Raw genomic sequence first — 61,342 nt, forward strand, 5'->3', positions numbered from 1 at the left:
CAGTGTAAATGGTGTTGTATCTGCAGGCATTGAGAGTTGAGCTGCATCTCTCTCTCTTTCTCTCTGAGGAAGAGTGTAAGTCAGTAATCAGTGCAAACACTACCACACCAATTAATGCATTCAAAGACAAAACAATTTCAAACAGATTCAAACACAATTAATTTAGTCCCACATAGCTACCTCTAAAACAAAAACAGTCCATTCAAACATTTATTTTTTGTGCTTTTGTTTCTGTTTATTATGCAGATCTCTATTTACAGTATTAAAAAAATTAAAAACGTTGCTATGCACCATGAATATTATCATCTCTTATGACAAATTGCTTGTGATGTTCTTCATTTGTAAAGTGCTTTGCATAAAAGCATCTGCTAAATGAATAAATGCAAATGACAATTCTTAAAGGGATAGTTTACTCAAAAAACTTTACCCAATAAACTTCTCTCATCATTTTCTCACCCTCATGTCACCCCAGATTACTTTCTTTCTTCAGATGAACACAAATGAAGAGTTTTTGAAAAAAGAAGAAAAATCAGTCCAAATGAGGGAAGTGAACTGAAGTGAGTTACTCCTTTAACTGTTGTAAAATCTCTTGAATACACAACTTATTGCTTTAATAAAATACAGCAACAGAAAAGTGATAAAAGACAAGTGTTCAGTAAACAAATGCATTAAATAAATATGTATATATTTTTAGAACAAACAACTTTATTAACCTAACTGAAGAATATTTACAGTTTCTAAACCACTTCAAGACTTTAATGCATGGTGCATTTATCACAAGTTCTAAGCACAGATCATCTAATTAAGTAATTCTCAGAACTGTAGATGTTTATTCACAATCAAAAATGCTTTGTGTTATTTGTACCCAAACTCTTTTAAATGTATTTTTAGCTCATCAAAGAGGGATGAGGGGTGATGTCAAAACCACATGAAGAGCTTACGTGACGAGGCATCTGATCGGCAGATGGTTGTGAGACACATGAGAACATCCATAGATGGGAACAGCTGCCATCCGCCAAATTCAGCCCAAATCCGTTTAGAGACAACAGCTCAAATGATCTCAAATAAACTATTTTACAGTAGGTTCATGTTTTTAGGATGAAAGATGAAGATAACATGGCCTAACTCCATATAGATTACACTCAGATTACTCAGACAGGAGAGAGAGAGAGAGAGAGAGAGAGAGAGAGAGAGAGAGAGAGAGAGAGAGAGAGAGAGAGATATCAGGCAATGAGCACGTGCATTTTAGAGGTTGCATTAAAACAATATTTTTGGAGCATCACTTTCAAAATGCAACCATAATTGCAGCCATGAGATTAATAAACACAAAATACGGCTGGATAAAATGACTCGAGTGGAATAGTATTGTAATATTCTAGAACCTTTCGAAAATAAAATAAAAAAAGCTTCATGCAGAATGTATAATTTATCCCTTCAGATTACTGAAAATGTGATTCACTTTTCCTTGTTCGCAAGACAAGAAATTATTCCTTTGCCCTCCATTCTATCTGAAAGTCTCTCTCAGTATTTATCATATCCACTGTATTGTTTCTCCATGAGCTGTCAGATCGTTCGAGGTAAACCAGCTCTAAGCATTGTTTAATATTTCACAGATTTTAGTAAAAATGGGAAACATTCACATCTGGTGCTGTCAATGAGGTACATTAAACAAAAACATTATCCTAGCTGTCTAAATCATGACATGCTGTAAAACTGCTTTAATAAAAGCTAAATACACTGACTTCTATTCTCAGCCACAGACTGCATATATTTAAAGTGTTTATATGATCATTGTGGAGTTTTATTAATATGAGATAAAGCTCTGCTTAAATTCCAATATAAAATCTATAGTTGGACACGGTTCGCATCAGTCAAGCGTTCTCATCCATTGAAGTAAGCGTTTTTCCAGACTTGTTAGGGCAGTTTTGTAAACTCTCACCAATTCATAATGGGTCATTAATCAAGAGTTTCTAGATCCAACGCTATTTTGTTCTAATTGTGTCCAATTTACTCTTGGAGCCACAATGAAATCCCTATAGCTCAGAAATTAAACCACATTGGGCCATGAAAATTAAGATAACAAAATAAATCTTTGCTAAGAACCAGAATCTAATAGGATATTAAAATATTTTTAAATACTTCTTAAAGTTACAGCCATGCAAACTTTCTGAAAAGTGCTATTTTCCAATTTTTGAACGGTCCCCATTGGCATATAAAGCAATAAGCACAGCTAAAGTCAACTGATTTTACTAACGGATCTTCCAATCTCTGTGTAAAAAATAACATGATGCTGCCATCTTTCGAATTTCATTTTACCCCCCTGTAATTTGGCTCCGAGTCGCAGGTGAAAATTGTCATTTTGACCTCCATGACAAAATAGTGGATCACATTTTATTTTATTTTTTTTATTAAAAAAAAAAAAGTTTTAGACAGGGAAAATTCTGAAATTTGTCACAGAATGTCCCGAATGCGATTGCCACCTAAAAGACCACTTAAAAGCTCATGATGTAATTTTGTGCAATGACATCAAATTCATAACTTCCCATTTTAATTGGTCCAAATAAACAATTTTAACATGTAAACTATGCCTAAAACTTTTCTTCTGCTGAATTCAGGAGATGCGCATCTGGTTGAACATTGGTGCTTTATTATATTGCTGATGCAGCTGTTTTATGAAGGCAATTAGTCATTTGAAGCTTTGATTTTAATCGTGCTTAAGAACATGCTTTACCCCAAAATCAGCGTGAGCCACATTCTCTCACAGCTTATTGCTCTTATTTAAGATATATATTTTCATTCCTTTACTTTTAAGGATGTAATAAAAGCAAGGGTTTGACAGATTTAACACCTGTTTTCACACAAATTGCTATTGCACATAAAAGAGCACTTTCGACTTCACAGTTTAATATTGCACAGTGACATCACAATCATAACTTTGCATGGCTTATTTCTTGCCAGCTGCTTATAAGACCGACCAAACCATCCATCTCATCTTGTTTCACAGTTTGACTTGCTCTCTCCACACCTCTTCAGGAGCTTTCAGAGGTCTCTGTGCTTTCTCATTAATTATCACCTCCAAACATGCTCTTTTGCAACTTCAAAACATCCATCCTCAAAGCCACAATTCACACGCATGCCAGAGCAAGAGACAAAAAAACACAAAGAAAATGTTTTTTTAAGAAAGAGCTTCCAGTTATATGAGATGATTTCAGGAACATAATGGAGACATTATTGGTTTGAGTTTTCTTGAATGATCGTTAAATGACTTCCTGTCTTTAGATTAGCACAGTCCAGACACTAAACTACTTCTGTCAGCAGATGAGTGTGAGTGCACACGGAGAAGATAATTAAATATGAGTGAAATGGTTTGGTACTTACAGCATATAGGATGCTTGGATTTGATTCACAGAGAAAGGTGTGTGCGTGTGTGTGTGTGTGTGTGTGTGCGTGTGTGTGTGTCTGGGAGCTGACTCTAATTACAGCGATGGAGTTGGAAATAAAGACGGAGGAAACTGTCTCACCTCTCTTCACTGGCAGCAGAAACAGAGATCAGGGAAACGTGTGTCAGCTCAGTTCTCTCTGCTTTCTTTCTTATCAAGCTCTCGTGTCATATGCATTATGCACACTTTGTTATTGTAGCATATTTTAGCTGTGCAAGTTTCTCAATCACTAGATGCACTGAATGGACTGCAAAAATGAAGACTGTTTCCAAACACCAAGGCTGCATGTATTTAATCAAAAATACAGTCAAAACAGTAATTTTGTGAAGCATTATTATAATTAATAATAAGTTTTCTGTGAATATCTGTTAAAATGTAATTGATTCTTGTGATAAAAAGCTGTATTTTCAGCATCACTCCTCCAGTCTTCAGTGTCACATGATCTTCAGAAATCATGAAAATATGATGATTTACTGCTCAAGAAACATAAAAACAAAAAAAAAAAAATTCAGTCACTTTTGACCAATTTAATGCATCTTTGTTGAATAAAAATATCAATCCATTCCAAAAAAAGAAAAAAGAAAAAAAGAAGTACTGACCCTAAACATTTGAACAGTAGTGTATAAATTAAATATATTGCAAATACATCATTTAAAACAGATATTTTAACAGTGGCAAACATTTTTGAAGCTTATAAAGACATTAGATCAAGGAAGAAAGTACTTTGACGAACAGACACATTCAACATTCTTCTGAATCAGTATAATCTCACTAGCTCATAGACTTTGTCAGGTGCTCAGCGCTCTTGTGTGTGTTCACTGTTCATCCAGCGCTGGCTGTTTCTGTGCTGGATTCTGTGATGTTGTTTTGAACCTCCAGAACTGCTGTTTAAAACCCACATCAGCTACACAGAGAGAGAGTTTGCTCAGCCCAAGGCAAACAGCACACACTCAACACACGCTTTACACAAAGAAATCACACTTTGGCATTCATCCTAAATGGCCACATGTCATTTTTCCATCCCACACATCCGACTTTAGTCACCCTCAGTCTGTCTGTATCTGGAACACATGAGGTACAAGAACACAAGCGCTGGACTCTCTTGTCTGCTTACAGTAAATCCTGTAAATGGCACGAGCGTCTGTTTCCTCTCTGTCTCTACACATTTAACAGAACGAGAGGGTCGGCTTGCACCGTTGTCCACCGCAGGATTAACTGGGGAATTTTAAAAAGCAGATTATGGGAGGATTTTGGAGCAGATGAGACCTGTTCGGTTCTCCTCATGTCCCATTAACTAATTGTTATGTCTTACCTCGCATGCTCCTCTGATCACACCGACACCTGGTGCATGATGGGAAACAGGAAGGAAAGAAAGTGGAAAAAACACCCAGTGGAAAAAACAACCGCAGAAAGCATAAAGATGTGCATTTTCAGAAGAAAATACTAGTGCTTGGAGGCAGAGTAAAAAAAAAATATTAAGTTAAAGTCTGTGCAAGTGAAATGCTGCATTACAGAAGCGTTTCATGTAGACGTAACATTCGGCTGTGCACAAGAACAACATGCATCATAAAGGTCAAACCAGTAGATGCTAAAAAATACTAAATAACACAAATTCTAATGGAAAATTTGACTGCGGTTTTATAATAGGGCTAACATTGCCAGCTCGGTTTAGGATCATTCCTCATTTGACTCTGAAAAACATTATCCAGCTGGCTATGTTCCATGTTTAACCAGCTCTATTTGTATCCACATGTTTACCCTTTTCCTCATCTATTTATCATGGAAAGGGAATGCATATTTTGACGAGGTTAAACTCCGGAGGTACATCTTTCTGAAAATCACAATTATGTTACATAATTCACTATGGCGTATCTGTATCCAAACAAATTGTGCATTTTATTATGATTACAAGAACTTGAGGGTTAAAGACATGCAAGTATATTTTTAACCACAGCTGCACCGTCAGAATGAGTTTAACTAACCGAACAATCAGTTAGCAGGACAGTCCACTGCACGCCATCTGGGATATATGTGTCATCTGTTCTGCACCATGTACTCCACATACTCTCTCTTCTGGGGGTGCATGAAGAAGAGCTCCCATTGGTGGCTTTCCCTCAGTGCAAGAGTGGCCACCCAGAAAGTAATTCAGCTGAGGGAAGGCAGCCAATCACAGCACTTCTTCTTGCAGTCTCCTAGAGGCACCTGACACATACATGCATTACAAACTGATGCACAGTCTGTTATGTGAAAAGTACAGTATAATGCTCCATGCATAAGGTTCAGGGTCTGAAGCTAATAAAGGTTTCTTTCTTATCCTTTCTTATCTTTAGGTAGTAAAAGAAGGTGCATTTAGAAAATGTGATTGTCATTCTCAGAAGGTCAAGCTTAAAATTCTAGGGGCTAATTTACATTTTCAATCCTGTCCTAAATTTTGGTTTATAGTTATTTATAAATATACTTTTCCCATAAATCTAAAATAATTAACCGGACAGAATATTAGATGCATGAAAATTCACAAATGCACGAAAAAGTTTTTAATTGTACTTTTATCGTATGATAGAATAACTGATCGCACATGTAAAGTCCCTTTGGTAAATGGCTCCTTGTGGTAAAAACAAACAAATAAATAAACAAATACATAAATATAATTTTACAGTAATGTAAAGGAAGGCTGTTTTTTTATTATAAAATAAAAATTGCAAATCATATTTTTCTTCTCAGAATTGCGAGTCAGAACTGAGAGATATAAACTCACAATTGCGAGAGAAAAAAAGTCATAATTCTGAGATAAAATGTTGCAGTCACCTTGTAAAAATTTCTTATTCTGTGGCAGAAAACATAAATGGAATTGTGAGATTTTAACACAGAATTGTGAGAAAAATAATTCTGTAGTTTATATCTTACAATTCTACCCTTTTCTGAAACAAAGTGTGAATTGTTATAAGAAGCTGCAATGCCATCTATTTATTTATTTTTATTATGTTGCAGAAAAAGGCTTCCATTCAAATATCAAAAGACACAGATTTTGTCGTCTCCAGAATCATTTGGAACATTATTTCATCTAATTTCCACACTTCTGCACAATCAGCAGGTCATTAGAGGACAACACTATCACACACGGGTCCTGTATAGTATGCAAACACAAGCAACTATATTCAGATTATTTATGAAGTTCGCCACAATCCGAGGGATATAATTAAGCCTGCCTGCGCATTTTACACTAAAATCAAAGGAATTCAAATTCCCCTTCATTCCTTATTCCTACCAGGTTCAGCTGAAGACATCAAGTTATATAAATATTTAAATTAGGCCAATTATCATATGCACAGGCTTTGCATAAGCCAAATAAGTTCACTATTCACGCACTCAGATCAAAACATTCACCGGGTGTACAAGAGAGAAAGCGCAGGCATCAGTGAAGCGTACAGTAGGTAAACAAACTCAACTGCTGCACTGAGCTGATTACTGAATAAAATAATAATCAAAACAACAGGGAAACCAATAGTAATGGTGATCGCAATAACTGCAACTACTACTACAAAGAAAAAAAGGTAACACCTATTAGTTGCTTATTAGCATGCATATTACTAGAATATTATCATTTTACAATTTGAGCAATAAGCAAAAATGATGCTTGTGTTAGCAAACAAGTAAAAATAACAAAGTAAATAACTTGCCTCTGTTCTCCAAATATATAAGGGGTCATAGCAACAGTGTAGCAGAACATTTTGCAGTGTTTGAAAGATTTGAACATCTCTGAAAGCACACAACACTACATCTATTACAGGACAGGAAGCAACCCAAGTGCAAGCTGGAGACAGGAGAGGAGGAAACTTCAGCCTCAGCCGTTTATCCACAAGACAACAAAAGATCAGAGAGTTCCCAATTCAGCACTGAGCAGCGCTGGTACACAAGACATGGTGACCTACTTAAGCCTATGATACACAGGCCAACTTTCTGAGCAATGCATGAGACACAGAGCCCACGACCGATCTAAAGTATCCAGACAGAACTTTGTTGCCCACTCTCAATGGGAAAGTGCCCAAGTTACACTGCTTGAAAAAGTTGCATGGCAACATTACTAAAAAAAAAAAAAGACCTATGTAACATCACATTTAGAGTTTGGGCTCGGATTAATTCTTCATGCTGGACATATAGTGGACAATATGATAATGCAATGCTAAATGCAATCAGGCCAAGAACTCTTGACTGTGTGTTAAACATTAGCAGTGCTCGCTAGGACAGAAATCACTACTATTAATTAGGTTAGTGATCTGAACAAGCTACAGCCCTAAATATTTAAACACTGTTAAAAACACCTTATCAGCTGCATAGCAATGCACTAAACACCACTCAGAATATCTTAGCGACTGCATAGAAACTCATTGGAAACCACCCACAATACAAGACTTGTACATGAAAAAAAAAAAAATAATAATTCCTTACTTTTGAATATGTAATTCCTCATTCTCATTCCTCATCCTCATTGACAAAATTATAATGAATACAGTACTGCAAAATGGAAATAATGTAACAGCTCAATGCTTTGTTAGTATATGCATTAATTGCAACCACATAAAACCATTCAGAACAACTAAACAGTGACGCTCTGCAAACAACCTACATCCCAACAGCATAACATTTTGTTAATAAGTTATGCATGGAGGGAATTTTTCATAACACCTTAACAAGCACTTTGCAACACGTTAGCTACCACACAGCAATACCCTGGGGTTACCCCAAACAGAGTAACATTGTGGTGCTGAGATGTGCATGGGCAAGAAACACTCATTTAAATATGTAGTCGCTCATTCTGGACTCGATTGGTCTAAATGTCTGCTTGAGAATATGATGAATATAGACGTGCAAAATGGAAACAGTGTAACATCTCAATGCTTTGTTAATCATTTTTGTTATCAGCATCATTGCTATAACAATGCATATATATCACTATGGCTCCTGTATGCTGACGAATGCAAACAGGTCACCTCTCTTTCTGTATCTGCAGTGCGTCTTTAAAGAATCACCCACGGCTAGTGTGTGTGTGTGTGTGTGTGTGTTTGAGCTCTCCGACGACTCTCTGACCCAAATTCAGCTCCTCTCCACCCAGCAGACAGGTGGAGATTGGCTACGCTAGGACTGTGCCGCAGTGTTCCACATGCCATCTTAAAGCAGCTATATTTATTCAAAGGAGGACACTGTGCTGCATTTCCTCCTGGAACTTCTGATAAGTTGATGCTGGGCTAAACGGGCCACAGAAACCATCAGGGAGTCTGAATTAGGCTGAGTCACACACGCACAACCCGCCGGTGTGAACTCTGAGATATGAGACAAAAACACAATGTTCTCTTCTACTCCCCCTTCTACTTCTACTCAATATATGATCACATGTTTTATTCAGAGGTCTTCTGCCACAGAACAAGGTCTCGTCTTGATTTGCTCACATTACACATTCAGCACCCACACACAGATAAATAAACCTCTGTATTCAAACACTGCACGTTCATTCACTCCTGTCTGAATGAAGCTTTATTTCTCACAGAAATGGTTAGGAGTTTTGGGCCATGCTCCATAATGAGAGCTGTTGACTGTCGTGTAACACATGGCTCCATCCAGTGGACGACAGTGGTACTACAACCACTAATAAATAAACATTTACTGTTTGTAGGAGGTTTTTTATTTGACCAGCAATGACAGATACATGCAATTTTTAAGTTCAATAGCTAAAATAATTAAATCAAAAACCCAAAGAACTGTTTACTTTAACTTGGGAAAACCAACCAACCAACCAACCCGAAAACTAAATAAAGTCCTACTGTTCTTTTAATCATTTATTAAAATAAATATATAAATAAAAAACAACAGTATCTCAACAGTACACTTCTCCCATGGCTGTAAAACTTATTAGAAATGCTTGATAAACTATTCTCTAACACTGCATTAACATAATGAAATTTGCAGAAAAAGTAGGTAATTTTAAGCTCATAAAAAATTCACTGTAAGCCTGAATTCACTGTAAGTCGCTTTGGATAAAATCATCTGCTAAATGCATAAATGTAATTAAATAGCTTTATATTGTTATTGCTGTAGAACTCAAAGTAACAATATACAGTACGTCTAACATGAAGACGTAAAACAGTTTTTCCCCCTTTTCTTTTTTCCTTAAGTAATCCTCCAGTCACTGTGGAGTCTCTCTCCCTCCAGTCTCTCTCTCTCTCTCTCTCTCTCTCTCTCTCACACACACACACACACACACACACACACACACACACACACACACACACACACACACCTGTTGATGCACCTGCTGTTGTTGTGTCACCTGTCTGTCACACACACAGAGGTCATCACTACAGATCACAGTACATGATGTGGAGCTACAGAGAACAAGTCCAGTTAACTGCCCAGGGTGAGTGAGAGCGTTTTTCTCTTTTACTCTCTCTATCAAAGAATGAACAAATATACAAGTGATGCTGAAGTGTGTTTGTATGAAACCAGCAGAAGTATCAGTGCTCTGTTAGACAGTCAACTGAATGTGTGTTTCTTAGTTTTGTCAGCCAAATGGTCAAAACTGAACTGAGTGCTGATTGAAAAACTGAGAAAAAAGCAATATGTGATGCATAATGTGCAATCACTCAACAGTGTCTCTAACAGTTATTCATATCGCAGTATTGAGATAGAAAATCAATTTGTGCTTCAAACGAACTAAAATATTTAAACTAAAATATTTAAACTAAAATATTTAAACTAGTGGCCTTATATGTATATAGGTCTGCGGTGACACTGAATATTAATATTAGCTCTCTATAGTATCTCAGCAGAGGTTTATATAGTTTCTGTTCAATCTGTGATTCATGTGACAGACGAAAGGGGGCGCTGCACAGATTCATTTTAATAAATCATTCTAATAAATGTAATTTCTTTGTACAGTTTACATGTGTAGATGTATCTGTAATACATTTAATGCAGCAATCAGCATTGATGCTTTTTTAATGAAACCCTGCTAAAGATTATTTACGAGTCATTCTGTAAAACTTCCCCTGTGAAACACATTAGGAAATGTTTAGTGTCTGTCAACCTCCAACAAAATTTAATCCCAGAATTCAGTGCGACACACTGTTAAATATAATAGATTATGTGCGAGAAATGAGATTGTCAGGTTTCTTGACATTACTGTTCAAAGTTTTTATTTTTGAAAGTCACTTCTCTCATCAAAGCTGCATTTATTTGATAAAAATACAGTAAACAGTACTATAGTGAAATATTATTATTATAATTTAAAATAGCTGTTTTCTATGTCAAGATCTGTTAAAGTGTAATTTATTTCTGTGATGTGCCGCTGTATTTTCATCATCACTCCTACAGTCTTCAGTGATCTTCAGAAATCAGAATAATAGACTGATTTAATGATCAAGAAACATTTCTGAATCTGATTATTATGTTGTAATCAGTTGTGCTGCTTAATAATTTTGCGGAAATCGTGATACACTTTATTTTCCAGGATTCTTTAATGAACAGAAAGTTCATAAGAGCAGTGTTTATCTGAAACAGAAATCTTTTGTAACATTATAAATGTCTTTACTGTCACTTTAAATCAATTTAATGCATCCTTGCAGAATAAAAATATTAAGAAGAAAGAAAGAAAAAGAACATGTTTCTGAACCCAAACTTCTGAAAGGGAATTGGTTTGTTAACATTAGTAAATGTAGTTTGAACCTGATCTGATGATCTAACATTAACAAAGAATAACAAACGCTGTAATAATTGTAATTGTTAGTTCATGCCGTCTAATGCATTAACTAATGACAACAAATGAGACTTTAATATAAAGTGTTACCAAGAATTCATTCAATACAGAAAGTATTCCTAAAGAACAGTTCAGTTTTAAAATATCTAATTGTCCATCGCTGCTTCTCAAGAAGAGTGCTATTTATAGGAACTGCTACCAAATCGTTCACTTAAATGTTTCTATTTCAGTCGGGATGTGCCATCTGTATAAAGCATCTTATAAACCAGCAACATGTGTAATACAACATGAGTAAACCCCTGCTGAGCAAACTATGACTGCTGTAATGACAGAAGCCATGTGGCGTTAACGAAATGAATATGGCTGGAAATTCTGCTTGTTTCAGGAAGGCGAGGTCAAGTTTAATCTCTCGTCTGCTGATAAACGTCTCTGACGGTCATAGAGCCAGACTTGATGTCAGTGTTATCGGCGGAGCCATGTGGGTTCACGCTCATGTCACGTCTGCAGCGTGTGTTTGTACAGGAAGTTTAGTCCGACTGGCTGAAGCCTTCAGAGAACACCGCAGTAATGAGTGTTATCCTGCCTCTATGCTTGTTATCATAATGTCATACAGACACAGTGTGTAATTCATGTCTGGAGGGAGAACCAGCTCCTGGAGTGCACCGTGATGTTTTTGTCAATCCTTTATGAGTCATTTGTCAAAGGGCTGCAGACTTAGATCCAAAACACTGAAGAATGTCAAGGTGAAACACTGTTCAAAACCCCTTCCATATTTCATCAACTGAATAATCAACAAAAATAACACAAACTGAGTTCATCAATCATGGTGAGAAGTGTGTCTATTTGAAAGACTGTTGAAAATGAATAAGGATCGATGAGGTTAGATGAAAAAAGTAATTTCTGAACTACATGCACTGATGATTTATGCACATATAAATACCCAGCTAACAGGGAACACTGACAGAACGTTCCAGTAACATTGATAGAATGTTCATTTATTAATGTTCTAAAAAACATTAGCACAAAATATATTATTTGTACATCATTCATGGAATATTTATTTAGTCGGCCGCTTATCTAGATCTTTTTTTTAAATGCTACTGAAAGCTCCAAGAACATTCAAAAGCAATGTTCCCATAATGTTAATATCGCAAAATTGTAAAATGGAATGTTCCCTTACCATTCGCATAACCAAGAAAATAGTTTTTTTTTTTTTTTTTTTTGTTCATATAAATAAATAAATAATGGTTTTTGATTATTCAGAACAATTAGAAATAAAATATCTTGATGGGAATGATTCACACAGAATTTTTGTTTGGCCTGTTTCAGCTTTACAGAACAGATGATACTTTTTGGAACTGTTTGTGATTTTTTTCTTCCTTTTATTGAATCATTTTCAGTCTATATTTTAACTGATTTCCAAAAGAGAGATGGATGACATCAGATTAATAGGAAAGTTGTTTTTGAAGCGGAGTACGTTATTACGTTTTGATTAGAGATGCACAACATTAATATTCTGTCTGATGCAGTAATTACTTTCTTGTTATGGCTGATATTAAAAACCTTTCCTAACCTTCGCTAAATAAATTAAAAAATAAAACACTGAAAACTACAATAAATCATTTTAAAATTTGGCATAACATGTATTATCAGTTTTATTAAATTCTTAGTTTTCAAAGATTAATTTTGATTGTGTTGAAGTTCACAGAGTTCACCTTGAGAAATTAATTATCAGCCAATATGTCCAATATCAACTTTTACTAATGTAAGAAAACTCTAATAGCAGCTGATAACCAATATAGAACCAGTATATGTGCATCAAAAGAAAACTATGAAAACTAGTATGTGAATTTTTTTTGGTTTAATAAAATACACTGATGAATCATGCAAAGTTGACAAATACATTTACTTTTAATTGAAAATAAATGTAATATTTCATGTTTAAGGTTGCACACAGTGTCAAAAAAAGCTTTTTCTAAACCACTCATTACCTGTTGGTCACATGAATATGACACTATGTGTGAGAAAGTTTCATTTTGCACTGGATGTGATGGTTCAGCATTATGAACAAATGGAGTTAGACATAGGTGTGTGTGTGTGTGTGTGTGTGTGTGTGTGTGTAGCTCTCAGACCAATGACTGATAACACACTCAGTGTAAACACAGCTAATCTACTCACATATACAGAGACTCAGCAGTAGGTGTGCTCGCCTGAAACGTCCAGACACTCTCACACACACACACACACGCACACACACACACACACACACACACACACACACATCTGCTACTCTTAAGCAACGCTCAGAAAAAAAATGACAGGAATGACCTCCTCAATCACACAAACACATCCTCCACACACTCACTTGTGTTCCTCTTCATGGTCACTAAAGTGATAGTTTACTCAAAACAGAAAAAGCATGGGAGAGAATTATTATTTTATAAAAACCCTAAAAACCTGCAGTTTGCCATCAGCCAGTGGATGGCACTGTTTCACATCTCTCCTTCAGTAAAATCACAGCACTCATGCAGATATGAATTATATGTTATATTGGTGTTGATAATGCTGTGTAAGCATGTAAGTAAAGGCATGTAAGCCCACTCATCATGTGTCTGCACGTGGATCAGATTTTCCTCCTGAATGTCCTGTGACTCGAAGCCCCTCGGCTCTGGTTCAGTTTCCTGAATCTTTGTACAGACATAACCAGTCTCAGCTGCTCTGCTCCGCATCTGAGATTCATTAAAGCAGAGAAGAGGAGGAGGAGAGTGCAGTATGACAGAGTCACTCATTTCTGCTGCCTGACCAGGGTCAGTGTGCTCTGGAGCAGTTCACACGGCATGTCCAGAAGCGAAACATGACATATACTATATTTCTATAATTCATGTGTAAATATTATGCAGTTTATAAAGTCAGATAAATTGATGAATTGCTAAACAAAGATAAAAGAGTGAATTTTATGAAATCCTGTCAAGAACCTGCCAAGAGTCATATTTCAACTCAAAATAAAAATAATAACAATAATAATAAAATACAATTAAATACTGCACAAAAAAATATTTTTTTTCCGATTATATATATATATATATATATATATATATATATATATATATATATATATATATATATATATATATATATATATATATATATATATATATGACTTCATGTTTTAATTAAAATGTAAAATTTCAATTATAAGTATGGTGGCAGCATTTTTATTTAGTTATTTCATAATAATAATAATTTGAAAAACATCTAATTATTGCATTAACAGTAATGAGGATGGCAATATTGATCTTAATTATAAAAAGTCTTTAAAATAATCTTAAAAAGAACAAAAACGAAATTGTCCTTAAATGTCTTTATTTTCTTTGTCTTTGTGTGAGAAACATGACCCAGACACTTTCTAAACTTTCCCAGATATAATATTATAACCTAAAATAAGGATGTTGAAAACAGTAATGTTTATTTGTCATCTAATGTCATCTGTCATCTTACTCAGACTGTCAACACACTTCTATAAACAGTCCTAAAGCCAGTCATAATGAACAACCTCATGCATATACGTACTGTACATATTACAATTTTGAAATACTTAAAGGTCAAAGTCAAGCATGATTGTAATGTGATTCAGTCAGCAAACCACAACTACTAGCAACATTTAACACTGAAAGCTTACTCAGTAAAGCATTGTTCATATTCAAGGATGCACAAAATCAAAGGGTGAACAGCTGCTGTAGAGTGTCAAAGGTAATTTAGACCGAGCCTCACATTACATCTGTGCTTTATAAGCATTCCCTCCGGCTGATAGCGTATGACTCTCCAGTTTCTATACAGGCGTTCAGATTAAACACACACACACAAACACAAGCACGAGTGCACATCCGGACAGTCTGAACTGCATCTGCAACCATTTAAAATGTCAACTGGAATTAGAGCTGATCTCCATCCTTTGTGTGTGTGTGTGTGTGTGTGTGTGTGTGTGTGCGTGTGTGTGTGTGATCGGATGGTCCAGCCGTGTGTTTGTCCTGAATAGTGAATGCATGCATACTTCCACCACTGCTCAAGGGAATAGTATTTCTTCTAAATTCAACAGAGAAGAAAAGATAAACATAAAAGATATTTCAATAACAATCGATTTTATTTCCACCCATATTATGGTCAGCAGTGGTGTAGAAATACAGTGAGTTTAATTGTGTTTACTATGATTGGGCCGTCTTGCTCATACTATATTTAAATGGAGTGTGTCTCTCACACACACACACACACACACACACATACATTCAGGTTCTCCGTTGTGTCTCTTCTCCACCCCTGTCCAGGGCTCACACTCCCTTGCAAACATCATCTGAGAGAGAGAGAGAGAGAGAGAGAGAGAGAGAGAGAGAGGAATAAAAGGCTGGGCTTTTAAAGCTTTGGCTGGATTTGTCTCCAGTAAGCCTGCAGCAGATTAAAGCATGTTAATGTAATGCTGCTTGCACACACTGGACACACTCGTGTGTGTTTGAACGAGTCAGGTCACTACAGAGACATGCTGCAGATTTACTGAGGGGCTTCAGGCTAGTGATATTTCACAGGAACATCATATAATCGGAATTAAAACATCACAGAAGTGTATACTGTTGTGTCAGAAATTTTGCAGTTTTCAAACAAACAAAAATAATAAATAAAAAAAAATCACTGTAACAAGAGCTTTTGGTCACTATCATGATAATAATGCCATATCTTTCTCTTAAGAATCTTATACAGTGCTATGCTTTATAAAAATAAAAATAAAAAAAATGCATTATTTGTAATTATTTGTACAATTTACCAGCAATTTCTGATGCAAAATATTTTTTTCAAGATGCAGGTACATTTTTTAAGTAGGTGTAAATACTAATAGTAATTTTTGAAAGGTATGCACTATTGAAGCTATAGGCCTGTATAGATTTTGTAAATCATACTAAAATGACTTTCTGGTCTAGTTTGAGTACAGTGGTTTCTCCTCATACACACAGAAGGATGTAAATGGATTTGACAGATGAAGCGAATCATTGTCTGCTACTGAAATAGATCCTATGAAAAAACCCTTTCACACATTTATTCATGCACTTCTATTGTCTCATTATTGAAACTGAGAAAAGACTTCCATTCAACTACACCCAACCCCACCCTATTACACACACACACACACACACACACACAATCATGGTGGGGACTTTCCATTGACTTCTATATCTTTTATCTAAAACAGACTTAAGCTGAATATGACATTATTGTCTTCTGTGGAGCTGTTTATAACTTCACAAACTAATTAATAAATTAATTGCAAGACTTTGTTATTTTCCTGTTTATTTCCGCTAACCTTTAAAACAACATGTATTGTATAAAGCACTATATACCTGCACACACCCAGGAAAAAAGGTCCAAAAGCTGTCACTTGTGCCTGTATCCTTTTAAAAGGTACTAATATGTATAATTTAGACACTAATGTGTACACTTTAGGAACAAATGTGTACTTTTAAGGTACTAAAATGCACCTTTTAAGTGTAAATAAGGTACAAAGATGTATCTTTTGAAAGTTTTTGGACCTTTTTCTCTGCAAGTGTGCTGTGGCTGTTTGTTCTGCTGTGCTGATTTCAGAGGGTTTATTATGTCGGCGTGACGAGGCTAACATAGAATTATTGTTTAAACGTTTTATCTGTAAAGCCTGTATAATCATCACACTTTTAAAATAAGCTTAACTTCCAGGTCACGCGTGTCAAGCTGATCTCAAAGTCAAGGTTTACCAAAGTTTATCTTGAGGCTTTCTTTTCTAGTCTAAATCCAAGAGAGAATCTTTATATTTTAAATGCCTCAATACACCACTAGGTCTTTGCCTCTATAATATAAGCGTCTTAAATGCTAGCAATGTGCAAAATCATGCTAACAGCATGAAAAGCCATGCTAGCATCATGTTAAAACCTGATTAAATCAATCTAGCAATATGTAAAACCATGCTAATAATATGCTACAACATGCTTAATCATATAAACAACTTGCAAAACCTGCTAACATGTTAAGACATGCTAACAATCATTCTAGCAACATACTAAGTCTTGTTAGCAACCTATTAAAACATGCTAACAACATTCTAAAACATTCACTGGATATATGTGTTCGGATTTTGCCCTAATTTAACTGGACTGTGTTTCTGCTGGATTTGTTTTCATTACAGAAGACTTGACTACATAATGGGTCCTTCTGAGTAATTAAACATACATCACAAAACAAGTGCACGCAATACGGTCATTCATTCTTCCTCCCAAGTGCTGATGAATCTCCAGACAAATGTAGTTAAACAGATATTAATTTCTTTATTGGCTTTTCATATTGAAATATTGAATTCTAAATCATAGTAAACCACATTTGATGTGAAGTAGAAAAGGAAAATCCTATTTCTTTTATAAGAACATTCACTACTCATCCCATGAAGTATTGCAAATTATGTAATTTAATCAGAAATTATGGCATGAGACACCATTACTGACTATAAGTGATCATATTTATTTTTATTTATGCTTATAATTATAAATTCAATTATTGTCTTAAAGTTTTTTTTGTAAATATGTAAATTATATATATATATATACACACACACACACACACACATTTCAGATTTAGTTTTAGTTTTTTTAGTACATCTATAAATTAATAAATAAACACAAATGTTGCCTAATAGCTGAAATGAAATAAATGTTAGTATTTTTTTAGTTAACCTTTATTCTACTTCAAATAATGTGTTTTTAGAGTTTTAGTTAATTAGTTAAGTTTTCGTTTTAATCCTGCTGATAAGTGGATTTTGTGCTTTTCTTTAAAAAATAAATAAATTAGAAATAACACTGACTGACTTCTAGAAAATCTTTTCTCATCATTTAACATACTCCGAACTCATGGTAGGCCAGTATTGTAAGATTTACATGCCATTGCTATAATCCATATATCTATGGGGAAAACAAATGGGACTTTTATACCCTGAACTGTTGTTGTTAAATAATGTCTAAAGCTGTTTTGTCCTCAATCTAATCTGCTAGATGCCACTCTACAGAAACACCACTTCAGATGTTACTGACTACAATCTGTTCCTTCAGATGCTTTAGTTGAAATGAGATTTCCTTGACAAACCAGAAACCTCAACTGAGCATGCTCAGATTTAACTTTAGATTAGACAAGAAGGATATAGTGGCTGGAAGTCTCTGCGCACTGAAATGAACAAATAACTGTCTCCAAACCATACAAGCCTTTAACATTATATGTATTACAATGCAAGCTATACAGTCATTGTCTGTGCAAAGTTACCCCTCTAATAAACCCTGTATGATTCGACCACAATATGCAAGGATACCAGAAAGGGATGCAACATAACTAACTGCATATAGCTAACATAACATAAAACAGCAACATATCTAACCAAAAGCACTGCACATATAGTAAGCAATGCACGTTTACCTGCCCTCCACAAAAAGGATGATTTAGTCAGTTCATAGATCAAATAACATACATCTCAGTGTGGAAAATTTAATATAATAGCTTGAATAAAAATACTAAACTGCACATTGTTGCACATCCATTTACAAGCTTTAAAACACGTTCATCTTTCATATTAAAGTGAATTCTGACTTCTAGACTTTGATTTCATGCATGCAGCGATGCTCTCATATGTCCACATCACAGTTCAAAAGCCTCAGATAACGTTTCCTCACGAAACGCTGAGGATAAAGCAGAAACAGATGATGGTGATCAGGTTACAGAAGTGTCCGGCTCTGCTGTTAAGGGATTAAAAAAGAAATTGTGTGAGAGAAAGAAAGAGAAAAAGAAAAGCAAACCTGTTAAAGACAATGAACACAATACAGAAAATCTGCTTGTAAACTTATCTTATACTAGTTCACATCACTCATTAACTTTTCAGGTTTATCTAACACACACACACACACACACACACACACACACACACACACACACACAAATCATCCAAAGCTGTCTCTACTCCAGATGTGTTCTGCATGCTAGAACTGATATCTAACACATTATCCTTCTTCTTCTATTAGCAAAATTTTTCCATCTGTAAAAAAATGTATTGATTTTACATTCCTCTTAAGATTTATTTTAAAATAATGTCGGTGGAGCACTTAAAGCTGCAGTTGGTAACTTTTGACGCTCTAGCGGTTAATAAACAGAACTGCTTGCGTCTTGCGGAAGAACATTGTAGCCGGAACTACTTCCCTCTGTTTATGTCTATGAAGAATCACAAAGGTACTGGGTTACTCCGCCGCGGTATCCCCGAAGCAATCTAAAATAGTCTGAATATAAACACTTACTATAGATGTACCCTAGTGATTCAGGACAAGCCAATTTTTCTACATTTTGAACACAAACAAAGTTACGGACCGCAGCTCTGATTGGTTATTTCTTATCTGGAGCGGTCCGTAACTGCAGGACCACTGGGAGGAGCCAGAGGAGCTTGATTTTTTCACAGATTATCTGTCTCATATTCTACTGTCAGGACATAATGACGGGTTTAACAAATATGTAAAAAAATATATATTTACAAAAGTTACCTACTGCAGATTAAAGGAGATATTTAGCAGAATTGTTTTCACCCAATAGAAATGAAGGATATCCAAGGGTTGTCAAGCATCACAACTGATAAAAAAAAATCCATATATCATATGGGATATTATTATGATTTTTATTTTTCAAAGTTCTGTATAATTCAAACCATCTGATTAAAAAGATAAAAGTGGAACATTTACAGAAAAAAATATAAATCTTGATATGATAACATTTTGCTTGACAGCACCTGCACATCATTACATCATTGCTGCCATTATATGAAAATCAGCAGCGTGGACAACCTGGTAAACATCACTGATGGTGGAAAAAAAAAGTCAAGCTGAAGTCACATGTGGATGAGTAAATGATGAGAAATGTTCAAAATAACATATCATCTTTGGATTAGAGTTGATCTCACAGGGATTCACTCAAATTATCCTGGGACTGTAAACACAATGTACTATGTGCATGTGTTAACATATCTATGAGAGAGGGATTATTGCTTTGTTTGTGAGGAGAAGGCATTAGAAAGCGAGGGAGAATGTGTGTGTGTGTGTGTGTGTGTGGGTGGCTGAATGACCCTTAAATGAGGGTCAGACCCCTGCAGGTCCAGCAGCTTCAGGGTGTTAGCTGGATTGAGGGTCTTGTGTTCAATGCTACAGTCCAGATCAATAGATGGCCAAAGAAACCACAGGTGTCTCTCGCTCTTTAAGATCTAACAAGAACCATCAATCCTTCCTCTCGGCTTCCTTCCTGTCTCTCTCAGCACTATTATGATCAGAGCTCAACTGCCTGATGGCCCCAGGTCGGAGTGAAGGACAACCAAACCAGTGCTGCATCAGTACGAACGTTTATTGAAAGTCTTGCCAATATAAACATTCAGGCAATTTTAATCCATTCATGCCCATGCAGGAATACCAGAGTTTTATTTAGCTTGGACAAATACACACACACACACACACACACACAAAAGAGAGATGAGTCTTGGCGAGTATCCACGTAAACACAGATGTTAAGACTTAAGAGAACTGAAACAGATGAAAAATAAATGGGATGTGCATCATTATATTAGATTCATGCATCCGGTCTTAAAGTGACAGCAGCCTAACAAACCTTCTAATGTTCGTCAAACAACAAAATACAAAAATAATCTAAACCAGTTTTTGTCATTTTAATGATGTTTAATCTATATTTAAAATCACCTTTATGCAGTGATTTGATTATGCAATTTTTATACCTGAATACTGCTGTAGTGAGATTACGGAGTCAGACCTACCTTCATCCGCATAATGTGTTAATTTATTTTAATATTAACTGTTCAGTTGTCTTTAATAATGTTTGAACTTTATATCAGTTTGGTTAGTAGTTGTTTGCAGTGGTATCGAAACTGGAAGCAAGAATTCTGAATTCGTAATGGTATATAATATTTTGGTAATAACCTTATTTATTGGAATACAAGGTTACATGGGTCTAAAACAATAAAAACAATATGTATTTTATTTAGAAAAAAAAAACTACTATTTAGAACTACTGGAAAACAGCCGGAAACTCACTGTGCCTTCAAAACAATCCAACCGAGGTGCGTATACCAAAAGTAAAATACTTGGAAAAAAATCCACACAATCCACCAAAACTCATCTGTGAGATAAAAGTTTACTGAGAAGAACAAGGCAACAAAGCAAACGAGCCCAGGCTCCTAGTTCTAACATTGTAAACATTTGCCTTGTTCTTCTCAATAAAGTTCTTCTTTATCTCACATATGATTTTTGTTGGAGTGTGCAGACTTTTTTCAAGTACTTTATTAGAACTTAATTTTTTGTGTGTGTGTGTTGAGCCGTTATGCTTTTTTGTCCCTTTCAAAACATTATATTTCAGTAATAACCCCACTTTTATGGTGTTTGCTTAGTCAGCCATTACAGCTACTTTCACACACATAATTAGTGATCTGAACAAACCTCTTAGTATTAACATTGGGTTGGTAACTTATTCTGTATCTGCACATTTTCGTCAGTGTAAATGATAGCTCTTTCTGCTTGTGTCATCTGTGAAAGCTCTTCTATCTCCAGACATCTCAGCTTCACATGGTTCAGTGTTTTAGACAGGCTTTGATCAGACCCTTTCATTTATGAGCATCTGATAAATGTTACAACATGACAGATATCTTTCTATCTGCTCATTCCCACCAAATCTCGCTCTCTTTCTTCTTGACTCATCTGTCCATCAGTCTAATTTCTACACAGTAAATCAAAAACGTCATTGAAGTGTTTCTGACCCTTTATCTTTATTCAGTAATTGCTGAGCAACACAAGGACTGTATTATCCTGTGTCCTTGATGTTATCCATGCAACGCTCCGGACTAACTAAAACCTTAATTCTTTCATCATTGTGTTTAATGTCTGGCCAGAAACATGTGTCATATTCTGTTGTACATATTCGGTAGGGTGGAGCTTTAAGTCAACATGAAATCACAATGGACACTATTTTCTTAATACTTGCTTTATTGCAATTGATTTATAGATTCAATATAGATTTTTATAGTATTTAAAAAAAAATAGTTTAATCACAAACTTGCTCTGCCTCTGAAACAACTTAAAATTGACTGAAACACTTCACACCCTTTTCAAATAAACATCATCATTCAGTCGATTCTCAATGGTCCTGCATTGTTATTGGACTAAAACTATTAAAGATATTTCACATTACAGAAGTAAAATGGGTAACATGTACAGTGCAGTACAAAAAGAAAGAAAGGAAGGAAGAAAGAAAGAAAGAAAGAAAGAAAGAAAGAAAGAAAGAAAGAAAGAAAGAAAGAAAGAAAGAAAAGTGAAAGAGCTGAGTGGTCTTTAAGAACTTTAACAATGCGTCACTAAAGTTGTTCCTTTTACATTTTTTTAAAAGAAAGAAAGAAAAAGAAAGAAAAAAGACTTGGTTTAAAAATAAACTGCTGTTGGTCACTGTACATGTCAATCAGATGGTGTCTTCCTGTCTTAGTGGGCAGTTCTTGGTTAGAATAAGCTGAAAATTTGACCAAACTTTCATGCCAATAGTGTGTGTGTGTGTGTGTGTGTGTGTGTAATGGACATTCCTTCTAAGGAACCGTCTGTTTTCATCCGTCAGTCTCCTCCTGAGAGCGTCTGTGTATAATACTCAGGTGTTTGTGTAACTACACATTCCAAGAGTCTCTGTATATTTCTGCCTCTCCCTCTCTCTAGAGTGTTTAAACGAGAAGAGACTAATCTGTACAAAGGAAATGAAAGAATTTAGGGAGGCTTTAGTGGTCTCTTTGTTTGACCGTGTGTGTGTGTGTGTGTTAAGGGAGGTCCTAGTTTGCCACTGAGAAAAGTATGAAAAGCCTTCAGGGGGATTTCCTCCGAAAGAAAGACCTCCTCCTACTCCTCTCCGACCCTTTCCTCTCACTCTCTCTTTCTCAAGCACTTTACAGTCGAGACAAAACGGTGCAGTGAGCTGACGACAGACTGCTTGACACTTTGCATTTCTCAGCAGACATCCTACTCTTGTACAAACTTGCAATAACTTGCTAAACAATGGCTGTAATCCACATTAGTCCAAATCTACCAGCCGTCTCAAACCGGACACCATGGAAGCACCTCTGGATATGAGATTATCATGGGAAAGCTGCAATTACCGATCCAGAACTAAACTGGGAATCTTCTCTACTGGAGGCACAGATCTTAGGATGACAACTTGGTAACCAGGATTCAGTCGTCAAGATGGTAAATAAGACTCGTTTATTTCAGTTTTTACACACGGTCTGTGTTGTTGTGCCACTGACCTACTGAACCATTGATAACTGGACTACTGAACTAGTGATAGCTGACTGCTGTTGTACTGTAGGTGACCACGATTTAGTCCTTTTCATGCATTAATGTTCATTTAGGTAAAAAAAGGTTGTCACTTTTTAGACTTTGTTGCTGCAAAAGTTTCTTTAGTTTGCATCGACCTCTTGAAGTTTGACTTAAGTTGAGTTACTGATAAAAATGGGCATGCTGAGCTGAAGTTTTAATTAGATTAAAAACACTTTATTATGGACTTTAAAAGACCTGAATGTAGTGAGCAAGATGGACTTGAGATCAGTTTCTATTTTCTTATTTATTTGATTATAGCTCTTAGTGTGGCGATCTTGCAGAAAGAATAAAATTGATTTATCATTCGCAGTTGTTTATAGATGAAATACCTCCTAGATGTTCAGTGTGGTCTCAGATATTTCTTGAGATCCTCAGCCTGACACACTTTCCAGCACACGTTGAGCTTTGTCTCTACAGTATATTGATGGTTTGTTTTGCCTCTCTGAATGACTGATGGTGCTTGGCTGAAAGTTGAAGCTTTTTGAGGAAGGTGTGTTTAATCTCTGATACTGCAGCGATTTAAGTGTGTTTCTAAGTGTGTTTGATGCATGTTTGAGGATTCAGACCTTTGGAGTTCATGGCAACTGCGATATAAACCTGCCGAGCAGAAACCAGTCTACACTCCCTTCAGATGATTATATTGTTTGTACTGTATTTATCTGCAATTTCACCAACATGTGGTGATTTTCCAATATTTCTGGTTTTATTGTCAAATGAGAAGTGTCCGATCCCATTTATTGTCTTCACCGATAACTTCACAACAGACATAAGTGAGCTCTGAGACTAGTGATGATATACTACCAATCAAAAGTTTGGGGTCAGTTAAAATAAATACTTTATTGTAGCAAGGATGCATTAAACTGATCAATAGTGACAGAAAAGACCTTTGCAATGTTACAAAAGATTAAGAAAATGTTTAATAAATTCTGTTTTCAATTAAATGCTGTTATTTTATTACTTTTCATCAAAGAATTATGAAAAACAAAATGCATGATGGTTTCTGCATAAATATGAAGCAGCACACCTGTTTTCAACATTGATAATAATCAGAAATGTTTCCTGAGCAGTAAATCATCATATTTTCAGGATTTCTGAAGATCATGTGACACTGAAGACTGGAGGACTGATGCTGAAAATACAGCTGTGTATCACAGAAATAATAATAATAATAATAATTTCAGCTCTCGCCAAACTTTTGAACAGTAGTACATGCTGTATAGAAGCTGTAGTGTTCAATGTTTATTTGCCAAATTTTCAGAGAGAAAACTTAAAGTACACTACTCCAAAAAGTATTGTACCCTTGTCTTTTTTGTTGATGTTTCAATACATTTATCATCCATCTGCAATACTTTCATCTCAGTTGGTTTGGTTCAAAGCTTAGAATTGATTACAGAATGGTTTTGGAAAAAAAAAAACACTAAATATTTATTTTTGTAGGAACATTGATAAAAGTCTCCTGAACTTTAGCATTAAAGTGCTAAATTAAAACTCCCTACTGTAATTTTCTCACCTACACACTTTTCTGCATATGACATGCACAACAGATCGCTGATGTGACATTTAAAAGCATGTTACAGTAACACACATGGCTTTGACACTGAATACAAACATAGATGTGATCATGTAACATTACCTGACAGGTTGTAATATGCATACAGAAGTGTTGGGACGTCCTGTGAGAGTTGTTTGGAGAGTTGAGCGGCTAGTTACCTGCACACTTGATTTCTCGTGCAGGGGTTAACTGATAGCTCTCACATTCATACACATACAACAGTCACACTGTGCTCAGCCTGTTGCAGCTCTTGTTTATCAAAGAACATTAAACTTGAGTACTATTCAATATGTAGCCTACATCTAAACAACATGTCGCTAAAACCTTCATGATCTGCTTGTGTGAATGAGTGGCTACAAATACATCTATACAAATATTCAATTTAAACTGCCAAAATAAAAAAAAGTTCATTAATCAGAAATACATCACCATTGTGTAGTAAAGTGGACTTCTAAAAATAAATAATTATATATAATTATTTCAAAATTTGATACATTAAAACAAAATTTTTTGGTTGTATGACATTAATAATAAATAAAAAACAAAATTTTAACCATCTTATATACACAATAAAACATGGAAAAAAAATTATGTAATGTATTTAGACTATATATATATATATATGTGTGTGTGTGTGTGTGTGTGTGTGTGTGTGTGTATAATGACATGGGTATGACACAGGTATTACAAGGAGAGGGTGACTTATGAGGACATAACCCATGTCCCCATTTTTCAAAACACTTATAAATCATACAGAATGAGTTTTTTTGAGAAAGTAAAAATGCACAAAGTTTCCTGTGAGGGTTAGGGTTAGGTGTAGGGTTGGTGAAGGGCCATAGAATATACAGTTTGTACAGAATAAAAACCATTACACCTATGGGATGAACACACTTTACACAAAAACAAACGTGTGTGCATGCGTCAGATATCATGAGTAGTAAACATCAGCAGTGTGTATAGGTAAATTATTTGGTATATTCTAATTTGACTACACTTAAAAAAAAAAACAATTAGATTGTTCACATTTTTGTGATTTAATTTCATGAGACACCATTTTTATTATACATTTTAATCATTCCAAATCATGGAATTGTAAAAGAAGGAAAATATAGGGAAAGATAAAACATTTAATTTGGGCCTAAATTAAAAGCTAGCTTATTCTGCAGAGTTTAATTGTAAACAAACAACTTGTGTTTATATTAATATTGGTTTATCTCTCAGGGTTTAAACACATGTGAAATGCATTTGCTCCCTATTAATGGCATAAAATAAATATGAAAGATATTGATACTGAATGATATGGAAATAAATATTGAGGTAATACTTTTATCCTCCATCCTTAGCACATCACTTAGATAAAGTGATTATCTAAAAGTGCATATTTACAAATCTGCATTTCCATCACTTGCCGTCACAATGCATTCTGGGATTGGTATACAGTACTAATGATGCTGCATGAGGATTTGGCTAAAGTTAGTTTTAAAAAAGCCTTTACGTGAAGAATGTGCCTATGACTACTTAAAACACTGCCTATGTAGGGAGCTCACTAAGTTTTGGATCAAATCCCCAGTGTGGTTTTATAGATTAGTTTTGGCATAATAAACAAGTGAGTGGGTTACAGCTGTTGAAAGACTGTCGGTGTGATGCCTTAAGGACAGGACATAAAATAAAAAAGAAATATAAATTTTTATTCTTGTAACTCTGCAGAGTTAAAACATAATTTTACTGAAGGTGACCACCCAATGTCTGACATGTCATAAAATATATTTTAAGGGCTTTTTATAATCATCAACATACTGTGAGATGACTCTGATGTTTTATGCAGTTTCCCCTCAAAAGAATCAGTCCTTCTGACCTCGCCGAGTTGATGTCGAGCGCACAAAGAGAAATCTGAAGATTTACGGCTGTTTGTTACTAGCATGCTGTTCATCATCCAGATGTTCCCAGTCACATGATGTCACAGTACCCTACAAAACATCCTGGAAAGAAAGGGGTTTTCTGAACAACACATACACTGGGTTGCCAGATCTTACTGATTTTAAATCCAGATTTTCAGGGTGTATCTGCCAAAATTGTGGTAACATTCTCAATTCTTTCTTTCACTTTTCCACCTGACGCAATGCTTCAATCATTCTGAAGTTCAGGGAGCCATAAGCAATCCCAGCATGCATGCTATAGAGCCGTGATACATTCATAGACTTTCACGTGTTTTGGGTTGCCAATATTTATTTTGGAAACAAGTCCTAGGACCCTCAATCAAAATCAAATGAAATATGATATCCGCGATCATTTGGAGTCAGTTTTGCAGTCTTGGATCTCAGGGAGAAACCAGAGAACATTGCTTCATCAGCAGGTCATACTGGAGAGAAAGTTAATAAAATATATAAGAGCTGTAAAAATAAGTTGGCAGCGCTCAGAGACAAACCTGCAGATGTCTGAGGAGATATATGGCTGTTTAAGGTTTAATGTGTTCTGGAAATAAATGCTCAAGTGCTGCTGGAGTGTCTGTGAGAGATTCATTAATGGATAAATGGATATAAAAGAGATATTGCCAAAAAAGCAAAGTGTGATGATAGACTTAAATGTTTCTTTATTTGTATTAACATCCACGGAAGATTTCCATTCCACAAAAGGTTGTTTATAGTGGAAAAAGGTTCTTTCGATTATTAAAATGTTGGTTCATATGATCTTATATTTAGGGAACCAAAAATGGTTTATGGCATCACCACTTCAGGAGAACATCTACACACTTGAGCACCATAATTATTGAAGCTGTCTACACTTGAAGCATTCATTGCATCTGTATACACTTGCATTAACTCCATTAAGGCTTAATATATATGTGGTAAATAGATTGCAAAAGATGCAAAGAATCCAAGAAATGTATAAAGACAATTATAAGCCAATGAGAGATGAATTATGCAGTAGAGATGGTGCACAAATTAAGCCATATCAGAATTCCTTTTTTTCATCACCAAATACCATTCTATTATATTCTATTCTATTTAAATACCATTCTTAAATTTGATAAAACTGAATTCAAATACTTTTTTAAGACTTTGAGGACCTATGGGATCCTGCTAAATGTAAATCTATTTACATATTTTGTTTCTCAATTAGTGCATACATAGAAGAAGCAGTACTAACTCAAGTATAATAAAATAATTTCATTCTAAAACAAGGCATGCAAAGTGAATGTTTTATCTTGTAAGGTACACTTGGTCCAAGGAAGGGATCCAGTGCTGGCTGAAGGTTTCTTGCGTGTTCGGTCTTTTCAGCATGCAAAGTTATTCAATTTAAGTTTAATTCTAATCTGACTCCATTATAGTATGACCTCGAACTTAGGTTGAAAGACAAACTCTCCAGTCTAATCATCTGCCAGAGGTTATGACTAATACTATTTAATAGGTCGCCCATGCTTACCATTCTTTAAATAGTATTTCTGTTTAGTCCCCTACAGTTACCAATGTACAACTTAGTTAAAGCCCAAAACAATAATCAGTGGTTATGCTAGAACTCATTTTCTAGCCCCGACAGTTAAATAACTATGTACAACTTAACTAAAGCGGAGATAATAACCAGCGGTTATGACCACTTCTATAACTAGTCCCCCACAGTTAATGCAACGAAGTTCAACTTAGCTAGAGTAAAGCAGTAAGTCAGAAGTCTAAAAATCTCAGCTGATGTGCTCCAAGCTCCATTTAGGCTAAGATCTGATATGCACTTAACCCTAGATGCAGATTTGCAGAAACATACACCTTCACTTAATCTACTTGAGAAAATAATTTCAGAGTAAGTCATGTTGATTACATAGCCAATTCAAAACAATACAAGGCATCAAATTCTCAAAGGTGAATCTTAGAGTTAGATGTATAACAGATTTTTAGTAAAATACATAGTATGAAATGTGTGAACACCCTTCATTCCACGGGTTCATTCCAGCTACAGAAAGCCCTGATTCTTTTGCTGCTATCCTTAAAATACAAAACATCCCCCAAATGGAGGCATTTACAAACAATTGGAATTTGCATCAACCCAGGCCCCAGACCGGAGTAGTTTACACCTCAAAGGGAACAGAAGGTAATTTACATGGAAGACCCTGAAAAAAGGGCACTCCCGTTACAGTAAGCAAAATATCTTAGGATCTGTACTATCTTTTAAGATTTCGACCATTGGACCACTTGCCCAGAGACTATTCAAATGATACCAAACATGATTGAAAATATTACTTGTATCCATGTAGAACATTATACTATTGAGCATTCTGAGTAAACCAAGTGGAGGGAGGATGGGTGAGGAAGGGGATGAGAAGGAACTGATAACAAATATGAGAGAGGTGTTTCCTGCACCTCCACTCGGTGGGGTGTCTCAGTGTATGTTTGTATTGTCTGTTTCTCAGGAGATCAAAGTATCGGAGTTTATTTTATTCTTAGAATAACAATGGATTTCAAGTTAGAAATAAGCAGGATTGAAGTCTAGCTTGTGATAATATGTAGATTTGAAGCTTGTAGTTTAGACTCTGTTTGTTTCTGGACATTGTTTTTATGAAGTGCTTTCACTAGTCCAAGAAATTTACGAAGGCGATTTACTCTAAGCCAATGAGAAATGCATTATGGTGTGAGAAACCGAGAAGATGTGTAGACAAATTACACATTGCACCAAAAGTGCTACTGTGAACGTAATCTTAGAACCACTGAAGAACCTTTATTTTGAAAACCGCGTTCAGACAAGTGAGTTAATCGAGGAGTAGTTTGTCAGATGTTGTAGATGTTTGTATGATGAGTGAGGGCCATGGTGTGAGAAAGCTCCATTGTGCCAAACTCCCTCTCTAAGGACTTAAAGCACAGTGGCACAGAGACAAAGACAACACTGTCCTGAAGAGGGAGGGAGGAGAGGAGGAAGAGAAGGAGAGCTGCTGGGAGAAACAGATCACAATTACTGGAATCTGACAGCTTGAAATAAGAGACTTTCCAAAGCTTACAGATGATGAAGAATCCCGTTTAGGTTAGATTAGTGTTTATCTCAAGAGTGCACATGGACTTTCTAACCTCAAGAACTTATACTTTTAACATTTTTCTGTTCTTTGTGCAAGACTGAAGTGATTACAGAGTTTGAAAAGAAGGATTTAAAGCCTCGGAGTGCCTCTTTTGTCCCATGCCAAATGCACAAGTCAAGACTTATTATTTACTGCATGACACATTATTTTTTGCATGCTTTTCGTTTTGGCCCAGTGGACTTGAACTCCAATAAAAACAGCTCCCTTAAAACACACTTTTACGCTCTTTCTAGTTTCATTTGTCAACTAACAGAATTCTGACAGGAATATTTTATGCAAAATTTCACCCCTATGTGATTTCCACCAAAGGCATTATTTTCACACCCGTGCTAGACACATATGCCCATGCACAAACAATTATACAACTGTCGTGAAAGCATTAAATCAAAATGCATGCAACTGGCCATCTGTGGGTGTATATGGAGGAAGCCCATGTAAATGAAGCTCTTCAAGAACCACACCTAATTTCTAAATAAAGTCTAAACTGTGCATTTACAGTTGGATTCCATGTCTAAAGACCATGTCTAAAGCTGACGTTACAGCACTGCCTCTTATCTATTACAGTCAAAATTGGCCTTTGCATTTTAGCGCACTAAAGTTCACCAACCCAGGCATGCCTGAAACCTATACTTGAAATGTACAGTACTTGCACAGAAAATAAAACCTCCTTGGCCATGAAAATTTGACTTTATACATGTAGACTGATACTTGCAGGACAGAGGGCAACTGTACTTAAAATGTAAGATTCTTTAAACAGGGACCCAAACCTCACATGATGTAGCATCCTGTGCTGGAAATTACATTTTTAAATTTTTTGGAATGAATTGGTCAAAATAGTCTTGTTAAAACAAATTTCATAGCATGCATTTATATCCTAAGTACACAATTAAAATTTAATTTACAATTAAATATTTTCACACTTTTTGCATAATGAATAATAAATTAATAGTAATGATTGGTAATGGTATTAGTAATGATTACATTAATAATAATGACTGGAAGACACACAATAAAAATCTTAACTGACTGTTGATTCTAGGGCTGGTGCGAAAACAATTTTTGGAGCTTCGAAGCTTCAGAAGTAATCAACACCGAATGTTCGAAGCTTCGGAGGGAGGGGCTGAACATATTCTTCTCTCTAATAAAGGCAGGATTCTCTGTGTGTCTGTCTGTTTGCATTTTTATTATGTCGAGAACCGACACTTCACAACCGTCTTCACGCGTGGCAAGTGTGTCGCTGTGTACCCGAGGAGTGAAGTGTCGCATTTTGGTGAAATATGGACACGCCACATGTTCAGAATTAATACGCTTTTAATAAAACTACAGAACAGCGCTTATTTATTATTATAAAATAATAATAATTAAAAAAAAAAATAATAATAATAATATTTGAATCTCGAAATTGAAAATCGAATGCCAACCCACAGAACGAATATTTGAATAATCAAATATTCTGGTCCAGCCCTAGTTGTGACTTCGGTAAGTGTGTAACCTATTAGTGATGCTTGCCTTAGCAAACCACTAAATACAACGCTCCAGAGATACAGGTTGTATACGGTGCATTTATGAAATCATCTGCAAAAAGCTTCAGATTTAATGACAGCTGAGCTTTGGTGTGTTTAAAACATTATTGAAGCTTACAATTACCTGTTGAGCTCTGTGTCATGTAATTACAGAGAGACGTGTACACTCACTGCCAAATGAAAATATGTTTTAGCAACGGATATTTATGTGTAGATTTAATTGAGAGTTGTCACATCAAAACTTTACTACTGAAATAAGGGTTCTTGCAGGTGAGAAGACAGACATTTTTTTTTTTTTAAGTGCTTTAAAGTGTTTCTACACACATTAAAAAAGACCCTCATCTCCAGATATCAAATTAACTGTCCAAATTTCAGCCAAGGGCTTCATCTAACGGTGATATTTACAAAAACACTGAGAAATGCAATTGACATTCTCCTGAATGCAAATACCAGACTACAGGAACAATGCCAGGCTCCAGATATCCTTCATTTGGGACCCTGAGGATTTGTTAAATGAAGTTTGACTTGGATGTGTTTGGAAATCCGAGGTGTGGACAAGTAACAGGAGACGTAACGGGGGTTAAACAGAATGATGGGCCCAGAGCCATGACAAGAGAGTGATCTGCACCATGCAGATGTGTTTACTGAAGAAGAAGAAAGGCTAAGGATGAGAAAGTCAGCCAGAGGAAAGAAGAGGTTTCACATGCACCCGAGACGGACCACCCAGAACAAGACGCAAGCATGGGCCAAAACTACTTTGGTTAATGATTAAACAAAAAGGCTATTGCGTCTTTCCACAATTGTTCAACATTATTAATCATTAAACACATTGTGGAAGGTCCTGTTATAATTCTGTTCAAGATCATAAATCATAATTCACACTGAAGATTAGCTTACGATTCAAATTGCTTCAAATCACTGCAGAAAATATCAAGCGGAAAATGTTGAGAAGGTGAGAAAGTCTAGTGCAGATAAACACCAGTGTGTGTATACTTCTTTGAAGAGCAAATGACAAAGCAAACATCTAATGTTTGTATCATTAAATGACTCAAACTGGGGATTCTCTGGTAATTCAATAAACTGCAGACTTGGAGGAATCATTCATGTATAGAAAACACATAAATAAATAAAAAACTCTATTAAAGTAAAACTTTAAACTAAAAACAAATACTGATATATCGAATGTAGTACTAATACTGATATAGCACTAACACTTCATAAGTTATTTTTCCCTAAAAAGGAAGGGTGTTGTTTATGCTTGTGTTTTCCGAAGCAGACATAAACTTCCTCTTTGAGATCACACTGTAATCATCTTACCCAGGAAGCCACTACTTCTGTTTGGCTAAGAAATTAATAGACTAAACATACAACTTAACACGGCTAAAGCATGCATTTCTCACTATAGTTAATCATTGCACTAGGCTTCATAAAAATTGTTTTAAACATTTAAGGTTTAAGAGTTTCAACCTCTAACTGGCAGTACACAGTTATCCATTCTGGATCCATTTAAGGTTTAAACCAAGTTCATCTAGACTGGAGGAGAACAGATTTCACTAGTTTTCCAGACACTGTTCCCTGTGCTTTCTATCTGCTTTGTACATTATTCCAAGTCCGACACATGAAACGTGAACCCAACATCTTCATTATGGAGGACTGGCCCAATGTGGGGATCAGCCGTGGTCTAATTGGTAGTAAGTCGGACATAACCCAAAAGTCTTGGATTGTGTGTGTGTGTGTGTGGGGGGGGGGGGGGGGGTCGAGTTCACGGTGTGTTTGTGCGCTTGAATGGGTTAAATGCAGAGCACAAATTCCCTCGCATCATATCACTTTTTCAGACCATGCGTTCTTTGTTCTACCTTTTATTACCTGTATGCTAATAACACAAATCTGTTCTGGCTGAGGTAAACCATCTAAAATGAGGTGTATCTTTCTTGGACAAAACTCACTCTTTCAATGTCCCACAAACATTTTAAGCACAATTAGATGCCCACTAAAGGGGAAATAAACAGGAGAAATTGTAATACTCATTATGGCTTGTGTAGATGCCTTTCTATCTAAATCAACTTTGTTCAAAACATGAACATTAAGAAGGTAAACAGACTGACTGTCTCTTAAACTGCAAGGTAATATATAGGGTATACAGGATACAGTAGCATTGTGATTTCTTCCATGCACATTAGATAACCTAGCCCATCTCTTCCACTTAAATTGCCTTAGGCAAGAGACACACTGCCTTCATATGGTGGACAACAGAATGGAAAATGTGGATTTAATTAGGCCAGGACAGTGAAACCTTGACGTGACACAAGCTTCATTGTCTTTTTGTCTGGTTCTGTAACAAGTGAGATTTAGGAGGGGTTGATATTATGAAAAGGTTTTGCCACAGGCTTTTGACAACAACCTCATTTTACATCTGTAAACAAAGCATTTAGGGATCATGCACAATAACTGCTGTATAATATATCATGTTATATATTTTCATGCAAAGGATACAGTTATTAAGCCTCACAAATAATTCTCTCTCTTTCTCCACCTCAGAACCCTTCCTCTCTGGACTGGTCCATTCAGAGCGCCCTGTCGTCTCTTTTCCCTCCATTTGAGGCTACCGCTCCTACTGTTCTCAGCCAACTCTTTCGTACCATTGAGGAACGTTACCATGGAGATGCACTGCAGTGCCTGCTGAACTTCCTCATCCCAGCCAAACATATCCTAGAGAGCGTGCAACAAGCTGCCTGTGTGAGTACACCACACTAATCACAGCTAAATCAAATAATAATAAAAAAGGCCATCAAAATTCGAAAGTGCCTCAGTAAAAGCCAACCATCTAAAATGACCAATAGCCTACCTACCAAGTGATTTTAATTTAATTCAATAGTTTAAAGAAAAAATTAATCCAAAAATGAAAACATTTTCATTATTCACTCACCCTCATGTCATTCCTAACCTGTATTCCTTTTTTTATGTGGAGTACAGAAGGTTGTACATAGTCCAAAGGCTTGCATGCTATAATCCAATGAGATTTGAGAAGTGAAGTGAGGAGAAAGAGTTTTAATGAATACATTTCACAACTGCAAAACTACCATTTCATCTTATGTTGTCTGGACAAACAGCTACTCATGCTCAAAACAAATGCATTCCACACTTCAACTTTAGCATAAAGGTTCAGAAGACTTGGAATATAGGTTTGCGTGGGCTACTTTTATGATGCATGACAGGTCATGCTCAGTGTATGCTTTCAGTGTATGGAAAAGGACAGTGAGAGGAGTAAGTCTATTATGTTTTTTCATGTTTGGGTGAACTAAGCCTTAAAGAGTAAAGTATGTTAGCATGCAGAGCAGGATGAAAGCAGTTTCCTGTGCACACATTTCTTCCATGTGGACTTTTATGGCACAGATCCCGCAAGTAACTTTTCCTTGTCCACTCAGCACAAGATTGTTTTGTTTTATCTTCAGAAAGAACAAAGGCCTTCCGAGACAGCTTCTTCTGAAGGGGATTCAAGAATGTTTGCATGCAAGCCAATAAACGGCATCAAGACCCAAGCTATTAAGGATTTTGTGGTTATAAAATCTGTCAATCCAAAATGATCTGCAAATCAACAAACTAGCTTTACCCTTTCTTTCTCCCACTAGGCGTCATACTCAGATGTCCTGTTCCGGTGTGAGGGTTGGCCATTGTGCCTGAGCGATCGAGTGGTGATCCAACTTGCCCCCATCAACCCTTTACTTCTCCGACCTGGAGATTTCTACTTGCAGGTGGAACCTTTTGGAGAACAGTCAGCCCGAATCGTCCTCAAAAGTCTTCTTGTGCCGGAAGACCTCCTGGGGCAAGATAATCTGGCATTGCAAGCTGGTTCCAGGTTGCTGGAGTGTCCTGCAGTTGAGGGGACTCCCATCCCTGAGACATCTTATCCATGCATATTCACAGAGTCTTGGCTAAGGGAAATAAATGAGGGACGTAATGGAAATCCTCTATGTCAGTGTGTGCTTTCCTCTGACCATGGGGTTGTGAAGGTACCTTGGACTGAAGTTGCCAACCCGGAATTCCTTGACAGGCCCAAGTCTAACATCTGGCATGAAACAAAGACATGCTCAACTCCAACTCTCCGTGTGAATGACATAAAAACCGAGATTTCAGAGAATGTGTCACAGTCACAGGTACCTGTAGGCCTCTTACCACTTAAGATGGAAACTACAATTCTTCCAGCAAATGATGGGATGGCAGTTTCTGTTCAGCTAGTGGAGGGTGGTAGCAGATTAGTGAAGGTTGACCAAGGACATCCAATGAGCAGTTTTGCTGGAAAACCTGTTGGCAGGGTATCTCCTAATACCTGGGACAGCAGGCACAACCGAGAGCTGGAAGGAGAATATGTGGATCTGTTGGAGTTCAACAAGGAGAAAGAGACTTTTGTCCTCAACAAAATAGCAATACCAACAAAACCACTGGGCTTTAAGTTAGTCACGATGGCTCAACCTGCCCCAAAAAGCAGTGTTAACCCATGTGAAGAGAACTGCAATCATTGCATGCAAAACAAACTCTCTGAGAGCATGCAAAATGATCCAGAATCCAAATGCAGGTATAGGCAGTCTTACATGGCAGCCCTCCGAAACCCTGTGAATTTTGAGAGAGCAAGTATGCTGCCTTCTCTAGATGAAACAAGGACAGATGTAGGGGAGGCTGAGCCAAGCTGTGAGGGATATGGAGTTGGCCTTAGACTTAAACCTTTGAGTTGTACATTTGGCCAGACACCAAACCAAGCAGACAGAAATTCGATGCAATCCTTTGAGAACTCAGTCCAACAAAAGCAAAGTCCAAAGAACTCAAGTCAGAGCATATCTCATGACTGTAGTTCAAGGGAGAATGCAGAGTCCCTTGACCAACATATGACCCAACAGATCCCTAGCATGGTCCAAGCAAGACAACAACAAAAGTCATTCCTCACAGGGCAACAGGATTTACATCAGATTGTACTAGGAACTAAGGCATTACCTGACAAAAGACAGCACTGTCTGAACAACTCTTTTAGACAAGATTCATTTCAGTTGCGGATTAGTGCCCACAAGCATGCCAAAACCCAACACTTACCCAAAATGGGACTCAGTGCTTTACCTGACCACAGTGGTCAAAGACAAGAAGCTAATCTCTGTTTGCAGGGTTTCAATCCAATACAGAAATCACAAAAACAGCTAACACAGGCCTCGGAACAAACACCTCCTCTATTTCAGCCCCAGTGCAATCAGATCCTTTTCCAAAATGAGAACAGGCCTTTGGATTACAAAGTCCTCTGTGATGATAGACTCAGTGGAAGAGGCCAAGGTTCACCTGCACAGGTGATCAAAGGTAAAAGCAGGTCTAAATCCCGCCCATCCTCTTCAGTCTCGGAAATAAACAGAGAGTGTCTGCAATCACACAAGCCAACCAATAGAAGCCGCAGTGATGTCTATCCAGAGATCATTCCCATGTTGCCTCCTGTCCAGGGAATAAAACACACAGCTAATTTGGTGTCCCCAAACTTAAACAGGCATCAAGAAGCAAGAAAGGGTAAGTAAAGTTAGACTTCTGCATGTAAAAGGGACTAGTATTTCTGATTTGTTACATGCATTTTGAAGAGGCGTTTTCGAAACAAAATATTCTAACAATTATTTACTGTGGTTCCTTGCTTTGTGTGTCAACTAATTGCATACAGATTTTACCCCGCATCTCACATTGTTGTCAAAAGAACATCTGAAGCAACTTTAAGTCTGGACAACATGCTGTTTTTTAGATCTCTATCCTTAAATGAAAAGCATGTTCAAACATGACTGAAATGAACAGTTGCAAAAACTAAACTACTATGAGGCAATGTCTACTTGCCACCCGCCATTACAAAATCAACTGATTTACCGGTGACCTTGACCCAGTCATTTGTGGAGGAGAAAATATACTCTTCTGAAAGGTCATCTTAAAAGAGAGCAATGTGACACTGGCCAAGGTCAAGAGTATGCACAGCGTTCCACATGGGGATTTCTGCAGTCCTTCATCTGATTTCTTTCTTTAGCAGAACAGAACAAAAGCATTCATGAGGACCAAGAACAAAAAAGTATAGGGATCAGAACTAACTACATCCACCCGTTTTATGGGGAAACTGTTAGATGTCTTTGTAAATGGGAAGAGGAGGGTGATGTCTATAGTTTTTTTTTCAAGATTTTCTAAAAGTGAGATCAACAGCTCCATCTAGCTGTGACACACATCTCTTCAGTCGTGCAATAAGTTCATGATTTAATAATCCTTTGAGTTGGTATATATACCAATGTTGAAAATAAATGTAATTTCCTGTCTTTCTAAGATGTCTACACATCTGTAAAAGCTGTAACCCCAGCTGTTAATGGAGCAGTGCCCCAGAAACCACATGATGATCATCTCTTGACCGACCAGCCTGAGAATGGAGCTCAGGTGACTTTATCTTGCCAGGACTCCACAATTAAGAGCCTTCTCCAGCTAGGCATCATCTGTCTACCAGGTATGCCTCCTAGACCGTTTTTAATTGTGAATTTATTTTTTGTGGTGTAGTGTTTAAAGCTCAGGGCTAGGACTGATCCATGCAAAGACTAAAACATAAGCAACTGTTCTTTTGAGCAAGAATTGTTCACTCAAACATTGAAATTGTCACATTTACTGTGTTTCATCGACTAAAATAAAATAAAAACAGTCCATACATCGTCTTATGACAAATGAGACCAAGAACACCAAAAGTGCCATATTTTAAATAATTCAATACAATAAAAGAATCATCAGTGACTAATGACAGAATTTAAGTCAGTTCTCGCATAAGACTATTTTATGACTTCAGAAGACTTGTAATATACAGTAACACACAACTTGTATAGACGTACTGTTATCATGCTGTTTTATATAAGCTTGACAATAATATTCCATCGAGTTTCTAAATTCGGTCTAACATCTCAATTTATGTTCACCCAAAGCAAAACAACAATTCAGGGTACACATGACATGAGGGTACAAAAGAAAACGGCATAATATTCACTGAATACCCTCATTGCTTTACCTTTACTTAAGTTACTTTTGCTAACTTTACCTTCTAATTGACTTCTAACTTTCTACATGCACATGTGTTGCTAGATAAAGAAAAAAGAATTATGATGGCAAGAAAAAAGGAGAAGTTCTGACTCTTCTCTAGACAGTTTTTGAGGTCTGACAGTTTGACAAGCCTCATTTAGCAGTTAGCATGCAGCCATGTGCAATCCCAATACAGAAGATGCACAACTTTTCTGAGTGTTTTCTCCAGACAATAGTGATCTGCTTTCACTCTTAAATTCTGTCATGTTTGTTGCTAAACTGACAAAGCCTTTACACAGATGCACAAAAAAAATCTGATCATCCTGTCAATTAAAACACGTTGTTTTAACTCAACATGTTCTCTTACCAATACCAGGCAGTCGTGACAGAGTAGGCCGGGCTGTGGTTGAGGTCTACGGGGGCAGGAAAGGCTGGGCGTCTTCTCAACTCTCTCCTCAAGAGTTTTGCAGACTGTTGCTTTACCTGCACTCCATTCCCAGGTACCAAATAGAGAGCAATCTTCTCAATCACCATAAGAGGGCAGTAAGAGTCAGTGAAATGCATTGCTGACATGTACTCGGATGTGAAACGGCCTCAGTAACCTATCAGGCTCGCTTGTACATGAATCTGAGCCGATTTTGAATTAAGAAATATAACGTATTATATGTGTTATGTTATATTAGGACAGGACATGTACGTAATTTAACATATTTGATCAAATTAATAATTCTAGAACCAAAATGAGGACCGGGATGAAATTAAATGACAAATTTATCTGCTTAACGTTTAAGTATATCAGTCCGCTCATCCGGGTAACAGAAACCTGCACTACTTTCTCACGTTCATACAAATGCAATAAATTCAGGACAATTGTTTTGTACAGTACATAATCATTTTGATTAAAATATGAAAATATATACATCATCTGATGATGTATATATTTTCTTATTTTAATAAAAATGATTAAGGTTTTTTGATTTAAACACAAATCAATATTTCATATCCTTGTATGTATTTATGTATTTGGTGAGTAAGCCTAGCCCTAATAATGTACAATCAGTATCAGCCAGTTTTTATGCCAAAATAAACCCCAACTGGGTGATCAGGATGATTATCCTTTACAGTTCATAAAGCTACATTATTACATATTATATTGCTATTTATTATATAGCATCATCATTGTCAGCAATTGAGCTGATATTACAGCTAATATTTCCATCCTATTTAAAAATGCTGAGAAATACACACATTTAAAAAAATGTTGATGCCGGTTTATTTATATTTCTGTATGAATTTTTTTTTTTTTTTCAATTGGCTGATGGCTTTGCTGATCCTTGTTAATTGCTTTGACAATATTGAACTTAGATGGCTATTTAATTTTCCTGCCAAAAAACATATTTATTCCTTCATTCCTTCATGTCCTATTCAGATGAATGCCAGAATCATATATGATGTAACATAAGATGTATGTTTTTACAGGATGGAGGTCAGAGAGCTGGGGCTGACCGTAGTGATTGACAGCAGGAAGTGCCCTCTGCCCTCTGTGTTCTACAAATCACTGCTCATGGTTCAGGTGAGGATCTGCCACCACCACCAACATCAATGCAAACCTGTCCATTAGATGCCAGTCAAGAGTGCAACTGTAGTCACACACTATTCCATTTGTCTGGTGTGTGCATGTGTTATACAGGAGCAGGCCCTTCATGCAGTGCACACTATCTTGATGCTTGTTGATAAAGATGCAAATCCTCGACCAGAAAAACATCTTGGTCTACAGGTAATTAACACTCCCAAACACACTCGTTTGCCCAGCAATTACACCACCATCGAAAGCAGATAAACACAGCTTCAACTCCAGGTGTAGATCTGGGGGTTTAGACTATAATCATATTAGTTACAGGATCTCCTTTGGCATTTTATAAGTGCACGATCATTTCTTTCAGATAGATGTTGTGACGTCATTGAAAAGTCTTCATAAGACGGTTGATGGACAGCAGTTGACCTCTGACCTTGGCGGAAGCTTCCCTTACAGTCATGAAGAGTGGCTACAGTTTCACCAGGTTAGGAGAAGAGCAGTCACAAAAACACCAAGTAATGCCCTTCCGAAAGATGTCTTTAGTCTTTCAGTGAATAATGGCACACTTGACGTCTAAACAGATTTAAAATGTAGAATTTCTAATGTGTGTTTTGCATATGTGTCTTTCAGAAACTTTCTCTCTTTCAACTCGACCTACAAGCAGCATCTTCATTACTGCAGACTGCGATCAGAAGACTTGATGTTAAAAAAACAGACACCGCAAAGGTAAATTTTGGATGCTAATTTCAGAAAATCTCCAGGAATACAGTACACATGTGCATGTTTTTTAACATTAAAGCTAGAGATGCACAGATATTTAAATTTGAACTGATACGATAAGCCAGTAATTATTTTCAAATTGTGTCAGAAAACGGAGACATGTCAAATTCAATGCAATTTTGTTTAAATGAAAGAAAAATCACTGCAATCAATATATATATTTTAAACTTTAAGTGTGTGTGTTAGCAGTTCAAATGGAAACTAGGAGCATGCAAAATGAAACATCCAATATAGCCAATATCAATAAATTAAAAAAGCAAACATTCTCTAAAATCAGTGGTTATAGTACAGTTATATTGCACATCGCTATTTAAAGGCACATTGGCATGTTTTTACATTAGATATGTTCAGGAAATGATTACATAACAAAATGATTATAATTGAAAGTAGTATCAAAAAAGATTTCTCACATTTTTCTGCTCATGATGATGATTATAATAATAATATATATAATTTTGTAATTGCAAAAATTGCTAACTTCATTTTAAACAAATGCTAAATATAATAGCTCATTTATTTAAGTTGACCTCCTGAGGAACGGTGCCCCCAAACTAACTCAATCAATTGTTCAGGATGTCCAGTCCTGCATCCAGGAGCAGAGGAGCTCCATGAAGATGGTGCTTGAAGACACACGATTGGTCGCCCTCCAAAGAGAAGGCGGGTCTATTCTGGCCAGGATGAGGAAGGAAGAGTCTAGATTTGCTCAGTCTGAAGACGTCAGGTATTTCCCTCAGTACATCCCTTCGCGTTACATGTACAGTGCACTTGTATGTTCTGTGCAGGTGCTAAGAGCACACAACACTTCTCTGTGTCTTTTCTGTCTCCTGCAGGGACTCTCTGGAGTCTGTGACGTGTCTGTATAACCAGGTGGAAGAAGCCGTTCACACGCTAGTGATGAAATCCAACCAGTCACTGCAACACCTGGAACATGTGTTTCTGCTGAGAGAAGCTGAAGACTCACTCAGCACAGTATGCATTACATCCCGTCGTGACAGATAATAAATTATAATAAATAAAATAACAGATAATAAATAAAATTTCTCAGTTCTTGTACGAGAATGTTTTACTGAAAACACCGGATATGACCAACATGAAGTTTCATAAAATTCAGGCTTGCTGGGTGCTGGTCTAGATGATGGACAGACATGCTGTTGTGAGCAAGTTATGAAGAAATGTTGAGATGCGACAGCATTTGTGGCACAATTTACCACGGAAAATAACTTTGGCTCTAAGTTAAAAAACATAGTGTAAAGGCACTAATAATGAAAGTCACTAAATGTTAAAATGCACCATTCAAACAGATATCAGTAAGACTTCAAATTATGTTATATCCAACCAGTGTTAATTTCGTTGACTAAATATTTTCGTCATTATTTTCGTCACGAATATATTTTTGCCGACGAAAACGAAACGAAAACTAAAATAGAAGGCACTGATGGAGACTAAAACTATGACTAAATTGATTGACATTATCGTCAACGAATAAAGGACGAGACGAAAATAGACTGTGACGAAAATCAAATCAGCAGACGGGAGAGATGCGAGGAATGAGCAAAAGAACCGGCAAAACAGAACAGACTGCATGAGAGAAGAGAACCAATCAGAGCCTGACTTATTGAGACGTGAAGCGAAGGTTTTCAGTTTTTATGAGCTCCCGGGAAGTCGGCATTCGAAGAGGTGATAGGGACTTTAAGCAACAGCCTCTGGTGGAACGGCAACGCCATTCTGGCGTTGTATTGCGCCTGCGCGAATTTAACTGCTACTTTGTGACCTAATTTAACGGTCTACTACGGGAGAACAGCTGATTTGCCGGAGTCGCTACAACGTGAGAGGTTAGGTAAATAAATGTTATGTTTTTAGACTTATTTACATCATACAATATTAAAAACTCCTCTTCTGACAAAAGATTGTCATTTAACGCCAAAAGCAATCCTTCTCTTGCTTTTTTAAATTATATATTTTTTTGGATCTCAATAAATGAATTAATGCTGCGTTGCGCTGTTCTGTTTTACCGTTGCTTAGTGACTTTTACGTTCTTGGCTACAGCGGTGTGACGGCAAACTTCCGGTCGCCGTAGCCGTTCCATTCGCAGCTGTTGCTTAAAGTCCCTACTGTCTAAAAGAGCGACAAAATGTCCACAGCTCACTTCACGTTTGACGACGAACAAAACAAAACAAAGTGTAAAGCACGCAGAGCGCTCATTCGTGGCAAGAACACAACCAATTTGAAAAGACATTTACAGACGAGCCACCCGGACATTTTCTCAAATGTAATTTTACAACGATGTTCTTTTGTTTATTGAGCTAAGCAAAATTGGAATAGTGCAGTGCGTAGATGTTGTAGCATTAAATATTACGAACTGAAAAGTACTGTAAAATAGCCCCTTCTTCAAATTAGATGCGAGCACAATACTAATACGTAATATCATGATAAATACATTTGATTAATACTAATGTTTAGTATATTTTATAATGTTCTACTTGTTGACAATATCACAAATATTTCTATATTAGTCATGTGAAACATGAATGTTCACATCCTATCATTATACATACAAATCTAGCAATATTGTAGTATTTAAAACATACAATATTGCTAGACAAATTAATACCTTATAAAATCTTGTTACTTTTTTTATCCACCTAGCTGCCAACTTATTAAATATTTACTTTAAATGTATGCACTTATTGTTCAGCTCAGCTGTAAGCTTTAAGGTCCTGGACCTAAGGTTATTTTTCTTTTATTGATGGTCAATTGGCATATAATTGCTGCATAAAAGCTTTTGAATCGAAATAAAGACACAGTTGTGGTGAAATAAAGTTGAATTTGTGTTTTATATATTTTGGTTAAGTTTGTTTCCTATACCAGCTGTAAAAAATTGTCTAGTAAATCTGTTATTGATTTTAGTCTTATTTTAGTCGACTAAAATACCAAGCAATTTTAGTCGACTAAAATACCAAGCAATTTTAGTCGACTAAAATACCAAGCAATTTTAGTCGACTAAAATACCAAGCAATTTTAGTCGACTAAAATAAGACTAAAATTAAAACAAATCAGATGACTAAAACTTGACTAAAACTAAAAAGAATTATAGTCAAAAGACTAAGACTAAAACTAAATTAAAATTTTGTGTCAAAATTAACACTGTATCCAACCATGTCATGAGCATGTTAAGATCTACTCATTATTACTCATTGGGGGGGTAATAATTTTTAATAAGGTCCCTTTTGTTCATTTTAGTTCATGCATTACAGCAACAGATGATGCAAAAATGAACATTTCTAAAAATGTGCTCACCTTCAGGCCATCCAAGATGTAGATGAGTTTGTTTCTTCATCAGATTTGGAGAAATGTAGCACTGCATCAGTATCTCATCAATGGATGCTATGCAGTGAATGGGTGCCGTCAGAATGAGAGTCCAAACTGCTGATAAAAACATCACAATAATCCACAGCAATTAATATCTGGAGGAGCGAGTCCTCTATCCATAACTTTCTCCATTGAAAAAGTCATTTTGTCTGAATCAGGAGAGAAATATGCACAGATCAAGCACTGTCTACAGGCCAAAACAGCCCAAAGTAAATATGTGCGTGGATTTTGATGTGACAGACAACAGACGGATGGGCTTTTTCACTGGAGGAGGTGCCATTGAACTGTGAACTGTCCATAATGTTAACAAATGGAAACTTACTGTAAAGTGTTACCATCATTTAATGTAAACTAAGGGAAGAGTGAAAACAGTTTTGAGTGATGATGTAGCACAGATGTCTTCTAAGAGGTCTGAAGTGTCTTCTGTGAGCATAAACACCATCAGTTCAGCTCTTTTGATTCTTGTGTGTAGTTAATTGTTGCTTATGTTGTTCACAGATCCAAAACTGGTGTGATGCAGAAGAACAGTCATTGCAGAAAGACAAAGATGACACAGAGAAAACTCTGCTGAAGATTGAACAGAGACTACAAGACGTTCAGTCTGTTCTTATACATGCAAAGGTAACGAATCCTAGAGACATTTACACAAATATAAAGACTAGATGTGATATGAGTCCCTGAAGATTTCTGTGAACTGCTGAGAAATTCCAGAGCTGAAGAGGTTGGAGTATGGTACGGGGATGTGCTTTCTTAAATAATAATAATAATAATAATAATAAGAGGTGAAGGTTTTCAGACATCTTTCGGACATTGCGTAATGTGTGCAATTTCTTTTTTTCTAGGAGAAAAAAGAAAAAGGGATGTCATTGATAAAGGAAGTGGAGAGGAAAAGCAAAGGAACGCACTATCCTGAAACTGAGGCTTTTCGATGTAAAACCATCACTTTCAAAACCAACATGACCGGGTTTCTCTTGAAAGCTGAGGAGCGTAAATCCGAGCTGGAGATGTCTGTCGATCTCTGTCGTTTCTGTGAAGAGGTTCGTCGACAAACATGGACATTTAACACATTTTACTTCTGCAGTGTGGTGCATTTATTTGTGAAACAAGATTTAGCAAGGTTTCCCACAGTCCTGAAAACCTGGCAATATCAGACAGTTTTAAAGTTTTAAAGTCTTAGAACTAATTAATTTGTAGTTAATAAACACATTTCTAATTGTGCAGAGCAGTAACATATTTAATTCATACGATATTGCTCTTGTGGAAAATAAAACTTGCTCGCAAACCCATGTGAGTTATTTGTGCATTAATTATTTTCAGTGAATCAGGATTCGTAAATGATTTGTAAATTAATCAGTCTGAGTGAGATATAATTTTATTTTAATTCTTGTGCAGTTATCACGAAACAACACGAAAACTAATGGGAAAGGTCATTGCAAATTATTAATCAACAATTGTGGGAACCCTGGGACCAAATAAAAGAAGAAGTGTGTATAGAAAGTTTTAATTTCATGTTGACTTTACAGAGTGAAAATAACAATTTAACCAATCGTAAAAAAAAAACAAAAAAAAACAAAAAAAACACAAAAAAAACAGTTAAGAGTTTGTATTCAATAGACTTAAAGGGCAACTTACTTAAAAGTGTGAATGACAAAATCATAATCATAAGATAGAAAGTGTGACGTGTCTCAAACCAGTTGAGAAGAAGAACAGCTCATTAATTCGTTATGAGTAATCTAATCTTTGGTTCTGCGTCCATTACGTTTTAAAGAAACAGAAAATAATCAAATTAAGTGCCTCTTATTTGTAAAGTATTTAATTAACTGGATTATCCAAAAATGTAATATTTATTGTATATTTAAGATTAAACTAATTGGTCATTACCACATGATTACATAATATAGTCTAAATAAATTAAATTCCAATACAAATAAATGTATCTACACTATGATGCTGCAATTTTTTTTTTTTTACATTTATTTTTAGCCTTTATTTTGATAGAACAGTTGTTAAACAGAAAGTGAAGTTCATGAGAAAGAGGGCGTGTCTAAAATAACTCTTATTATTATTAATATTTTAAAATGTAATTTATTCCCGTGATGCAAAGTGGAATAGATGGCTACTGAAAATTCAGTTTTGATCTCAGAAATAAATTACAATTTATAATAGATTTAAAAAAAAACAACTTTTATTTTAAACTGCAATACTATTTATTTTACTGTATTTTTAATCTAATAAATGCAGCCTCTGTGAGCAGAAGAGACTTCTTTCAAAAGCAATACAAAATCATAACGTCAAACTGCCAGCCTCTTCCATTACTATCGAATAGCCTGAAATGACTTTCATCTTTTGTTTTCCAGGCCTCGTCTCTTGTCAAAGAGTGTATGGAGTATCTAGAACACACGAAGCCTCCCATGTGTGTCTGCTTGAGTACATTGCAAGCTTTCGAGGAGCGTTTCAAAGACTTCTCGCCCCAGCACTTTCAGGACAAGAGCTCGGCGCTGCTGGAGAGAGACCTGGATGGGATTTGGATGTTGAAAGCGGTCTGGGCTCAATGCCGAGACATCAGACAGCGGCTCACAGAGATACTGCAGGCCTCTTCTAGAAATCAAAAGCCTCTGGGATCGCCACAAAAGAACAGTGTGGCGGCGAAACCCGATGAGGCCCACTTTAAAGGTCCGACCCTGAGCGTAATTACAACTAGCCCTGGAGAAAATAAAGGAGACCCCCAAACAAACCCTGCTGGGGGTCATACCGAGACTCGAAATAGTCCCACTGGACAAGGTGATAATGAAACCGTGACGCATTTCGGCCTTCACTGTGAGCCTGTGAGGACAGAAACGTCTCCGTCGGCAAACTCTGAGCCGATAACGACAGAAGAACTGCATGTTCAGGGCCTTCAACACTCATTCAAGCTCAAAGATGAAGGAAAAGTCTCCACATCTCACAAATGCCATCAGATGTACTCTCACAGCGACAGTGATCTTAGAAAGTCAGGCCGGGTCAGTGAGTTCAACCGTCCACATTATAAAGCCCTGGTCCGCTCACACAGTGAAGACTCGTGTTTGCGATTCACCAGTGATCATGTTTCTATGTGGAAATCCAATGCTCCAGTTAAACACAAAGCCCAGACATGTGCAGCTTCCTGTCTAGAGAGTGACTCAAGCAGAGCATCATGGGATGGACAGAGCCACCAGGACAGCTTCTGTTCCAGCTCGTCTGGACTGAGCCAAGGCGACGTCAGTGAGAAGTTCAGCAGTGACACCGGATCTGACCACCAGAGCTTGATTTCACCGGCAACACAATCAGATATTGTGGTCAGGACACAGGACGAGTCCATCTGCAGGCCGGACTGTGTGCTGGACCACAGCTACACTGAACTGTGAGTCAAACACAACATATATCCCATGCAACGTTATTTTAATGGGTTGCATTTAACTTAAGAAACCTAAGTAGATCATGCAACTATTGGCACTAATAGTTTTTATAATCAACTTCTGCTCACAATGCTTTGGAGAAATGAGGCAGACAAGAGCAGTCAGGATGTGAGGGAACGTATCATTATTTGTATCCATCAAGTTCCAAATTCAAAGAAAATTATCAACTTTAATTAGAAGCTTTAATTTTAACCAAAAATGTAGTTTACATAACAAATTCAAAATGTAATATATTAATATCATTAAAATAAAACCAAACATTATTTCATAAAATGGTTTAAATTAATTTTTGCAAAATAAAAATAATCTAATTTTTGATATTATTAAAAAATAAAATATTTTAATACTATGACAAAACAGCATTCAATTAAATCATTAAATATGATAATATCCAAAAAATATAGTTTTTATTCCAAATTAAACAATCATTACCAAGTGATTATTTAGTATATTTCTTATATTAATAAAATAAAATCGTTTTAACATTATAATTAAACAAATATTTAATTACATATTTTTTATATGATATTATCCCAAAAAATAGAGATCTTATTATAAATTCTAAATACAATAATTATTATGATAGATTTTTTGAATATTATTAAAATAAAAGTTTCAATATTACATAATATTATTTCCATCACAAATAACTAGATATATGTGATTTATTCCAGTACTGTAATGCAAGATATACTCAGCTCATATATTATACTCGTCCACCTCGTTTATTGCATAAAAACATGTACATGCATTGAGTTTGACATTAGATCTGTTTTTCTACAGTACAGCATTCTGACACGTCTTAAACTGAATTGCACAAATGTGTCCAGGCACTATAATGTTGTCAGATTTTTAAATATTTTCCGTCCATTTATCTGTTTGTCTGCTATGTATTTGTAATTGTAAATGATGTCATTATTGTGGAAGAGAACAGGGACCATGTCAGACAGCAGCAGTGAGAGATGCGTTATGTTTTTGTTGGACAGTAAGCTCCAGCGCATCATGAAGGAGCTGCTCCAGACGGAGAGAGAGTATGTGAGAGCGCTGGGGTACGTGGTGGAGAACTACATGCCGGAGCTGGAGCGTCCCGACGTGCCTCAGGACCTGCGCGGACAGAGAGGAAGCATCTTTGGGAACCTGGAGAAGCTGCGGGACTTTCACCAGCATCACTTCCTTCAGGAGCTGGAGCTGTGTCTGAAGGAGCCCTTCTGTGTCGGACGCTGCTTCCTGAAACATGTGAGCGCTCCGAGCAGGACACAAGTTAAAACTGCACAGAGTTTCACAGTTTCAAAGCTCCACACAGAACTTTTTATTTGATAGAAACCCATTAATGCAGCTTTAACAAACCCAGAAACTAATACATTTTAATAAACCTCCAAAACAACACCAAAATGATAAGACACCATTTATATTTTGCATAGTAAATTAAGCCTAGATATCTGTCATTTTTTTTGGGCATCATAAATTTAGAAACAATAATATTTGTTTTTCATTATTTGAAAGACAATTTCAATTTTTTTTGCTAAATTATATATTTATATATATATAAAAAACTTATTTTTATAGCTGAGCAAAAAAGAAAAAGAAAAAATACATTGCAAGGTACTTACTGTAAAGTCTGTTTTATTTGTAATGCATAAACAAACAAACAAAAAAGTAAAATTATTAGAATTTGAGGGGAAAATGTGTTGTCAAATTCCTGCTCTATTTTCTTATAATTTTAACAAAGAGTACTTTAATGAAAAAACTAAACAAAACAAAAAACAAAACTGATACATTAACGTCAAATTGCATGAATATTACGATAGATGTTACACACACAAAAAAAAAATATATATATATATATATATATATATATATATATATATATATATATATATATTAAAAAAAAACAATACTTAAGAAAAAAAAACTGATATATTATTTAAATTGAACAATGAATATTAAAATAAATATATATATTTAAAGAAGTAAAATACCTGGATGCTTTAGAGAATTTGAGGCACAATGTCTTAAAAATATTGAATATATATTACTTTAATGCACATTTTCAATGCACATTTAAAAAAAACTGTAAAGCAAAAAAAAAAAATGTGTATATTATTCAAATTGCATGAATATTACAATGGATGTTACACAAATAAATACAAAAATCTTAAGGAACATGCTTGAAAATGTTTGGATGTTATAGAGAATGTAAAATATACTTAAAATAATTAAATATATATTACTTTAATGTACATTTTCATTACTGTGATCAAAACTGACATTATTTCAATGCATGAATATTACAAGGAATATATATTCTGTATATATCTGAAATGAAATTGGATGCATTACAGAATTTAAGGGAGAATGTGTTTGTTATCAAAATGTTATATATTTATAGAAAGAGACAAAAAGCCCTTGTTTGCATCATTGATTCTAACACTGTATCTCTCAAATTCAGAAAGAAAACTTTGGTCTGTACGCATTATACAGCAAGAACAAGCCTCGCTCTGAGAGACTGCTCATCGATCACGGGAGAGACTTCTTCAAGGTCAGATCTTCCTCCAGAAATGTGATGCTTGAAGCTCGTTTCATTAGTATTCAGATGAAATATGCATGTTTAGTCAGATATTTAGTCAAATGTACAGTTTCAACATAACACATAAATACTTTTTACATGGCACAACTTTAGAAATATAAAACAATTCAATTAGTAAAATAATTAAATTTGAAAATAATATATACAGTATATAAAAATAAATATTAGATCAACTTAAAAAAAACATAAAAAATTTTAAATGTTGTCTTAAATTACTACAATTACTAAAACTAATTTAGCTTTGTAAATTAAAGCCAAACAGAAATCTATTTTTTAATATAGGAATAAAAGGAATACAAAGGACAAAAGCATATAAAACATTAGTAATTCAGTGGCATAACGATACTCTCATTTATTAATAAATGATGGTGAAACTTTGCCAGAGAAAGGCATTTTTAATGACAAATGTATTTTGAAATGAAATCCCAAACATGTTATTTATTACAAATACAATGAATTCAATATTCTTTGACCCCTAACAAAAGCATCTAATGTATTATGCACTTAAAGGATCTCTATCCAGCTCCTTTCTGTTCATTCTTGAGAAATAATAGGGAAAGATTTCCCCCAGAAAAGATCAGGAAACAAGATTATGAAAGAGTCTACCTGGTAATATGTCACACATCTAAAAAAAATACATTAATAAAGTAATGAACAAACAGGAGCTGGAACGTCGGCTGCTTTGGGAAATTTCGAGGTCATTCTCTTGGAAATAAACCCATCTCCTCAGGATAAAGCTTTCATTGGTCAGAAGTTTGATTTTGCTTGAAATGTGTGGCATGATGATTTGCATATTTCAGAATATTTTCCATTGGTGCATTTCCAAACAGGACACACCTGTAACAAATATTCAGTGACTTTGCAAAACAAAAAAGAAAAAAAAAGTCATAATAGCATTAATAATAATATTTTTATTTCCTAAAGCAAACAAGATGATACATAAAATATCCTCTTAGACATGTGCTGAATCAGTTTAAAGTGTGTGATACTTCTGATGCTTTATTAATTGTAGTGATCTGATGTGAATTGCAGCGGAAGCAGCAGCTGCTGGGTGATAAGATGGATCTGTCCTCGTATCTGCTGAAGCCCGTGCAGCGCATCAGTAAATACGGTCTGCTGCTGCAGGACATGCTGTGTGAGTGTGAGAGCGGCGCACACGCAGGACACGAGCGGCTGGAGATACAGACCGCGCTGAACATCATCCAGCTCCAGCTGCGACACGGAAACGACCTGCTCGCCATGGACGACATCCAGGACTGTGACGTGAGCGCTGTCTTTAACTAAAACTCACAGCATCTTCAGTCAGTCATGTAACGCTCAAATAAAGTCAAATAAAATATTAGATAAAAACTAAAATTGTAAAAATTAGAAATGTTGCTTTAAGTACTATTTTTATTTATTTTAAAATACTAAACTAATATAAAAATATGCTAATTATAGTAATTACTAAATACTTATAACATTATTGAAGTAATTAATTGATTTTGATACATTTTTAAGTACCTCGTGCAAATAAAATAATATTAATAATAAAATAAAGATGATACATATAATTGTCTCTTTGGACCATTATTTATTAATCTTTACACTCAGTACCTGAAGAATCAGTTTAGAGCTTTTTAAGTGTAATGCTTCTGATTATTTTCCTCAAAATGGGCTTATTAATTCAAGTAATATAATCTATAAACTATAACATTTTCAGTAATTAAAATAAAGCAGAAATAAAGTAAAAAATGTATATTAGATGAAAAAATTTAACTTAAGAAAATAACTATTTTAAATAATGCCTTGGCAACTATATGAGATAAAGTGGTAAAATTAATTTACTCATTTCAGAATATTAAACTAATATAAAAATATAAATGAAGTAATTTATAAATATAAAATAAAGTTAAATATATATATATATATATTAAATTATAATTAAATTAAGGATAACTTACTAAAAGTTAAATACAATTAAATATCAAAATATGTATTTAAAACATATTCCTTACAATATTAAACAGTGCTACACTGTAAAAAAAAAAAATATATATATATATATATATATATATATATATATATATATATATATATATATATATATATATATAGTACTATACATTGAAGTACTATACATATCAAGATCATTTTATACTCTACCAGTCAAAAGTTTGGAATGGTTCATTTTTTTATTTTTTTGACAGAAGTCTCTTCTGCTCTCCAAGGCTGCATTTATTTGATTAAGTAAATAAATAAATACAGAAATAACAGTATTTTTTTTTACTGTTTCTTACTTTTTTTATTATTATTATTAAATTATGATCAAGTTAAATCAAATCCAGTCATATTAAAAATGTCATATGAGCATGAATATTTTTTCTGAAAATTAGACACGTTTAATCTTTCAGGATTCTTTGATGAATAGAAAGTTCAAAAGAACAGCATTTACTTAAAAAAGAAAAAGCATTATAAATGTCTTTATTTTGATCAATTGAATGCATCCTTGATTAATAAAAGTTTTTTTTTTTAAATCTTCCTTAGGATCATGAAGACTAGGGTAATGATGCTGAAAATTCAGCTTTGATCACAGAAATAAATTACATTTCACTGTATATTCACAAGAAACACAGTTATTTTAAATTGTAATAATATTTTGCAATATTACTGCTTTTATTTCTCATCAAATAAATGCAGCCTTGGTGAGCAGAAGAGACTTCTTTCAAAACAATCATAATTATGCCAAACTTAGGTTTTGAAGGTGAATGCAAGCGTCTTGCTATAAACTTGATGAGACTTTTAACTGTTATTAAAAGATAAAAATAATATGAATGCAACAGTAGTCATTTAGTATAAAAGTTTCTGCCGAATGCATTAATGTAGGCCTGATTTGGTGGTCAAATTCAGCTCACTCCTCATTTGCGTGAGATTGATTACGTGAGGTTTTGTTCGTGTGAGAGCAGGTGAATCTGAAGGAACAGGGCCAGCTGATCCGTCAGGACGAGTTCATGTTGACCTTCAGGAAGAAGAAATGCTACCGTCACGTCTTTCTCTTCCAAGATCTCATACTCTTCAGTAAGACACGCAGAACAGACGTCGGGAATGACACGTACATCTACAAACAATCCTTCAAGGTAAACCATAACATGACGAATCACTGGACAGCTCAAAACAGAGACGGCTTTCCCTTTAGCTTTCTGTGCTCTCGCAGACGTCAGACATCGGTATGACCCATAACTCTGGTGACAGCGGGCTGTGTTTTGAGATCTGGTTTCGAAGGAGGAAGTCTCAGGACACGTACGTCCTTCAGGCTCCGAGTCGAGAAGTGAAGGAGAACTGGACCAGAGACCTGGAGAGGATCCTGTGGGAACAAGCCGTCCTCAACAGAGGTGTGATATCCTATTAGCTTTTGTCTTGATTAATATGAATTATGATTATAGTGAGTTGCACCGGTGTGAATCTGTCATCATATACTCTCCCTAAAGTAGTGCTAACACTTTTGAAGTCTATTCACTATCAGCTAGTTGCTGATAAGCATGCATATAACTAGCAAATTGGCTATTTATTAGTACTTATAAACCACATATTAATGCCTTATTTTGCATGAGCGTAATCGTGATGCCTTATTCCTACCAATACCTAAAGATAACCACTATAAGAACGATCTTCCTAGCTATCAATATGCAGTAATTATGAGCTTATTGCATGCAGGGAGACTCTTAATAGTGAACGTGTGTTTCCTAATCTACAGCGTTGAACACAGAAGAAGATATTTTGAAGTCCCCATTGACTTCAATAGGATTTTTTCCTGTAATATGGGGGCAAATTGGGACCAATACCTGTTTGGTAACCAACATTCTTCAAAATATGTTGAAAACACACATTTTGAAAACAAATTAGTTTGACCTGTTATTAGATTTGATCTCTTATTCTCTGAAAATAAAAAAAAGAAATTGCTGGATTTTTGCAAATCAATCCTCTTCAAGTGCAAGTTAAACAAACGAATCCCAAACTGAGATTTAAATCATCAGAAAGGATTGAAGTTAAACTACTGTAGGTTTACTGTAAAGCCTTGATTTTATGCAATTATTGCTGCAACACACTCGTTATCTTGGGTTCTTTTACCTCATGTGTGATTGTGAAATTAAAACCATAAAACCTCAGTGAGAGCCAGAAATGTGAATGTCCAAGAGTTTATGCAGAACTGCTGAAATGTGCTCTTGTATGTTGAGGAATGTGGTAAGGAGTGAAAGGGGAAATGATGAATGACCGAAGCTCACCAGTCCACAGCTGCATGCATTTATTCCTCGATCCCTCCCACCCTCACGGCCTCCGCACGCATTTCCCGATAACAGTCCTCCCATTTGATGTGTCCCATGGATGTTTAACAGCTGTACTTTTCTTTAGAATCGGTTGCACTGTTGTAGATGTGTGTATTCAAGAACAATAGAAACTTGCTATGAGTGATTGCTTACACACCTTATGAACTAACATTTCAGCAGTTCCACTGTAATTCAGACCAACATTTTATTCAGAAAACACGTGCATTGATCTTAACCAGTTGATGAATAAAATAGTGAATTCTGTATGTTTTGTGATTATCTTATGATGATGACTTCAGCACAGAACAGCATCAAATCCATCAATAATACTTCCTGATGTTTGTGCTGTGACTTTTTGAGTTTTTTTTTTATGTTCTTGAAAAAATACTCTTTTGCTCACCAAGGCTGCATTTGATTAAAGTAAAAAGACAAATATTTTTATACAACACCTTTAATTTATTAAAATTTTTCTCTTTTTTTTTTTCTAAAAAGAGTATGCCAGACCTACATTTCACTGCTTGTTGTATGTCATATACCAATAACATGACAAATAAAATCTTGAATCTTGAAATATTGTAAAATATTATTAGTTTAATAAAATTTAATTTATTTCTGTGATGCGCAGCTGAATTTTCAGCATCCTTCCTCCAGTCTTCAGTGTCACATGATCCTTCAGATTTGCTGAAACATGCCATATGTTCAAGATTATTTAATGAATAGAGATTTTTAAAAGAACAGCATTCATTTGAAATATTGCATCAAGCAGTAGTTTGTTATCATGATAAACTAACATGATATATCTTTAAAAATTGTGAGTTTTGCGTTTTAAACAATGTATTAACACATATATGGGAATATATACACTGAACAAAATTATGAACGCAAAACTTTTGTTTTTGCCCCCATTTTCCATGAGGTGAACTCAAAAGATGTAAGACTTTTTCAATGTACACAAAAGGGCTGTTTCTCTCAATTATTGTTGACAAATCTGTCTAAATCTGTGTTAGTGAGCACTTCTCCTTTGCTGAGATAATCCATCCACCTCACAGGTGTGGCATATCAAGATCTGATTAAACAGCATGATTATTGCACAGATGTGCATTAGGCTGGCCACAATAAAAGGCCACTCTAAAATGTGCAGTAACTTGGCAAAGGAGAAGTGCTCACGAACACAGATTTAGACAGATTTGTGAAAAATATTAGAAAGAAATAGGCCTTTTGGGGGTGGATGAGGAGATACCCCCTGACTATGTAAGCGCTTTGAGTGCCTAGAAAACCGCTATATAAATGTAATGAATTATTATTATTATTTATTATTTTGTGTAAATAGAAAATGTCTTAAAACCTTGAGTTCAGCTCATGAAAAATGGGTGCAAAAACAAAAGTGTTGCATTTATGATTTTTTTTTTTTTTCAGTGTAATAACCCCCAGATTGTGTTTCTGCTGATCTTCACACAGAGATCCGTATGCAGGAGAGGGTGTTCATGGGAATCGGACATAAACCCTTCATGGATATCCAGCCCAGTGAGATGGCCATCAACGACCGAGCCATCAACTGCGCTCCGACAGGACGAGGTGAAGCACCTGTCACGATTAAATGCTGGGGATCCTGAGAAGTCGATCTTATTTAACTCTGTATGAAACTGTAGGTGGGATTCCTGTCCTCCGGTTGAATTCTGTCGGATCGGCCAGCTGTACATCGTCCTCTGGAAGCCAGTCGTCCTCTTGCTCTGGCTGGGGATCCACGTCTCCTGTGGGTCATCTGATCGCTCCTAGAGGAGGAGATGTTGTCCGGTACGTCCACGGGATCCTGGAGGAAGATGATTTAGTCCAGGAGAGTGTAAACCAGAGTGCACTGGGTATGTCCTTCTTCACATTGACTATTTTGACAAAGTCTAATTTGAAAGTTGTGGTCAATAGAAGTGCAATTTAAAATGTATATTATTTCCAAAAACACATTCTTGTTCTTATTTTGAATGTTTAATCAGAACATGTTATTAAAACTAACTTCAAAATGTAATCATTCAAATCGATCTGATCATTTGCTTTTGACATCACTGAACCATCTTATTATACATCGTCTCCAAATGCACTGCAATAAATAAATAGCCTTTATTTTAAAATCTCTTTCTTACTCAGTATTTTTGTCTTCCAGCATAAATATCGAAACATTCTTGAATCAGATACAGAAGCAAAATGAAAGTCTTGTTTTCTTAAAAAACATATATAAGTAAAGTTATTTAATAAACATCTGCCAGTGGGTTTATAAAAATCTACTTGTGTTTCAGTGGAGAGTTCGGTGTCCTCAGGAGAAAGTGTTAGTTGCTTCAGCAGTTCTGGACACAGCTGCTCGTCTGTGATTGGTGGAGACTGTGACCACGCCCCATCTGAGGTGACAAAGCCATTTGCCCCAAAAACCGAAAGCAACGTTAAACCCACTAACCTACCCGGGGACCAGCCATGTTGTAAAGTACGGCCTACAAATTCATCTGTTTTGTTAATATCTATAAAAATTCAACATTGTACATTACCATTTAAGCTATTTGCTGTTTTGCAGCTTGGTTGAGATTTGGAATATTCTGCATATTTATATTTTCATTCACTCTTTGTTCTTTACAGGTTCAAGGGACAAGCATCGTGGGAAAGTCAACTGAAGTATAGCACATCATTTGTATTTATACAGTAATAACGTCATGCTTTTTATGTTATCATACCTATGGGACATTATCAGTCCTGTGAAACTCTAAAATAAAGTTTATTTTATTTATTTATTTCAGTATGTGTGTGTAACATTAGTTCATGGAACTAACTTTTAAATCTCAAACCTGCAGACTCTTTTGTTTCTTTGTTGTTGTTGTTGTTGTTTTTTGCTTGTATTTCTGTAATAATTAGCCTTTTTGCACAGGTCATAAAACACAAACCAATGTGTAATCTTTTAATAAAACTGATTTGATAAAATAAACAACTGAAGAATTGCCCATAAAATAATTACATTTTCAGTGCAATGATTCAAAATGAAATGCTTTTAAAAAAGAAGTGAACTTATTCTGTCAACTTTGAATGTAAGAGAAGTTGTTTATATTTAAATAAAAATGTAAACAATATTAGGAATTAAAGCCATATTAGGAAAAGAGATGCTAATCAAATGTAGTCACTGAATTTATTTAGAATCATGTCACAATTCTTAATATTCACTGATGTTTGTGCTGTTATTGCAGGACTTGCTTTGTTAAAGTTAAAGGGTTTAACAGGATTAATTATCATTCTCAAGAAAGCATTCCAATTACAGACAGATTAAAAAAAAAAAAAAATTAAGAAAGACCATTTTTCTTTATAGACAAGAAGGAGAAGTTTTTCATAGCAGCACTCAAAGAAATGACAAAACACACATCCACTCAAACTAGAAACAAATATTTGAAGTTTACTTCATTTTGATTAAAGATAAAAATCCTAAGCCTAATAGGCTATTATTTAAAAAAGATACAATAGTGAGGTCAATATTCAGTTTAACAAGACAATATTATACTGTAAAGCAAGTGCAGAGAACGAGAGAGTATGTATGTCAGTAGGATGCTGACCGTGAGGTCTTTGCGCGCGCGTGGGCGTGACGCTTTGACGCGCCGCTCAAGACGCGCGTGAGTGTGAGAGCGCGCGCACACTGATTCTGACTGACTGAACACACACAGCTGGAACAGCGCAACATTACAGCACTGCATTAACATGGGTAAGTGCATTTCACAATGAGTTCATCAATGGTTTCAACTTTAAGATACTTAAGTTTGTCTTAATATTTATTTATTTTACATCACGCTAAAAAAATGTTCAGTTGTGTAGTAGTTACTTAATAGATTTATTTCTACTTGTTCTGACATAAAAAAAAAACAAACTTAAAAGTGTAACCTAATGTACATATATTAAATAATATACTTGAACAAAGCCGGTTTAATTGGTGTTACCACATGCAGCACATCTTTATATTTATTGATCAATTTAAATGCATTTATTATATTAAACTTTAAGGTCCTTTGTTTATTAATTTATTGTGTGGATGTTGATTTTGTCCATGCATCAATCACATTATCTAGGATGAGATGTACCTGCTGTTATTTATTAACTGTAGTTCTTCATGTCCACCCATAATAAAGCTCAAGCACTGTGTTACACTGGTTTAAGCATCTCTGGTCCGTGTGAATGGTACACTGTGGTCAGTTATACAGTTTGGTGTTATTATATGGCATGTAATGCATGCCGGGTGTGTGTCAGGTTTATATTATGAGTTATTAACTCACTATGTATTGTATACTTTCCACGGCTACACGTGAAGATTCTTTGAAGAGTCTTAGTGAACGAGGTTGTGAATGGCATGCAAACGGTATGTCTTTAGAAATACAGACAGCTGTTTACCACGTGCACCACAAAAAAAATATTTACTAAGAGTCATAATGATTAAAATAGTATGCTTGACAACAGTGACCGAACCATAAATGGAAAATGACAGAATCAAAGACTCATTATTTCTCTCTTCTGGTTATAAAAGCTGCTTTCACTTGTTTGATATTGTTTCATTCATGCAATCACTTTGTTCATTATGCGTGATCAGATTGTTTAAAGAAATATTAATGAAATATACAGTGCAGAACAGGATCGTTAAATGAAATATGGATCTAAAGTAAATTCTTAAAAATTCCACAATCCATAAAACGTACAATTCATAAAATTTGCATAAGCTAAAATGAAAACATTTAACATTTGTGCATAAAAATAAGTCCGTGACTGAATATTTCACTGTCAGACCATAATCATCTGTTTCAACATTTTTTCTAAACGCCCCATAATCCCAGATTTTCAGAGTGGTCCTCTCACTTTAATACCGACTGTACATTTGCACACAGTGAGGATACACTTCTTTGCTAGTGTATGTCTCTGTTAGATTTCTAACGTGTAAATATTTATTCGTCTCAGACTGGAGTCACCCATCGAACCCGGGCAGGAGGCAAAAGTCAAGATCTACTTCGGTCCCACTCAGTCTGGCCTGTGCAAACTCATAGTGGATTTTGACAGCGATAAGCTGGGCTACGTTAGAGGATACAAGAACATTATCATCGGGAAGTGAGACCCTTTGGTGGTGGACAACAGTCTATTTTATTAAAATCATCTATTTTTCCATGCACTTGTCAGTATTCACAGAGTATTAGGTAATCTTTTATATACTGTATTTTTCTAAGAATGTGAAAAGCCAAGCTGAGCAATATGCAACAATAAATGTCAAGAAATTTTGGATGTTTGGAGCCACATTGCATTGTGGGAAATATCATGCTGTAAAAACACAAGAATGAAAATGATGCATGCAAAAGTTTGATTTTATAAGCAATTTTTTATTCCAATATCTTTATATTCGTCTGTGACTTCTTCATTATAAAACAATTACGCCATTTCATTTTTAATCTGTTTTCATTTAAAGGCTCTTGAAAAGTGTAAAAAGGTTATTTTCCAAAACTAAGCAGTAAATTTGACTTTCAAAAGTGACACTGTTTGTTTAAATTAATCATGCACATTTATGATTAAGCCCATTGAATGAGTGTCCACTATGAGTTTTTGGTAATGTCCAAAAACCATGACTAACTATTCTAAGGTTTCTAGGATCTAAAATTCTGAAAGGACCCCTTTAAAAGCTTTTTTGATCTACTTCAAATGATGCCCAGAATGCTGTTATCAACATGAACACTAGAAGATTATCTCAGCACATGATTATTCATTTGCCAACACAGGAAGTCAGTCAGACAGTGTACAGTTACTGATCATACGCTCCTTTCCCAAACACTGTTTCTAGAGCTCATAAACATTTACAAACAGCATTACAGACATCTGGCAACATATTCTGGACACGTTCCCTGTTGTTTTATTACAGATAATAAATGAACTCGTACAACTGCATTCGATCCCAGTATTTCCTAATGTAAATATAACAGAAGTAGCCTACAGCAGATGCATGAGACTGAACTGTCATGTGTATTTATGTTTTATGATGACATTTAATGAATGAACTTTGTCATTGACCCATATGTATAATTGAAGTTTGGACCGAAAATATTAATTTAATTGAAAACATAGATGATAAGTTTGAAGTATGTCTTATGATTTTTAGTGAAATATTGTAAAACGAGATAAATGTTCGTGATCACTGGAGTTTTTTTTTTTCTTGATAACTATTTGGAGACATAAAATCTGCAGTCGGTTTTGCTCATACAGATAAGAATAATACTGTACATCATTAGAAACTGTAAAGGGTCTAGTTTTATTTGTTTGCACACTCAATATTAACAAAATGTTGTGGTTCTTTTAAGAACTGTTCACTTTAAGCTTTTCTTTCTTTTTTCTTTTTTTGCAGAACCATAACTGTTCTTCTATGGCACCACTGCAAAAACATACTTTTGTTTCAATTTTTGTGGTGAATAAAACAAAATAGAAACTATTTTTATAA

At 35.5% G+C, this 61,342-nt stretch overlaps 1 protein-coding gene and 1 long non-coding RNA gene across 3 annotated transcripts; both read left to right on the top strand.

The window, feature by feature from the left end:
- The first annotated feature begins 23,146 nt into the window (after window positions 1–23,146).
- LOC113050984 (uncharacterized) lies at window positions 23,147–57,997 on the top strand. 2 transcript variants are annotated; one of them, XM_026214524.1, is made up of 23 exons: window positions 23,147–23,495; window positions 34,297–34,494; window positions 35,388–37,296; window positions 38,081–38,254; window positions 39,188–39,311; window positions 40,291–40,384; window positions 40,502–40,588; window positions 40,755–40,871; window positions 41,018–41,113; window positions 41,740–41,888; window positions 41,998–42,136; window positions 45,035–45,157; window positions 45,379–45,573; window positions 46,894–47,915; window positions 48,957–49,206; window positions 50,420–50,509; window positions 51,590–51,820; window positions 53,503–53,673; window positions 53,751–53,928; window positions 56,320–56,436; window positions 56,511–56,720; window positions 57,150–57,253; window positions 57,481–57,997. In XM_026214524.1, exons 1-23 carry the CDS (start codon window positions 23,493–23,495, stop codon window positions 57,520–57,522), a joined length of 5,823 nt encoding a protein of 1,940 aa, XP_026070309.1. In that variant the 5' UTR covers window positions 23,147–23,492; the 3' UTR covers window positions 57,523–57,997. The 2 variants fall into 2 exon arrangements, with proteins under 2 accessions (XP_026070309.1, XP_026070308.1); XM_026214523.1 differs by having other exon boundaries at window positions 23,148–23,495; window positions 57,150–57,331; window positions 57,481–57,995.
- A 223-nt stretch (window positions 57,998–58,220) lies between these two features.
- On the top strand, window positions 58,221–60,293 carry LOC113050987 (uncharacterized). Its single transcript, XR_003276834.1, has 2 exons — window positions 58,221–58,585; window positions 59,824–60,293. It is a non-coding gene; the product is annotated as an uncharacterized LOC113050987 (long non-coding RNA).
- Window positions 60,294–61,342: the final 1,049 nt, after the last annotated feature.

The sequence above is a fragment of the Carassius auratus genome, chromosome 31 (genome assembly GCF_003368295.1).
Source record: "Carassius auratus strain Wakin chromosome 31, ASM336829v1, whole genome shotgun sequence".
NCBI classification, from domain to species: domain Eukaryota; kingdom Metazoa; phylum Chordata; class Actinopteri; order Cypriniformes; family Cyprinidae; genus Carassius; species Carassius auratus.

Bases quoted from the DNA above. Each gene is read 5' to 3' on its own strand.
- LOC113050984 (XM_026214523.1), top strand. The intron at 40,589-40,754 runs GTAATTAACACT...CATTTCTTTCAG, and splicing joins AAAAACATCTTGGTCTACAG to ATAGATGTTGTGACGTCATT. The intron at 41,889-41,997 runs GTATTTCCCTCA...TGTCTCCTGCAG, and splicing joins GCTCAGTCTGAAGACGTCAG to GGACTCTCTGGAGTCTGTGA.